We start from the raw sequence: 69,244 nt of genomic DNA, 5'->3' as shown, positions 1-69,244 counted from the left end.
GCCTGGGCGGCTCAGTCGGTGGAGGGTCCGATTCTTGATTTCAGCTCAGGTCATGATCGAGGGATGGAGCCCTGCGTTGGGCCCTGGGTTGACAGCGTGGAGCCTGCTTGGGATTCTCTCTCTCCCGCTCCCTCTGCCCCTCCCCTACTCACGCTCTGCCTTTGTCTCTCAAAAAAAAAATAAACAGTACAGTTTTTTTTAATAAAATAAACAAAAAATAAAATAAATAAACCAAGTAAATTTGAAGGTCTAGTTGACTTTGTTAAACGATTCACGATTGTGCCAGGATCCACCTCGCCAGGAGGGGGCCACTCCAAACAGCGGTACAAAATCGAAGGTCTTTATAGAAGGAGGGCAGGGCGAGGAAGGTACAAGCAAAAGCAAAAAAAAAAAAAAAAAAAAAAAAAAAAAAAAGGACTTTTCCAGGGCAAGGTCACTTTCCCTCAGTGGGACTCGCAAAGGGTCTTATGCACATGACTTTCTCTTCCTCTGGGGGATGGGGAAGGCCCGTCCGTACCAGATGACCTCATGGGTGCTATCAGAAAAATCCTGACTGACATTTCTGAGGCAGGTTGAAGCTGCCACGAGACTAAGTATGAAGGTCTGGGTTGGTGACTTGGCTTGGCCCAAGGAACGCCATTTTGGGCCTGTGGTTTTCCTTTGAACGGCGCCGTGAACCCAACAGGCACACCAAGGTCCCCGCCCTTGAGGAGCTCCAACCGTAGGAAGGTGAGAGGCGATAAACAGGAAACAGCACAAACAACTCGCTGTTTGTTACCACGACGGCTACAATTCGTTGCGGTCAGAATAGAACAGTGTGTCAGAAGGTGCTGAGTCCTATAAAGGAACTAACGGAAGCAGGTAAGGAGTTTGGGGAGATTGGGAAGTAAGGGTTGCAATTTTCAGTGGGATGCTCAGGGCAAGAGTCATGGAAAAGGCAAGCTTGGAACAGAGACGCGGAAAACAAAACACCAGGGAGCGAGCTCCGTGGACATAACGGGGCAGAGCAAGAACGTGCCCAGGATGGTCGAGCAACAGGAGGGAAGCGCTAGGGGGAGAGTCGTAGGAGAGGTCAGGCAGGTCATGGCGGAGCAAGTTCTGAAAGAAATGGGAAGCCATCGTGGGATTTTGAGCAGAGGAGTGACATAATGAACCTGTATCTTGAAAGGATCTCTGGGGCTGCTGGGGGGGGGGGGTGGGGGATTTATGATAAGGAACCAAGGAAAAGCAGAGCAAGTGTTAGGGGTTGTCTGCAGTGATCCAGACGAGAAAATGGAGGGGGCTGGGGCCAGAGCAGTAGCCCTGTTGGTGTGGAGAAGTAGCCAGACCCTGGATGTAGTCTGGAGGCAGAACCAGCCTCGTTTCCTGGGATTGAATGCAGGGTGTTAGAGAAACCAGCTTTGTTGAAGAAATGGAAATGGGGGGGGGGGGGGTGCGCCTGGGTGGTTCAGTCGGTGAAGCGTCCGACTTCGGCTCAGGTCATGATCTCACGGTTCATGGGTTCCAGCCCCACCTCGGGGTCTATCCTGACAGCTCAGACCCCGGAGCCTGCTTCGGATTCTGTGTCTCCCTCTCTCTCTGCTCCTCCCCTGCTCGCTCTCTCTCTCTCAAAAAGAAATAATAAAGATTTTTTAAAAATTAAAAAAAAGAAAAAGAAATAGAAACAGGAGCGCCTGGGTGGCTCGGTTACTTAAGCAGCGGACTCGTGGTTTGGGTTCAGGTCACGATCTCACATTTTGTGGGATCAAGCCCCATGTCCGGACCTGAGCTGACAGCTCAGAGCCTGCTTGGGATCCTCTCCCTCTCGCTCTCTATCTCTTGCTCTCAAAAATAAATAAATAAGTATTAAAAAAACAAAAAAGCAAAAAAAACAAACAAACAAACACCCCAAACCTCAGGTCTCTCTGAAGTATCTTCCGTTGAGCCCCCTCTGCTGGACAGATGTGAAATTGCCTCCCTTTGAGTCTTTTTTTTTTTTTTTTTTTTTTTAGTTTAGTTTATTTATTTGGAGAGAGAGCAAGCAGGGCAGAGAGAGGCAGAGGAATAGAAAGACAGAGAGAGTGAATCCCAAACAGGCTCCGTACTAACGGCGCTGTGGGCACGGAGCCCAACATGGGGCTCAATCCCGTGAACCAGGAGATCACGAGCTGAGCAGAAATCCAGAGTTGGACGCTTAGCCAACTGAGCTAACCAGGCGCTTCTGAAATTGCCTCCTTTTTAAAAGGCCACAGAGGGGCGCCTGTGTGGTTCAGTTGGTTAAGCGTCCGACTTCGGCTCAGCTCACGATCTCGGGGTTCATGAATTCGAGCCGCGCCTTGGGGTCTATGCTGACAGCTCAGAGCCTGGAGCCTGCTTTGGATTCTGTGTGTGTGTGTGTGTGTCTTTCTCTCTCTCTCTCTCTGCCCCTCCCCTGCTAATGCTTTGTCTCTCTCTCTCTCTCAAAAAAAAATAAATAAACACTTAAAAAATTTTAAAGGCCACAGAGCTGTGGAATGCAAAAGTGCAGGGTTAACCTTCCAAGGCGGATTGGAGGAGCAGTGCTCCCATCAGGCCCTCCCACCCCCCCACTACTCACCGTTCACGCCCTGGCGCCAAGACCCTTAACTGGAGAGGAATTGAAATAGATGAGCAGAGCACCCGAGGCAAGCCTAGTCCTGACTCTTTACCAGGCCTGGGAATAGTCAAAGAAAGATAAGATTTCTGGTTTGGGCTTCATATCAGACACCCACAAATAGGATGCTCGGGCCAGCAAGGTTTCTATGCGAATTGTAGCACCAGAAAAAAGATGTCATTCTGGCAAATAGAGACCTGAGATCTTCCTAAACCAATGTTGCTGGAAGGCTCCATCCACGTAAAAAGGGTACCGGCAATACTAGGATGTGGAGGGCTCAGTCGGAACAAATCCCCGTAAACCAATGTTTACGTAGGAGCCCCTACCCCTGGTCTTCTTTGGGACAGCCTTGAAGGACCCCGGCTGTACAAGAGCAGTCATCCAAGCAGGTAGATCACAGGGACCGAGGAATTCACTCCACTGCCCAGAGAGTTAGTTACACGACGGCACCCGTGAGATTTGCTGGTTCCGTCATTTGCCTGTATGGACTCGTTCACCAAGATACAGCACAGCCTCTGGACCAATGGCCAAGCACGGTGCTTTCATAGACCCTTCCCACGAAACGCTTTCCTTAAGGGTAGCTGTTCTTCTCTCTCTCAAAATAAATAAATACACTAAAAAATGGTTACGATGGTAAACTTTTTTAAGTTTTATCTTATTTTGAGAGAGAGAGATGCAGCCACAGGAGGGGCAGAGAAAGAGAGAGAGAGAGAGAGAGAGAGAGAGAATCCCAAGCAGACTCCACACTCCAGGAGGAGCCCCACGTGGGGCTCAATCTCACAACCATGAGCTCATGACCTCAGCCGAAATCAAGAGTCAGACGTTTAACTGACTGAGCCTCCAGGCGCCCCAACGTGGTAAATTTTATGTTACACGTATTTTAACACAGTAAATTCTTTTCAAAAAAAATCAGATGAACATGTCTTCATCAGCCACATGCTGGGAGAGGCAAAACTGAGTTAAAAAGTTTTTTGTAATGTTTTTATTTATTTTTGAGAGAGGGCACGAGCGGGCAGAGAGAGAGGGAGACACCGAACCGGAAGCAGGTTCCAGGTTCCGAGGTGTCAGCACAGAGCCCGACGCGGGGCTGGAACCCACGGTCCGTGAGACCATGATCTGAGCCGAAGTCGGACGCTCAACCGACTGAGCCACCCAGGTGCTCCGGAGATGCAAAACTGATTTAGACATAGATTGTACCATCTGACCTTTTTTAAATCGTAAGAGAGGGAGGAACTGGGCTGGAACTCGGAAGAAGTCTCAGCACAGGTAATGACTGATGAAGAGGTAAGTTGTGGCTAAAACAAAATACAATAAAGCCAGGTGCTCCAAAAGGTCTTGGCACTATGCCTGCACAAATGAACCAAGTGTCCATGAGTCTGTCCTGATCCTTGCACCAGGGGAGAGCCTCACTGCACAGAAGGAAGCCCGAGTGAATGTCCAAAAGCAAGAATTCTTGTCCCCTTCAAGCGTCCCTCTAGCTGGACTAAGAATCAAATTGACGTGAAACAGATTAAGAGGAGAAAATCAAGTTTGGCAGGGTATGCGTGGGGAATCCACACAGACATGGAAATTCCAAAGAAAGTCAGGCAAAGTGAGGTATATATGTCACTCCAAACTAAGGGGAAGGGGTGAGGATCTGGGACTTCCCTGGAAGGTAAAGAAAGGTAAATGCTTGGTAAACAAATGTTTGCCCTGCCAGACAGATGGGTTCCTCAGATAACATTCATCTCTGCTAATAGCCCTGATCCTGGGAAAGATCCCCAGTTTAGATTCTTCTAGGGTCGTTAAGGGAGGGGCAAAGTTTTCCTGGGGGCATAGCTGCCTCACGTGTTGCTTTGCAAATTACCTGGATGTGGATGATTGTAACTTTGGGAAAATGATAAGTTGCAGTTGTCCTTGAGGGGATGGGGGTCATGCTTAGTGGCCTCATCTCAAGCTATACTGGGAGAAAGATGTGTGTGTGTGTTCGCACAAAAATGCACACATGCCCTAGACAACATGGCCTGGAATAGAGTGGAGCCCGTTGGGGGTGTCGTCCTGGTTATGGGTGTTCTCTTACCCTTTTCTAGATGCTACCCTTTAATTCTTGGTATGACTCCAAGTCATATTTGAGAGTGGCGGGGTTTTTTTTTAAATGTCTACATGCATAGATTTTAATGTCTTGACTTCTTATTTAATTACACTGCGGTCTGAGAATGTGGTCTGTGTGATATTGACTCTTTGGTATTTTATGGAAGCTTATTTTGTGGCTCAGTAGGGGGTCGAATTTTGTAAGTTTTCCACGCCTGCTCGCAAAGAATGCATGCTCTCTGATCACTGAGGGCAGAGTTCTTTGTAAATTGAGTAATTGAAGGCAGTTAATCGTGCATTCAAACCTTCTTATCGTTAGTTGATTACGGGTCTGTTAGATGTGTCTATTACAGAGATGCGGTAAGTCCCCCACCGTACTGATGAATTTCTGAGCTTCTCCCTATAATTCTGTCAGTGGTCACATTACCTGCATATTATTAGATGCGTACAGTTTGTTTTCTCTCTCTTTTTTTTATTTTTAAAAATTTTTTTTTCAACGTTTATTTATTTTTTTGGGGGACAGAGAGAGACACAGCATGAACGGGGGAGGGGCAGAGAGAGAGGGAGACACAGAATCGGAAACAGGCTCCAGGCTCTGAGCCATCAGCCCAGAGCCCGACGCGGGGCTCGAACTCACGGACCACGAGATCGTGACCTGGCTGAAGTCGGACGTTCAACCGACTGCGCCACCCAGGTGCCCCTGTTTTCTCTTTTAAATGTTTGTTTATTTATTTTGAGAGAAAGAGAGAGAAAGACCGTGAGCTGGGGAGGGGCAGAGGGAGAGGGTGAGGGAATCCCAAGCAGACTCCACACGGTCAGCGCAGAGCCCCATGTGGGGCTCGAACTCACGAACCGTGAGTTCATGACCTGAGCTGAAATCAAGAATCAGACGCTTAACTGACTGAGCCACCCAGGCGCCCCCTATCATCAATTTTTTTTTTTTTTTTTTTTTTTTTTTGCATCTCTGTTGGCTTATTCCAATCAGCATAAAGTCATGGTGCTATTTTTTCTATCTTTAAAAAAAATGTTTTTTTAATCTTTATTTTTAAGAGAGAGAGAGACAGACAGAGTGCGAGTAGGGGAGGGGCAGAGAGAGAGGGAGACACAGAATCTGAAGCTGGTTCCAGGCTCTGAGCTGTCAGCACAGAGCCCGATGCAGGGCTCGAACCCACGAACCATGAGATCATGACCTGAGCCGAAACCGGACGCTTAACCGACTGAGCCACCCGGGCGTCCCTGCTATTTTTTTCTATCTTAAAGAAAAATTCAGGGGCGCCTGGGTGGCTCAGTCGGTTAAGCATCCGACTTCAGCTCAGGTCACGATCTCGTGGTCCATGAGTTCGAGCCCTGCGTCGGGCTCTGGGCTGATGGCTCAGAGCCTGGAGCCTGCTTCCAATTCTGTGTCTCCCTCTCTCTCTGCCCCTCCCCCGTTCATGCTCTGTCTCTCTCTGTCTCAAAAATAAATAAACGTTAAAAAAAAAAAATTAAAAAAAAAAAATTTAAAGAAAAATTCAGTTGGCCTCACTTCTTCCACTAGCTGCAGCCTCATTTCTCTCTTCCCTTTTCCGGTAAAAAAAAGGGTATGTAGTCCTCTCTCCCCATTCACTTATTTTTCTCATTTTCAATTTTTTTGGTGTTTTATGTTCAGTGTTACGTTTTAAAATAACCTGCTCCTATTTCAAAAGACGCACATGAGCATTGCAGAAAATTAGAAAATGTAGCTAAGCAAAAATAACAAAATGGAGGACACCTGGGTGGCTCCGTGGGTTAGGCGTCCAACTCTTGGTTTCGCCTAGGGTCATGATCTCACGGTTCATGAGATCAAGCCCCACGACCCCAGTCTGGACTCCGCCCTAACAGAGAGAAGGGGATTTTCTCTCTCTCCCCCTTCTCTGTCTGCCCCTGCCACTCTCTCTCAAAAATGGATGAATACACTTCGAAAAGTAATAATAGTACAAAATGGAAACATATTCTAACCACACTGAGAGTACCCGTGTTAATCATTTGGTACTCCAGTATACCTGGATCTTTAGATACATATATATTTTTTTAATGTATGGGTTTGTTAATCAACATGAGATCATACCATACATACTATTTTATAACTCTTTTTTTATTAATCAGTCATCTCTGCCTTTCCAAATCAAAAATTTTTCATCCCACCTCATAGCTAAACCATAATAAAAAAATTTCCAATAATCCCCCAAACACCTTTTATTTTTAAAAAATTTTTTCAGGGGCGCCTGGGTGGCTCAGTTGGTTGGGCGTCCGACTTCAGCTCAGGTCATGATCTCACAGTCCGTCAGTTCGAGCCCCGCGTCAGGCCTGGGCTGATGGCTCAGCTCCTGGAGCCTGCTTCCGATTCTGTGTCTTCCTCTCTCTCTGCCCCTCCCCCATTCATGCTCTGTCTCTCTCTGTCTCAAAATAAATAAACGTTAAAAAATTAAAAATATATTTTCAAAGATTTCTTTTCCATGTTTATTTTAGAGACAGAGCAGAGGAGGGGCAGAGAGAGGAGGACAGAGTATCTGAAGCGGACTCCGTGCTGACAGCAGCGAGCCTGACCTGGGGCTTGAACTCACGAACTGAGGCATCATGACCTGAGCTGAAGTCGGACACTCAACTGAGCCCCCCAGGCAGCCCGCAAACCGTCTCTTATACCTGGTGTGTCCATATCAGGATTCAAACCATGGCCACACGTTGCATCTGCTCTACCAGCACAATCTCCCTTTTTCAGGACACTAACTTGTTGAAGGCATTAGACCACCAGGTCCTGTCTTCTGGTACTTTTTAACTCGTTCCTCTATCACCCGGATTTCTTATAAACCGAAAGTTAGAGGTAAAGACTTAATGGTTTCCAGATAAATGAGTAGATACATGATCAATGACGTATACTCCATACTGAGTCTCATCTCACACAACCTCTGGGGACACCACTTACGACAACACTGTTGGACCCAGGGTCAAGGTGGGGACAGCATAATCTGTCCCTTGTAAATAACACTCCCCTCTTGTGCCTGGAAAGTAATCTATCATTATGTTGTGGGTTTGGCACTAAGTGAATGTTCGATTTCCTGTCTTCTGGTTCTCCCGATGGTTTCAAAACCAATCCTTGCTTGAATCATAATTTCAGAGAATTTGCAAAGTGATGATGTTCAAGTTCTAGGTTATTCAATAAAGTTTTTCCTTATCAGCTGGTCTGTTTGACTCTCCTAAAATACATTTCCTACTTGAAAGACAAGATAAATGCCCATTTATTTTTCTTTCATTGCCAATTTTCAAAGCAAGTTTTAGTTAAACAGCCAGATGAAATGGTGACAAAGCACTATGTTCTTAAACCCACCCACCCACCCCCCGTCAGCTTTCACACCGGGGATCCACTGAATTTCTCTTGCAAAATTCACCAATGGCCTGTAGGCTGCTACATTCAGAAGTCAAGTCTAGGAAGTCAAGTCTAGGGGTGTCTGGGTAGTTTAGCGGGTTAAGCATCCGACTCTTGATCTCAGCGCATGTCTTGATCTCAGAGTTCAAACTCGGCACCGGGCTCGGTGCTTGGGTGTGACGCCTACTGAATAAAAAAAAAAAAGTCAAGTCTAGAACCCACCTAGTTTGATCACTCCCTCCTTGAAACCCTTTCTTCGTTTGACTTTCAAGACAACGCTTTGCTTTAATTATCCTACTTCACTAGCCATTCCTTGTCGTTCGTCTTTGTAAGTTCTCATTTCTCTGGACTCTCGATACTGGAGTGGCTCAAGCTCCCTCCATGAATTTCTCAGTCTACACTCATTCTTTTTTCAACCTTGATCAAAGAGTATATTTTTTTTCAAATTTGCATGCTATTTGTTTACTTATTTATTTTTAAATTTAATTTTTATTTTTTTAAAACATTTTTAATGTTTCTTTTTCTTTTTGAGAGACAGAGCGTGAGCAGGGGAGGGGCAGAGAGAGAGAGGGAGACATAGAATCCGAAGCAGGCTCCAGGCTCTGAGTGGTCAGCACAGAACCCAATATGAGGCTCGAACCCACGGGCGGTGAGATCATGACCTGAGGCAACGTCGGACACCCAACTGACTGAGCCATCCGGGCGCCCCTGACGGTAGTTTTGATTTGCATTTCCCTAATGGCTAACGACTGAGAGCACCTTCTCATGTGCTTATTGGCCATGCATATGGGTTTTTTAATTTTTTTTTACATTTTTATTTATTTTTGAGAGACAGAGAGAGACAGAGCACAAGTGAGGGAGGGGCAGAGAGAGAATGAGACACAGAATCAGAAGCAGGCTCCAGGTTCTGAGCTGTCTGCACAGAGCCTGATGCGAGGCTCGAACTCACAAACTGTGAGATCATGACCTGAGCCACTCAGGAGCCCCCATGTGTATGTTTTTGAAGGGAAGATGTCTCTTCAGATCTTTTGCCTATTTTTTTAAATAGTTTCTTTTTTTAATGTTTATTATTTATTTTGAGAGAGAGAGAATGGGGGATGGGGGGGGGGACAGAGAGAGAGAGACAGAGAGGAATCCCAAGCAGGCTCTGCCCTGTCAGCACAGAGCCTGATGCAGGTCTCAAGCTCACAGACTGTGAGATCATGACCTGAGCCCAAATCGAGCGGTGGATGCTTAACCGACTGAGGCACCCAGGTGCCCTTCTTTTGCCTATGTTTAATTTGGCTTCATCTTTATTACTGAGTCTTATAGAGTTGTTCATATATTTTGACATAAGTCCCTTATCAAACATATATGACTTGCAAACATTTTCTTGCACTCTGTGGGTTGTCCTCTCACCATCATTGTGTGTGTGTGTGTGTGAGCTCTATGCCCAATGTGGCTTCGAACTCACACCCCGAGATCAAGAGCCACATGCTCTACTGTCTGGGCCAGCTGGGCGCCCCGGGTTGTCCTCTCACTGTCTTGATGGTATCCTTTGAAACACAAAGGTTTTAATGTTAATTACATCCAATTTATCTAACTTTTATTTTGTCACTGGGTTTTGGTGTCCTAAGAAAATATGGTGTATCCAAGGTCAGGAAGATTTATACTTATTTTTCTTATTCTTAGAATTATTGCCGTTTTAGCTGTTACGTTTAGATCTGTTATGCATTTTGAACTAATTTTTGTAGCCGGTGTGAGGTAGGGGTCCAGCTTATCCTTTAGGATGTGGATATTGTTTCCCCAGCACCGTTTGTTGACACTGGTATTCTTTCCTCCATTGAGTTGTCTTCGAACCCTTGTTGAAAATGAATCGACTGTAACATGTAAGGATTTAGTTCTGGACTCTTACTTCTTTTACATTGATCTGTCATCTATCCTTATGCTAGTACCGTACTGTCCTGAGTATTGTAGTTTGTAGCAACTTTTTAAATTAGGAGGTATGAGTCTTCACCCTTGTTCTTCTTTTTCAAGATTGTTTTTGCTGTTGTTGGGTGCCTTGCATTTGCATTCGAATTTTGGCATCAACTCTTCAATGTCTGCAAAGAAGTCAGCTGGGATTTTGGATAGGGATTGCGCTGAATCTGTAGATCAACTTGGGAGGATTGTCCTCTTAACAATGTTAAGTTTTCCAATCCCATAAGCCTGGAATATCTTTCCACTTATGTAAGTCTTTAATTTCTTTCTAATTTCTCTCAATAACTTTTGTACTTTTCAGTGTACAAGTCTTATACTTAATTTGTTAAGTTTATTTCCAGTAACTTTATTCTTTTGGATGCTATTACAAATGCAATTGTTTTCTTAATTTCATTTTTTAGATTGTTCATTGCTAGTGTATGGAAATACAATCAATTTTTGTATATTTATCTTGTGTTCTGCCACCCTTGCTTGAACTTATTCTAGTAGATTCAGGAGAATTCTTCAAGAATATAAAAGACCATGTCAGGGGCTCCTAGGTGGCTCAGTTGGCTGAGTGTCCAACTCCTGATTTCAGCTCAGGTCATGATCCCAGGGTCATGGGATTGAGACTGTGTTGGGCTCTGCACTGAACATGAACACTGCTTCAGATCCTCTCTCCCCTCTCTCTCTCCCTCCCCCCATTTGCTCTCTCTGTCAAATAAAATAAAAACTTTAAAAAAATTTTATAGGCAGCTCTTTCTGCCCATGGTCCTGCCCCCATGCTTTAAAAAAAAACACCTTTTAGCACTGAAAAAAAAGTTTATGAAAAATGAAAATAAAAGATCATGTCAGGGTGCCTGGTCAGCTCAGTCCAGAAAGTGTGTGACTCTTGATCTCAGGGTCGTCAGTTCGAGCCCCGTGTTGGATGCAGAGATCAGATAGGTAGATAGATAGATAGATAGATAGATAGATAGATAAGTCATCTGCAAATAGAGATAGTTTTACTTTTTACTTTTTTTTTGTTGTTTGTTTGTTTTGTTTTAATGCTTATTTATTTTTGAGACACAGAAAGAGAGCGTGAGGGACCAGGGAGGGGGTGCGGTGGGCAGAGAGACGGAGACAGAGGATCTGAAGCAGGCTCTGTGCTAACCTCAGAGAGCCCAACGTGGGGCTTGAAACCATGAACCAAGAGACCATGACGTGAGCTGAAGTCGGACGCTTAACCTACTGAGCCACCCAGGTGCCCCACTTCTTCCTTCCTCATATGAGTGTCTTTTATTTCTTTTTCATTCCTAATTTCCCTGGCTATACCCTCCAACCACAATATTGAATAGAAGTGGTGAAAGCAGAAATCTTTGTCCTGTTTCTGTTCTTGGGGGGAAAGCACCAGTCCTTCACCATTAAGTATGATGTTGGCTGTGAGTTTTTCGTAGATAGGCTTTATCAAGCTGATGAAATTCCCTTCTATTCTAGTTTACTGAATGTGTTTATCATGGAAGTACGTTGCATTTTGTCAATGCTTCTTCTGTATCTATGGAGATGGTTGTGGGGTTTTTGATCTTTACTCTATTAACATGCTATACGCATTGTTGGGGTTTTTTTAAATGTTTTATTTATTTTTGAGAGAGAGAGAAAGAGACCACGAGTGAGGGAGGGGCAGAGAGAGAGGGAGACACAGAATCCGAAGCAGGCTCCAGGTTCCGAGCTGTCAGCACAGAGCCTGATGCGAGGCTCAAACTCATGAGCTGTGACATCATGACCTGTGCCAAAGTCGGACATTTCACTGACTGAGCCACCCAGGTGCCCCTACATTGTTTTTGTACCTTAGACCAACCTTACACTTCTAGTGTAAAACCCATTCACTTACGGCATATAATCCTGTTTAAATGTTGCTGGATATGGTTTGTTATTTTGTTGAGGCCCCTTGCATCCAAAAGATATTTGGTGTGTAGTTTTCTTCTCTTGTGATCTTTTTATCTGGTTTTGGAATCAGGGTAATACAGATTTCATAGAATGATTGAGAAGTGCTGCTTCTTAAGCTCTTCTATATTTTAAAGAGTTTGTAAAGGAAGGGTGCCCTGGCTGGCTCAGTCTGTAGAGCATGTAACTCTTGATCTTGGGGTCATGAGCTCGAGCCCCATGTTGGGCAGAGAGCTTACTTTAAAAAAGGTTTGTGGGCACCCGGGTGGCTCAGTGGGTGAAACATCCAACGCTTGATTTGGGCTCAAGTCATGAACTCACAGTTCATGAGTTCAAGCCCCATCCAATTCTCTGCTGTCAGAGTGGATCCTCTGTCTCCCTCTCTCTGCCCCTACTCCACTCATTCCCTCTCTCCTCTCTCTCTCTCTCTCTCTCTCTCTCTCTCTCAAAATAAATAAGCATTAGGGGTGCCGGGGTGGCTCAGCCAGTTGAGCATCTGACTTCGGCTCAGGTCTGATCTCACATTCTGTGAGTTCAAACCCCATGTTGGGCTCTGTGCTGACAGCTCAGAGCCTGGAGCCTGCTTGAAATTCTGTGTCTCCCTCTCTCTCTGCCCCACCCCTGCTGCTCTCTGTCTCTCAAAAATGAATAAACGTTAAAAAAATTTTTAATAAATAAAAATACATACATACATAAAGAGTTTGTAGAGAATTAATATTAGTTCTTTAAGTGTTTGGTAGAATTCACTGGTGAAGCCATCTGGACCTGAGCTGCTCTTTTGGGGAGTTTTTAAATTATGGATTCGATCTCTTGTTATAGATCTGTTGAGATTTTCTATTTCTTCTTAAGTCAGTTTCAGTAGTTTGTGTCTTTCTAGGAATTTGCCCATGTCATCTAAGTTCTGTAATTTGTTGGAATTTAACTGTTCATAGTATTTCCTTATAATCCATTTTATTTCTATATTGTCAATCTCGTCAAAGAATCAATTTTTAGTTTTGTTGATTTTATTTACCATCTATTTCCCATTTCATTTATTTTCATGTTATCTTTATTATTTCCTTCCTTCTGCCTGCTCTGGGTTTAGTTTTCTTCTCTTTTCTAGTTTCTTTTTTTTTTTTTTTCAACGTTTATTTATTTTTGGGACAGAGAGAGACAGAGCATGAACGGGGGAGGGCAGAGAGAGAGGGAGACACAGAATCGGAAACAGGCTCCAGGCTCCGAGCCATCAGCCCAGAGCCTGACGCGGGGCTCGAACCCACGCCGAGATCGTGACCTGGCTGAAGTCGGACGCCCAACCGACTGCGCCACCCAGGCACCCCTCTTTTCTAGTTTCTTAATGTGGAATAGCAGGTTATTGATTGGAGATCTTGCCTCTTTTTTTTTATTTTTTTTTTAATGTTTATTTATTTTTGAGACACAGAGAGACAGAGCATGAACGGGGGGGGCAGAGAGAGAGGGAGACACAGAATCGGAAGCAGGCTCCAGGCTCTGAGCCGTCAGCCCAGAGCCCGACTCGGGGCTGGAACTCACGGACCGCGAGACCGTGACCTGAGCCGAAGTCGGACGCCTAACCGACTGAGCCACCAGGCGCCCCTTGCCTTTTTTTTGCAAGCCTTAAGCTGCATCCTATAAAGTTCAGTACATTATGCTTTCATTTTCATTCATCTTACAGTAGTTTTTAATTTCCCTCATGATTTCTTCTTTGATACATTGGTTATTTAGGAGCATGTGTTTAATTCCCACATATTTATGATTTTTTTTCTTTTGTGTCAAGTAGATATTTCTAGTATGTGATTTTATTTTTTTTTTTAAGTTTATCGTTCATTTGAGAGAGAGAGAAAGAGCAGGGGAGGGGAGAGAGAGAGATAGAGAGAGAGAGAATCTCAAGCAGGCTCCTAGCCACCAGTGCAGAGCCCAATTTAGGGCTCAAACTCACAAACCATGAGATTATGACCTGAGCCGAAACTAGGAGTCAGACACTTAACCAACTGAGCCACCCAGGCACCCTCTCGTATATCATTTTACTTCTCTTGTTTCTTATACTGTATTTTTTGAGTTATTACTTAGTGGCTGCCCTAGGGATTACAATTAACAGCTTAATTTAAAATAGTCTACTCCAGGGGTGCCTGGGTGGCTCAGTCGGTTAAGCGTCCGACTTCGGCTCAGGTCATGATCTCGTGGTTCGTGAGTTCAAGCCCCGAGTCAGGCTCTGTGCTGATGGCTCAGAGCCTGGAGCCTGTTTCAGATTCTGTGTCTCCCTCTCTCCCTGACCCTCCCCCGTTCATGCTGTCTCTCTCTGTCTCAAAAATAAATAAACATTAAAAAAATTTCTTTTAAATAAACAAAAAAAATAAAATAAAATAAAATAAAATAAAATAGTCTACTCCAGGGGCACCTGGGTGGCTCAGTAGGCTAAGTGTCCAACTTCAACTCAGGTCATGGTCTTGTGGTTCGGAGCTCAAGCCCCATGTTGGGCTCTGCTACGAGCAGAGCCTGCTTTGGATCCTCTGTCCCCCTCTCTCTCTGCCCTCCCCCTGCTTGCATTCTCTCACGCTCTTTCAAAAATAAACATTCTTTAAAAATTAAAAAAAGCAATATAGTTCATATTAATACAAACTTAATTTCGTTGTGTACAAATACTCAAATATAGCTTCATTCCCCCACTCTCCTTTTTACTATTATTGTTATACAAATTACATCTTTAGATATTATAAACCCCGCTAACACAGCTTTATAATTATTGCTTTATGTAATTGCCTTTTAAATCAGATAGAAGAGAAAAGAGTTATAAACAAAACATATTTATATTGTCTTTTATATTTACTAGTGTGTTGACATTTGCTAGAACTCTCTATTCCTTCCTGTGGATCTGGGTTACTGTCTAGTGTCCTACCATTTCAGCGGAAGGACTCCCTATAATATTGCTTGTAGGGCAGTTCTGCTAGTGATCAATTGACTCAATTTTGTCTCTCTGGGAATGCCTCAATTTCTCCTATGGTTGTTGAAGGATAGTTTTGCTAGATATAGAATTCTTGGCTGACGGTCCTTTTCTTCAGTGCTTTGAATATCATCCCACTGTCTTCTGGCCTCAATAGTTTCAGGTGAGAAATCAGCTGTAAATCTTTGGGGACTTACCCATGATGAGTTGCTTTCCTCTTGCTGTTTTCGAGATTCTCTCTTTGTCTAGGTCTTTTCACAGTTTCGCTATGATACTTCCAGGTGCGATACATTCTTTCTTTGATGATCTCATCCAGTCTCAGGATGTTAAATGCCAACTATTTACTGATGACTCCCATCGATATTTCAAACCCAGACTCCTCAGGATTCCAGACTCATATAGTCAAAAGCCTACTCGTCGTCTTCACTGGAATCATTACCTCAAACTGATAGGGTAAAATGGAGATCCTAATCCTGCTTTCAAAAAAACAAATGCTCTGATCACAGTCAAAACTTACCCCTTTGATGGCAAATCCATCACCCCAGCTGTTCAGGCTAGAAAGCACGGAGTATTTAACACAGGGCTGTTGCACTTGTTTTTTGGAACACTTGTCCCCCAGATATCCTTATATCTTACTCTTCTCCTTCAAATCTTGTTCACAGGTTACCTTCTCAGTGAAATTTTCCATTCTAATAAGTTTCTTCCTCCCTCTGTGGTAAGGATTTCATCGAAGATTTAATATCTTCTCTTTGTAGAGTGGCCTGTAGTTTCACTAAAATGAGAATAGTGTGGATTTTTCTTTTTTTATACTTATCTATTTGGGATTTGTTGAGATTCCTTAACCACAGGATTCATGTATTTCATCAGTCTGAAAATTTCTCAGCCACGATATTTTTAAATATTGTCTCTTTCCCATTCTCTCTATTCTTCCTTCTAAATTCTAATCAGATGAATGTTAGCTCTCATTTGGCCCTTCATGTTTCTTAAACTCTTTTTCATATTTTTGTTCTTTTATTTCTCTGTGCTTCATTCTGAACATTTTCCTCAGATCTATTTTCCAATTTGCTAATTTTTCCTTCAGCTGTTATTAATCTCTTGTTTAACCTATCCATTTTTTTTATTTCAATGCTGCATTTCTTTTTTCTTTTTTTTTTTTTTTTAAGATTTTGTTTTAGGCAATCTCTGTATCTGATGTGGGGCTCGAACTACAACCCAAGATCAAGAGTCACACACTCCACTGGCTGAGCCAGCCAGGCACCCGTGTAGTTTTTTAAGTTTCATTTATTTCTTTTTCAAATCTGTGAGTTCTTTTATATCATCTTGATCTCTTTGTTATTATTATTCCTTATGTTCTGAGTACTTTAAAAAGCATTTAAAAGTATGTAACATACTTAATTTTAAACAACAACAAAGGCATCAGTGACACTATATGCCAAGCACTGTATTAGACAATATTATTACTCATTTCTTTTCATACATCCCTGAATGGAAATGGAGGCACAGAGAAGCTAATCAACTTACCCAAGGTCACCCGGATGTAAATACAGCACTTGGAGTATAATCTAGGCAGGGCGACTTTAGAACCTATACCTTAAACCACTGTACCTTACTGCCTCTTTTATAGTTGAGTTGTCATCTGAAAAATTATGTTATCCGAAATCCTTGCTGTTTGCTACGTTTTGTCATCCTTGCTCATTGTGAATTCTTTATGCAGATCACTTTTCAGTTATTGTGGGAATCTTGCATGGGTCAGGGAAGTTTACACTGTTTCAGCCCAAGGGCATCCCTGTCCAGACTACTTTTTTTTTTTTTAACGTTTTAATTTAGAGAGAGAGAGAGAGAGAGCATGTGCATGTATGCTTGAGCAAGGAAGGGGCAGAGAGAGAGGGAGACAAAGGATCCAAAGTGGGCTCTGTACTGAGCCCAATGAGCCCAATGCGGGGCTCGAACTCACTAACCGTGAGATCACGACCTGAGCCAAAGTCGGCATTCAACTGGCTGAGCCACCCAGGCACCCCAGAACCATTTTTAATGCCAATTCCTTATCTTGGACATTCCTAGACAATAGGGTATTGATTTTTTTTTAATTGTGCTTGCTTATATTTATTTATTTATTTATTTATTTAATCTCTACACCCAACATGGGGCTTGAACTCACGACCCCAAGATTAAGAGTCACATGCTCGGGGCTCCTGGGGGGCTCAGTCAGTTAAGCACTGACTGACTCTTGGTTTCAGTCAATCTCACAACTCGTGATTTTGAGCCCCACATCAGGCTCTGTGCTGACAACGCAGAGCCTGCTTGGGATTCTCTCTCCCTCCCTCTGTCTCTCTGCCCCTCCTGTGTGTGTGTCTCTCTCTCAAGATAAACTTAAAAAAAAAGATTCACACACTCTATCCACTGAGCCAGCCAAGCACCCAACAGGGTATAGACTTGAATTCAAAATCAACACAAAAAATCATCTTGTAGTTACAAATTCTCAGGAAAGTTTTCTGTGTGTTTTTTTCTTTTTTAATGACTATTTATTTTTGAGACAGAGAGAGAGAGGGACAGCATGAGTGGGGGAGAGGCCGAGAGAGAGGGACACAGTACCTGAAGCAGGCTCCAGGCTCTGAGCGGTCAGCACAGAGCCCAACGCAGGGCTCGAACTCACAAGCCGTGAGATCATGACCTGAGCTGAAATCAGACGCTTAACTGACCGAGCCATCCAGGTGCCCGTGTGTGTGTGTGTGTGTGTGTGTGTGTGTGTGTGTGTTTTAAGTCCACCCTTCAAAGGGTGTAGCCTTTTGAGGGTCTTAGCTTTATTTGGAAATTTCAATTCCAATCCCCTTTCTCACGCAGGCACCAAACTCTTCTGTCCCCTTGGAGGATTCAAACTCAAGCCACTTAATTCCTGCGACTGACCCCCTTTCTCTACTGCACCATATCCCCAGCCATGGCTGCTTCACTTTAACATTACATGTTTACTGCTATGGTTTTATGTTCCTGCTTTGTTTTGGGTCCCTACAGACTTTCCTTACTTTCTTGTGAGCCCAGCTATGCATTTAAAAGCTAGCATTTATCACCATGAGTCATCCTTCCCCCTCCCCCCGAAAAACCCCTCCTTTTATATTTGTTCCTATTGCCGTCACAGAATATATCATCACCAGCAGGGTCATTTGGGAGAGGAGGTTTTTTTTTTTTTTTTTTTTTTTTTGGACTGTGGAAAATTGGTAATTTGATATGATAGAGGACGCATTTTACTTTAGCCGTCAAAAGCAAGGCCATGCACATTAAAAATATATTTGTTCTATTTCATCCTTAGGTAGCATCTACAGGTGTGGCAGGAGGATTTTCAGAATATTTCATCTAGCCACGGTGTCAGAAGTGGAAATGTCGCAGGCGTGTTTGCACTCTGTTCTGGCCGTGGCTGACTGGTCTCAGACCGGCTCTCCCGTGTTTTTCTACGTGTTGTTCACTCTGCCTGGAATAACCTTGTACATTCTCACCCTCTCCCCTGACATATCTAGTTAACTTGTATTTATTCAAAGAACTCAGCCCAGAAATCTTTTTTTTTTTTTTTTTTTTTTTCTTTTCTTCAACCAAGACCTTCCTTGGTTCTGGCCAGATGAAGTTAGTCTCTCCTTCTTTGGATTTTGTGGGTAGTTTCCTTGTGATGCCCATTAAGACGCTCTTGATCTTAATTGCCTGTTTGCGTACTTATTTTCCTGCTGGTTTCGTGCTTGTCTAGGGCGGAAACTGGTATTATTCGTCCCGGCTGAAAAATTGAATTCCTAACGAGGGAGGAACTGGGCTTGAGGGGGAAGAGGGAAGATCTTGAGAGAAGGTGGGTTTGAAGACTCAGAAATGCCTTTGGAAAGAGAGATCTCCTGGCTTGTTATCCACAAGTTTGCTCTTTGCCACTATATCAACAGCATGTCTGTCTATGCAGCAATCCTCTCAGGGTTCCCACAGTTTTTTGGCCTCCTTCAAGACAGCTAGTCTAACCCCAAAATGCCAGGTCCGGATTTGAGGTTTCCCAGCAACTTTTTTTTTTTTTTGGGTGTTTTTTAAAAATGTCTCTTTTCTAACCGTGTATTGCTGGACCTATTAAAAAAAACAATCAATTTTTTGCATTAGAATAAACAGTAGCCATGGTCGATAGCATCCATTCACAGTCTTAAGGTTTGAAACCGACCCTCGGGTCTATTAAAGGAAGCCTTTCAATATCATAGGAATGCTATTTGCCCTTAGCAAACAGAGTTAAAAACTCAATTATAATAAGATACACAAGTATAAACCACTAAGACTTTAGACAAGTATAACGTGAAGTATAAACTGAAATTTAATGCCAATCGGGAAATAATTGCCAACCTCTCATTTATCTAATCAATTTATCTAGCAGAGTTATCTTGTTTCCTTATGACATATTTTCCCATCCTAATAATTTCTCATTACGTGACTAATTAAAGCTTGTCATCTCCAGCTTTGATTACATTTCTACCAAGTTTTAAATTGGAAATGAGGCTTAAAATTTTATTTCCAGGGGCACCTGGCTGGCTCAGTCGGCAGAGCATGTGACTCTTGATCTCGGGCTTGTGAGTTCGAGCCCTGTGCTGCGTGCAGAGATTACTTAAAAATAAATCTTGGGGCGCCTGGGTGGCTCTGTCAGTCAAGCACCTGACTCTTGATTTTGGCTCAAGTCATGATCTCAGTTGTGAGATCGAGCCCTGTCTGGCTCCAAGCTGGGCATGGAGTCTGCTTAAGACTCTCTCTCTCTCTCTCTCTCTCTCTCTAAGGGCCGCTGGGTGGCTCAGTCGGTTAAGCGTCCGGCTTCAGCTCAGGTCACAATCTCACAGCTTGTGGGTTTAAGCCCTGAGTCAGGCTCTGTGCTGAGAGAGCCCGGAGCCTGCTTTGGTTTTGGTGTCTCCCTCTCCCTCTGTCCCTCCCCTGCTCACGTTCTGTCTCTTTCTCTCAAAAATAAACATTTAAAAAAAGAAAAAAAGGTCCTCTATTGTTTTGTTGAGAGAGAATACCCCTCCCCTGCTCATGTGCACACACGAGCTCTCTCTCAAAAATAAATAAATAATAAATAAGTAGATACCATAAAAATAAAATAAACAATCTTGTTGAAAAAGGCATATCTCCCTTTTACAGATAAAGACTGAGTCTTTTTTTTTTTTTCAACATTTATTTATTTTTGGGACAGAGAGAGACAGAGCATGAACGGGGGAGGGGCAGAGAGAGAGGGAGACACAGAATCGGAAACAGGCTCCAGGCTCTGAGCCATCAGCCCAGAGCCCGACGCGGGGCTCGAACTCACGGACCGCGAGATCATGACCTGGCTGAAGTCCGACGCTTAACCGACTGCGCCACCCAGGCGCCCCAAGACTGAGTCTTAAAGAGATCACACAGCAATAGTGATGATGTCAGGATTCGAAACCTGCTAGTTTGACCCCCAAATTCACATTCTAAACATGACATTGAACTGCCTGATTTCCAGCAGGTCACAGGATAAACTTGATAACTTTGAGTGAGTCGGAGTAGAGCTTTATGATAAATGTGTATGTGAAAAACAAACAAACATGCAGACAAAGAGATAATCCACATGAAAATATAATTTATTTTAGAGTTGGAACAGAAAGAGTACATTCACCAATCACTGACCTATGCCTCGTATTTATTTGATTTCATAGTTCTGTAAGGCAAATAGTATGAACCCTGTTTTAACATGTTCCTCGGTTTTACGTGGCCCGAGAACTCCCTTAACCATTAGGTTAATAGCTTCTGGTTTGGACCCAGGCAGACTTGGGTTCAAATACTGACTTTACCTCTAACCAAATACGTCAAACTGAAAAAGCCGTTCTGTGAAATGAGGTAATCTGTAAAATGGGGGTAATAATACCTACTTAAAGGGTTGTCCTAAGGATTAAATCACATAACAGTTGAAGGAACCTGACACAATGCTTGCCATATGGTGAGGCTTCTATCAATGGTAGTTTATAACACTAAAGCCAAGAGAGAGTTGGTAATCTCAGAGATATGCAAATCCAGTTACGTGGTGAAGCCACCATAGGAACTCAAGTCTGTGTCATCCACACTCTTTCCACTACTATGTTGGCAAGCTATTTTAAGTCTCAAGAGTCCAGAGCTCCAACTCTCCAGATGAGTATAATTTTTAATATTTTTCTATTATAAATGTAATATACTCATAAAAATATAAATCAACCTTACTACACAATCCAAAATTAACCATTAATATTTTATTTTCTTCACAATCCAGAATTAACCATTAATATTTTATTTTCTTCCTATCCACATTTTCTGTAAAGGTTTCCTAACTCATATACTTTCACCGGCAACAGTATAGGGCAGGGCTTGGCTCCCATTAATAAAAAGAATTCTGCTCTTTTGATAGATGTCAAATGGTGTGCTTAACCTATATGATTAGCGGAATTAAAAATTCTTTCCTTCAATGTGTATTTCTTCTTTAGCGGATTGCCTGTGCCTGTTCTTTGCTCGTTTTTCTACAGGGGTATTAAGTGTTCATCCTTCGAATTTGCTTTTCACAATACAAAAAATACAAAAAAAAAAAAATAAAAGTCTGGCTGGTAGTCCAGGACTGCTGAACTCCGGCCAAAGGCCACAAAACCCCGATCGCCCACTAGCGAACTTTATAGACCAGCGGGCGCCTTTTTTCTGCAAGGTGGAAGCAAGGCTTCCACAAATCACGAGGGCGCGAATTGCTGCAAAGGCGTTGGCTCTCCCGGCTTCTGGAGGAACGTCTCGCGGGATCTCAGCCGTCCTTTGGGGGCTCGGACTGAACTACAAATCCCGACATACAATGCGCCTCAAGGCCCAAGAGCCCGAATGAAGGCTCAGGTCCAAGGTCATGTGTCTAACTGCGTAAGACGCCCGGTCATCTCTCCCACGCCTTTTTCTGCAGCTTCCACCTTGGCCGCCATTTTGTGAGGGAGGTTATGGAACCTCTGAGCCCCGCCGACTCTATGGTTGAGCTTTTCGGGGATCGACCAATCGGAAGCCAGAGCTCGGAGGAAAACCCCGCCTTCACCCGCATGGAGGCGGGAACTGCCACGAAGCTCCTGTGGAGAGAGAGGGAAGAAGCTGCGGAAAGCCAATAAGAAAGGAGGACTTGAGGACGCTAGCCAATAGGGATGCGGGGGGATTGCGGCCAATGAGAGTGGTGGGACCTCGGGACACGTGGGTGGGGGAGCTGGACGCTGAGACCTAGAGCTAAAGCTGGGAGGTGAGTCAGTCACCTTGAGCGGGGCAAGCGCTGTGGTCGAGCAGGGGCAGCGGGGCAGTGGGAGTGCAGGTGACTTGGGGCCGGAAGCCAGCGATTGGCAGGGGTGTGGGCTGGGCTGTGCGAAAGGGCGTTTGCCCCACGGCCGGGAGAAGCGATGGGCGTCTATATCCTTAACTATTAATGTTAATTCCCAACGGTAATGAGCGATTAACTGTCCCCACTAAGGCGGGCCGAGGACAGCTGTGTAAAATGGGCAAGACTCTGCACGGCACTACCCAGTAGCTGCCTCCAAGTCTTCCCGGGGGACCATCCTCTTTAGCAACATTTCCTTCCTGGGGTTCGGGCCTTTTTCCTCTACTGAAGATCTCCGTGACCTTCCTTTGCAGATCCTTTCGCGCTATCCTCTGACCTCTAATGCCCTCCTCATCTGGGGCACGGTGCAAGGAACAACGTGGTCCAGGGAGGACGGGCGGGGTGTAGGAGACGACCGAAGGGCGCCACTATAAGCAAAAGACTAGGTTGCCAATGAATCTTTTTTTCCTCTGCAGAGTGAGAAAATGCAGACCACCGGGGCACTACTCATTCCTTCTGCTCTGGTAAGCTGCGGCTCCGGTGTGATCTGTAGTGCCCGATGTGGGAGCCATCGATGTTTAATGAATGAACTGAGAGGAGCTTGACATCCTGATGATGTTGGCTCTCTGGGGAGGCCGTAGTGATGCAGTTAACCCCTGTTTATGGAGACTTGTACACCAAGCTTTCTTGGCTTTGGAATGTGATCGGAGTCTGGATATGACCTTTACCCCCATTCTGGCTTGGCCATAGCCGGATAGCCCACGGAGGCAGTCATTCTCAACCTCGGCTGCGTGTTGGAATCATCTGGGGAGCTTTAAAAAATCCTGATGGCCAGGCTACACCCTATGGTGGTGGAATCCATGCATCTGTATTTTTTAGAACTCCCCAGGTGATTTTCATGTTCAGCCATGTTTGAGAACCACTGCCTTCCACTGAAATATTTCAAGAAAGCCACGTTACAGAGGGCTCTGCTTAGATGGTTGTTTCAGGAGCCTCATCAGGCTTACTGGCCCTGTCCATTCAGGGAGTGTAACAGTGAGTACACTTCAACGAAATAAGATTTCCCCCTTCTGATTCTTTGGTGATCTGGCTCCAAACCCTCCTACCCGGTTTGATGTTAGTGTGGGTTCTTGTTCCCTTCTGACATACCGACAAGGGCTGTGCCCATGGAAGTGAACTTTGGTACCTGCTTTTAAATGGGAAAGTTGCCACTGCCAACTACACCTGGGTCTCGGGCAGCGGTCTCTGGTGCAGGCCTATCTGGTAGGAACAGGAATACATTAATTGACCTTGAAATATATTGGGCTTTTTCCTGTTGGTAATTGTAGTTGTTTTTGACAGAAGTTTGGCGTGTGGGTTTTTCTGTACCCCTTGCTTGATCTGGAGCATGTGTTTTCACTTTGCAGATCCGCTGTTGTACCAGGGATCTCATCCGGCCTGTGTCTGCATCCTTGTTGAGTAGGTCAGAGATCCCATCTAAACAGGTAAAGGAATATGGGCCCTCTTATAAATTTGCCCAGGGGCACCTGGCTGGCTCAGACGGTGGAGCATGTGACTCTTTATCACAGGGTTGTACGTTTGACAACGTCCCTACGACGGGTGTAGAGATTACTTAAAAATAAAATCTTGGGAGGGGCGCCTGGGTGGCTCAGTCGGTTAAGCGTCCGACTTCGGCTCAGGTCATGATCTCACAGTTCGTGAGTTCGAGCCCCGCGTTGGGCTCTGTGCTGACAGCTCAGAGCCTGGAGCCTGCTTCACATTCTGTGTCTCCCTCTCTCTCTGCCCCTTCCCTGCTCATGCTGTGTCTCTCTGTCTCAAAAATAAATAAACATTAAAAAATAAATAAAATAAAATCTTGGGAAAGAATTAATTTCTCCAGAGAGGGGTTCTTCAAGATAGTGGACTGCGGGCCAGAGGGGGAGGACAGACAACCCATGGTGCCTTAACAGTTCTAAGTGCCCCAAGGTGAGAGCACCGGAGGTGAGAAGTTTGCAAAAGTGAGGAGGTCTCCCTGGCCCTGGTCTGAAAATGGGCCCTGAGACTAATTCCCGGCATGCCCTGCAACCTGGGCAGGCTATACCTGCCAGGCAGTTTGCCAACGGTTTCAGGGCCCTGGTAGGTCGGGTCGGGATGGAGTCAGCCACCTGTCCTTAGGCCTCACTACCTCTCCTTCCCGACTTGCCCCTCTAGCCGTCCTACCGCAGCTCCCCGCTCCAGGTGGCCCGGCGGGAGTTCCAGACCAGTGTCGTCTCCCGGGACATTGACACAGCAGCCAAGTTTATTGGCGCCGGGGCTGCCACAGTTGGTGTGGCTGGCTCAGGGGCTGGCATCGGAACAGTGTTTGGCAGCCTGATCATTGGCTATGCCAGGTAAGATGGGGGGTGGCCTAGAGCATCTCCTAACAAATGCCACCCTGTCTGGGAGAGGCCTTAGTGGGAGCTCCCACTAGCTTGGGGGGGATTTCATCGACCTCCTGTTCTCTCCAGGGATCTCCGAATCAGAATTTAAATACATTTCCAGCCTGACTCATTTAAACTTAACCTTGTTGGCACGCTGCTTCCCTGTCCAGATCCCCAGGATATAGACAGGCTAGGCCCTTTCCCGGTTTCAGCAGCCCCCAGTCACCTAACTGACGCATGTCCTCTCTCCCTCCCCTCTTCTCTCCCCTTGGCTGGCATCGATCTCTTGTCCCTGGCAGGAACCCGTCTCTCAAGCAGCAACTCTTCTCCTATGCCATTCTGGGCTTTGCCCTGTCTGAGGCCATGGGGCTCTTCTGTTTGATGGTCGCCTTCCTCATCCTCTTCGCCATGTGAGGTTCCACGAGGGTCGCCCACCCGTCCCTGCTGCTTGGACTTCAGGCCGTGCCTGGTGCTGGAGTGTGCTAAGCTTTACCATTAAACACAACGTTTCTGTAAACCCATATGCCTGCGCCTCTCTCCTTTGCCCCTGGGGGGTGGGGGGGGAGGGGCTTGGTGGAAAGGAGGGACAGGGCAGCGCGATCGGGTCACCAGTTGGTGGTTTGGAACTCCCCGGGGCTGAGAAATAGCACTGCAGTGATGTAAGAACATGGAGGGTTCCCTTCGCTCCCGGACGGAGCACGGACTTGTCTGAGTGATTGGTGCTTGTTTTTCCCTTCAAATTTAATACAACAATAGGTCACCCTTTCGAGGGGCCTAATTTGCACCAAGGTCTCATCCAAGTGTTTTACGAGCGTGTCAGCCACCCTAGAATTCTAGGTACAGTGGTTATACCTGTTTGGCACATGAGGGGACCGAGGCTTAGGGAAGCACAGCGTAACGCGTCCAGTGTGACAGAGCTGGTAAGGGGAAGAACTGGGGAGCCCACCTCAGGCCTTTAACCCTTTAACTGCCTGTGTTGTCCCGTCTGTTTTCACTGTGGCCACACGATGAAGGTGGCACGGACAGGGAAACCGTCCCAAAGAAGTTACAGAGGCCCGGTGGAAAGAAATGGAGGGGGGCCTCCCGGCTGCGTTTAGCCCCGCTTGTACGTTTCATTTTCATTCTCAATTAGCCTTCTTTGAGTGTGTGTGAACGTTCCGGGAGGTACAGTCCCTTTTCTTGGGAGAATTTACAATCTTAGCCTTGGGAGGGGTAAGAAGGGTGAGGTTTTTTTTGTTTGTTTGTTGTTTGGTTTTGTTGGGATTTTTTTTTTTTTTTTTTTTTTTTGTGTTGGTTGGTTGGTTTTTTGTTTTACCAACTAACGAATTGCTTAGAGAGCCTTGCGCCCATCTTTATCTCAGCCTGTGCCCAGCAGGCTTCCCCAGCTTGGCTAACGTGGGGATGACCGCCCAGCTGGTAAGTCCACAGCGGCTGCTTCCATTAGCTACAGCCCGAGCAAAACGTACCACGCTTTGTCTCCAATTGGATGGCTTCTAAAGGAGTAAAAGTGGGGTCCGCTTGTGAAAACCCTATCCCTCAACTTCACTCACAACTTGGGGGAGACCGCGAAACCAAGAATATCCCTAATTAACGTCAAGAACACCTTCTTAGCTGAAGGGCAGCTAGCAAAGAGGGTTAAAGACCAAAAACTGTGAGTTTAATAAGAATGGATTGAATTGATACGCAAAGAACAATCCTCAAGTGGTAAATAAACACCCTCCTAGTTGTCCCTGGTAAGGCAAGGAAATCTAAGGTCCTGCCCTTAAGGAGTTTGGGGCCTGAAGAGAGTCCTTAAACCATGAACAGTATTGCAGGACCGTGAACAGTAAACGTGAATACCTGGGTATGAAAGCTGCGTGCTAGGGGTGCCTGGGTGGTTCAGTCGGTTGAGCGGCCGACTTCGGCTCAGGTCATGATCTCACGGTCCGTGAGTTCAAGCCCCGCGTCGGGCTCTGCGCTGACAGCTCGGAGCCTGGAGCCTGTTTCAGATTCTGTGTCTCCCTCTCTCTGACCCTCCCCGTTCATGCTCTGTCTCTCTCTGTCTCAAAAATAAATAAACGTTACAAAATTAAAAAAAAAAAAAAGCCGCGTGCTATAGATGAGGAAAAGCAAGGAAGCTAGTGTGTAATAACATCAGCTAACGTTTGAGGACCTGTATGTCTGGCATAGTGCTAAGCACTTTCTGTGAATGGCTTCCAACATCCCTATGAAATAAGTCATTTGGGGGTAAGGAAAAAGAAAGGCAGGTGTGGGGACCTGTGAAAGGCACGCAGCAGATTAGTGAAGCCGGAATTCAAATTCCAGAACCCAGGCTCTTAGCACTGTGCCGATTCCTCTAAGCTTCACAGAAGTTCACCGACGTGCTCCGTGTCACACACAGCAGGCCATGGATTCCAGTCCAGGCCCCTCTAAGATTCATTCAACAAGCGATGGTCGGCTACCACAGGGTTTCTCAACCTTGGCACGTCTGGGGCCAGACGATTCATTGTTGTGGTGGGTTGTCCTGCTTTGGTCCTCTTAGCCTCTTTACCTTAAGTGATTCTCTCAAGGTTGTCCACAGCAAGCCAGTGACAGACCCTGAAGCGAGCCCAGGTATCTCCAAGCAAAAGACAAGGAATGGAACTAAGGTCGAACTGGCCGCCGAGGTGTCCCCAAGGGAGCAATGGATTAACTGGTAATGTTATGAAAACGGAACGGAGTAACCCTCTGGGATGTCAGGCTGGCATCCTTGCCAGGTCGCTACCCTCTAATGGTAATCAAGGCGTGGCCTCCAGGGAAGATGGTTTTTGCCAAGGGGCTGGCGGGAATTTACCTTGGTCATCGGCTCCAAACAGCCTTGGAATCGCTGGACTTACGAGTCTAAATCAGCCAAGTTGAGAAGGTAGTTGGTGGACCCGTGGAACCCTAGAGAATCAGGGGAGAATGCTCCCCCACCTGTAGCAAGGCTAGTCAGTCCATTACCAATGAGATTCTTTAGTCTATGGTCCGGGTGGAGCCATTTTGCTTAGTGCAAAATATTGGTAAGTAGACACAGAGGTGTATTGAGAGAGGACCCATTATGTTCATCATATTCATTATATTCTCAAGAGAGGTAGTGACCACTACCTTAAGAGTTCAGCATGGATTTGGGAGTCAGAGGGGAGTGCAAACGCCATCCCTGCCACTTCCTAACTGGGTGGTTCACTCCCCTGAGACTCAATTTCCTCATCTCTAAAATGGGGATGAGGACAATTCATGGTGTTTGGGACAACCACGTGAGCTAATACAAGTAAACACATACAAAAAACAATTTAATATAGCTATTATTACTTAGAAGCCTCAAACCGCCAGTCCAAGTTCTGAGTTTTCCTTTTAGTCCAGGGTTTATGACCTGGATGGGAGCTCTTAATCTATCCCTGGCATCGAGCCCAAGACCAAAGGCCGGGGGCCCTGTAGGGAAAGGACTGCTCCGGAGGGGCACAGGACTTTGGGGAAGGGAGGAGAAGGATCTTCATGATTTATCTTTTTTAGACAGGGTGGAGTGACCTGAACTCTAGGACACTCGCTGGCCTCTGTCCTTGGGGAGGACACTTGCCTTGAGGTCATGAGCAAGGTGCTACCAAATTTTGTTGCACTAAGAGATGGCTCAGTGCAGGGCACTCTCCAGTGCTTGGATCCAAATTCAGGTGGGAAGATGGCTTAGTTGGTCATCTATCCCCAGAGGACATGGGAGAGGCTTCAGAAGGCACACTCCTGCCCTCTGGCCACGTTGCCAGAAAAGCCGCCAGGTGTTTTCTTTTTTTTTATTTTTTTTTTTCAATGTTTATTTATTTTTGGGACAGAGAGAGACAGAGCATGAACGGGGGAGGGGCAGAGAGAGAGGGAGACACAGAATCGGAAACAGGCTCCAGGCTCTGAGCCATCAGCCCAGAGCCTGACGCGGGGCTCGAACTCCCGGACCGTGAGATCGTGACCTGGCTGAAGTCGGACGCTTAACCGACTGCGCCACTCAGGTGCCCCGACCGCCAGGTGTTTTCTTACAAAAGTTGGTCAACACTGGACGAAGTAATGCCAGCTTGAAACATTCTGCTAGCCTCTTCCTGGCCCTTCTCGTCCCCAGCTTAGAGGCTTCCTGGAGTTCCCCTGGTAAGTGGTGAGCTGGTCCTTTAAGCAGCTGCCATGCTCTACAGCCCGGTCAGGCCTTGACTTGAAGATTCATTGTGCAAGCTTGGCCCAGCCCCTTGGAAAGAAAATGGAGGGGGGGGGGCGGGAGGAGGGAGAATTCTAGACATCATTCATGGCCGGTGGGGGAGGCCAACTGGCTACCGTGGCCTCATTTCCTCTCTGTCCCCAGGTCTGCAGCAGTTACTAGTTCCTAGAGATACAGGATGGGTGCCCCATGTTTTCTGCCCTCGATTATGTCATATGCAGCAGCTAGACAGATGAGTAACCAAACCACTAAAGTAAAAAGTAGGTGCTATAATAAAGGCATGAATTACTCCCGAGGATGGAGTAATTGTAAATGACTAGTTAATAGTAATAATAATACGCCTGGAGGTGGTAAGGTTTGGCAGATAACGTAGTATTTCAACCTGCCTCGAAGATGAGTAAGAATAAGAGTTAATAATTATTGAACATTCACTCCGGCCAGGTATGGTGCACATTCATTCTCACATCATCTCTGCTTTATAGCTACTGTCATGTTACCAATATTACTGATGAGGGACAGAGGCTCAGAGTTTCAATAACTAGGATTTCCCCTGGTAGAGTAGAGGGGAAGAGTATTCCAGATAGAGAAAATATAAGCAAAGGGGCGCCTGGGTGGCTCAGTCGGTGAAGCGTCGGACTTCGGCTCAAGTCATGATCTCGCGGTTCGTGAGTTTGAGCGGGCTCTGCGCTGACAGCTTGGAGCCCGGAGCCCGCTTCGGATTCTGTGTCTCTCTCTCTCTCTGGCCCTTCCCTTCTCAAGCTCTGTCTCTCTGTCTCTCAAAATAAATAAACATTAAAAAATTAAAAAAAAAAAGAAAAAATATGAGCAAAGGCCTGGAGGAGAGACGGTACATGGGCAAATGGGAGGCTAATTATTTGGACGGTGCTTGCCACTCTACAAAACATTTCTGGGATTGTCACACATCATCCTCAGAAAAGCTCTGAGAGGTAGGAATCCTCACCATCCTCTGGATGCAGAAATAGACTCAAAAGAGGATATTTGCGGAGTGGTACAGATGAAGAGCTGGGCTCTCTTTCCTCTGGATCTAAGGTAAATGTTTTCTGTCCATTGAAAACAACAGTCCGGTAGTAAGGAGGGGACCACACCGAGGAACCCTCTCACCCCGTGGGCCAACTTCAGGCCTCTGCAGTCTGGAGCCGTGGAGTAATGGAGTATTGTTTTTCTTGGTGTGAGATTATCAGCGAGTCGACTTTTGACCATCTTCCTAAATAAATACCCAAACAAAATTCCAGAATCCTCTAAACATGAATAAAACATAATCCGAATAGGCAATAGATGCACACAGTGGTTAGAACTTTTTCTCTGGAGGGGCAGCTGGCGGGCTCAGTTGGGTGACTCTTGATTTCGGCTCACATCACGATCTCACGGTTCATGGGTTCAAGCCTTGCCGGGCTCCACTCGGGTAGAGCCTGCTTGGGATTCTCTCTCTGCCCCTCCCCCATTCTCGCGCGCGCGCGCGCGCGCGGCGCGCACACACACACACACACACACACTCAAAATAAATACATTAAAAAAAAAACCAAAACAAAAAACTTTTTCTCTGGAGTCAGACAGATTTGGCTTACAGCCCCAAATCTGTTGCTTGCTCTCAGCGTGACTTGTGTGAAGTGACAGAACCTCTGTAAGCCTCTGTTTTTCCATCTATCAGAAGGGACTAATAATAGTACTTCATAGAGCCGTTGAAAGGAATAAATAAGACAAGGTATACAAAGTACTTGGCACATATTAAGCACTCAATAAATGTCAGCTAAAGAAACAAACGTCGAGCCTCAATAAACGTTCGCCATTATCATGCAAGTCCATGGTCCCTTACTGGAAAATTCACGACACAGTGAAAACTGGACTTCTCTTCTAAAAAACAAGCCGGGCGGCTAAATATAATAGAGTGCGGCTAGTTGTTTGGCTTGTATGAATATTCATACACTTTGCTGTCGAAATACCAATGTTGTTACTGGGTGCTGCTCCAGACCTTCCTGGGAGCGTTACTCTAAATCCTGAAACACATCTGGCCAAGGGTGTCCCGATAAGACTATGAGCCTGTGTTCTTGCCAGGGAGACAAGGGAAAGCTTTTTTAGAAGGCTTCTGTTTTTCTTAGTCCATAAGTATGGTCTTTCACCTTACATGTCTCAGGGGTCTTGAGGAAGCCTCCCAGAATTTAAACTCACAGTCCCTTGATTCCTGTGTATTCAAGGACTTGTGGGAAGAAAAAAAAACAGACACGAGCTTGGAGTCAGGAGGCCTGATTTTTCTTCCTTTTACCAAGCTTCTCTAGGTCTGTTTCGTTATTCCTATGGCAACGCCTAGCAACAGTGCCTGGCATTTAGTAGCCCCTCCATAAATGTATATTGGATACACTCAAATGCGGGAGTTTTTTACTCGCAGGCTCGGATTCCTTCCTCTTGGTCCTGTTGCACGCCGGGGGCAATGGCAGCTTGCCCTCCGTGGGTGAAGGTGCGGGGAGCAAGGATAAATTAGAGGTTTTCAGACAGTAAAAGAGCCCTCAGCAAGTCGGCTCATCTACTCGAAGCTCCTCCAAGGAAGCTGGATCCCCAATTCTATCCCACGGACACAACCGAGGGTCGCTCCCGCTAAGGGTGGGAGAGGATCCTTCCTTCCTCCTCTTGTCACACTTGAAAATAAAATATTCCACGGCACTGGGCTCTCGGCCGCACCTCGACGTCCCGGCACGCCTCAGATCCTCCTCCCACAAAGCGGGGGACCGACGCAGGCCCGTAGCCCTGGCGGAGCCGGCTCGCTCCCACCCCCTCTCGCCCTGGAGGACCGTGGGTGGACGCTCTTGCAGAACGCCTCTCGCTGGTCGGGCGGGGGTGGGCGGAGCCAGCGCCGCCCGGGCTGTGGAAGCGGAGGGTGGGGACACTCTGGCCCGGCTCTCGGTGGTGCGGGAGCGGGAGGGAGCAGCGGCCGCTCTGGTCGGCGGACGTGCTGCCGAGCAGTCCCGGAAGCGAAGCAGCGATGGCGGAGAGTCCAACTGAGGCGGCGACGGCGACGGCGGGCGCCGGGGCGGCAGGCCCCGGGGCGAGCGGCGTCGCCGGTGTTGTTGGCGTTAGCGGCAGCGGGTTCGGGCCGCCTTTCCTGCCGGATGTGTGGGCGGCGGCGGCGGCAGCGGGCGGGGCCGGGGGGCCGGGAAGCGGCCTGGCTCCGCTGCCCGGGCTCCCGCCCTCGGCCGCTGCCCACGGGGCCGCGCTGCTTAGCCACTGGGACCCCACACTCAGCTCCGACTGGGACGGCGAGCGAACCGCGCCGCAGTGTCTACTTCGGATCAAGCGGTGAGCCGGGGTTTTTCCTCCCCCAGCCCCGAGCTCCGGGGCTCGACCTTCCCCGCCCCCGCTTTTACCCACTACCCCCCCCCCCGCCCGCCGCCCGCTGCCTCCGCGCTTCCCTCGCGCGGCCCAGCTCCAAGGCCCACGTCTTGCCAGCCCGGAACGTCGCGATCCAAGTCCCCTCTTCCCCCGCCCGCAGCTCCACACGTACCAAACCCCTCCTCGAGTGCCCAGGTCCGACCCCGCCCCTCGGCTCCCTCCCTTGAGCCCTTCGTCTCTGTGCCCCATACCCTCCCCCATACCTCCCGCCCGAAACCCGACCCTTTCGCGCTTCAGCAACACCCCCTCCCGTCTTCCGCGCCGCCTCTCTCCCCCCTTCCCCACCCCAGCCTCGCTAGATGCTGCCCGGAGGCCCCACCCATCGCCCCCCCCCACCCCCGCGTCGTCTCCTCCGGAGCCCCGTTTGTAACACGGCTTGCTTTCCTTGGCTTCAGACTCGAGGCCAACCTTTCTTTTTATTCCCCATCTCTTCAGACCCTCTCCCCAAGTCTGGATCGCTTCCCTCACGTACCCGCAGTCTCCCCTTGAATCACTTCTGCAGAACCCCGAAGCTGTCCGCTCTCACACCTGTTCCAGGAAACGCACGCTTCCCCCCCCCCCCCCCCCCGAGTCTCACTCTGGCTTGTAATATCCCACTCAAGACTTTCTTGTGTTTTTCCCTCTGGGTCATCTGGTTTACTTTTCTGAAGCAAATCCACCCTGCTCAAATATAGGAACAAAGGCCCAAGTCCTTTCTGTGCCTATTTCTTGGGTGACTGACCTTAGATCCTATCATTTAATAGATAATGTTTTTTGCAAAAATGCTTGGTGTAGTGTTTACTGCATAGGAAAAGAGTAATGCTTTTTAGCTGCTTCTAATCCTGAGACCTGTTTCTTGATGACCAGCCTCTTCCTCTCCCGTACCCCCCACTGCAGCCATCCTCCCCTGGGTAGTCCCATCCCCCACGCTCGGAGTCCCTTCCCCGTGTCTCTTCCTACCTTTCAAGGTGGTGATAAAATTGAGCAGCCCGCTGTGTGTGAAGTGTCTGGCCCAGTGCCTGACACATGCCAGCTCCATCCGGGTTGCCACCTCTAACTTCAGAACCTCAGCACCCCCCTCTCTACTCCTGTACAGGCTTCCATCCCTGACTTACCTGTGAGTTGCGCCAGTACCTTTTCCCCTCTGCTCTGTCACTTGCGTGCCCTTGATGTCCCTATGTACCCTAGCAGGTCCCCAGGCTTTTCCCACCTAGAATGTCCTTTAGACCCTTGCTGACGGCTGATGCATTCTAGGTTGTGCAATACACCCTACAAATCCTCCCGTCTACAGCAGCCGCTGCGTGTCCTTCTCTCCTTCCCGGTGTGAGATTCTCGGCTATTCCAGAGGGTCCTTCCCCCTCCCGTTCCCCCCCCCCCCCGCCAGTCTGAAGAGATCTCTCCACCCCCCTTGGACTCCTGGGCAGGCAGACCATTACTGCCCCTCGCTAGCTCACTTGCTTCCTACAGTCCCCTTGCCAACAACGGTCCACTGTATGGTTTACAGCATTCGTTTCTTAGTGGAGTTGGTGATGTCTTCCCAGCTACTGAGCACTCTTCATTTAGCATTCAGCGGTAGTACCTGGGAATCTCGGAGGTGGGGAGTGAATGAATTGCCCTGTGGGAGGAAGAGAGAGTAAATGGGATGTGGCTTTTCCAGGGTGACATCTGATGCCATTGGGATCTCTGATTTTTTTTCCCCCTCCCCCTGAGGAAACAATGCCCTTTTGAATAATCCGCTCTCTGCTTGCCTGACGAGTACTCAGCTGAGGTTTCTCAGCCAGCGAGACAGTGCAGACATTTGTGGTACCAAGCACCACTTTCTCAAACCCTGGCCTCATTGAGGTGATCACAACTGTTCTGCTCAAGGGATTCCCCTTTTTTCTCCTTTCCCTCACTCCCTTCCCCACCTCCTCTTGGTGTTATACAGGGATATCATGTCCATTTATAAGGAGCCTCCTCCAGGAATGTTCGTTGTTCCTGATACTGTTGACATGACTAAGGTATGTAACTCGGAAGGGGTTGGGGGCTACTGGGAAATTGGGCCCAGAAAGTTGGAAGAGCCTAAAAGATTATCCAGCCCACATCTCTGATTACAGAAATGAATAAATCGAGATCCCAAGAGAGTCCGTGGCTTGCCCAAGGTCACCCAGTGAGGTGGAGCAGAGACTTGAACAGGTGTCTTTTCTTTGGGTGCCAGTCGGTCTGGCTTGGAAAATCCCTGTTGATGCCTCTTGTCCCAGCCTAACTATTGTCAGGACACTCTTTCACTCTCAAAAATGCTCCAGTTTGGCTGATAAATTATATGATCACCCTGTTGCTTTTAACTACCCAGTTCTTCCCCCATCCTGCCACTCTTGGCTTTTAAGTAGGGTGCTGTAAATCAGATGCGGAGGAGGTTGGGATGGGGCGAGCCTGAGTAAGCAGTTTATGCTTAAAGGGCCTTGTTCAGGCTCCTGTCCTTACTGGTTACCGTCGAATATCCGTTCCATCCCAAAGACCATTCCTGTCTTGTCCTCCGCATAAACATGGAGGAAGCTTAAATTCCCTTGGCATGGATACCTAGGCCTCTCTGTCATCGAGTGCTCTACCCCGAGGAGTCAATGTTCACTTGATCTGATGTTGTGAAGAAATCAGATTTCCTAAATCGAGGAAACTCTCCGTAGTTTCACATTCCCTTACAGTTAAAAGTTCAGACGTTCTAGTGTTGGTATATCTATTTTTTGTTTTGAATAGGTTTCCCTGTACATTGATTTTTTTTTCTTTTTATGTGGTTGGAAATGTTTTTCCTGGGACATCTTGTCCTCAGTCAAGTGTCACTGTTCCTATGCTAGTCCCCCGGGTCCCAGAACTGATGTCATGTTGATGCCATTTGAGCTTGTTATTCCAAATGACTGAGGGCAAAAAGATAATCCGGGGTGCCACCCGCGCAGAGTTGGGACTGAGGCATTGGATTGCAGGGCCTCTTTCGTCTTGCTGTTAAAATTCTGAGCAAACCTAAATGCCTAGGAGCCTTTGTAGAAAAAGAAATATAACGGGGTCCGTTCACCTTTTCCTCCTTTCAGGAGAGGAAAGCTCGTTCAATGATTGTGGCCGGAGGAAAAGAGTTTAGCGTTCTGTTTTAAGTGCTGCCGATTTTTTTTTTCCTTTTTAAACTAACCTACAGTATCGGGGAAATTTCTGGGGATGGTCTGATGGCTCCAAATGGACCCTGAGTTTTCCCCGTTACTCTGTGTGTCTTTGACCCAGCTGGAGGCTGCCTGAGCCACATCCTCCACAGTCGGTTTGATCCTATGCAGAGGAAGCAGACACCCTCGGCCTCCGTCACAGCCCTCAGCTCTGCGCTGTGACTGCCACTGGTGATGTGGCCACCAATCCCTCTGCTCTTTTCCATTCATCTTACACCCCCCACCCCAGCTTTGTACCACGTGAACAGGGTGGAGTTGCCTCATAGGCATGTTTAACCTAGGCAGATCCAAACGGACGGACTCCGTGAAAACATGTATTCGTTTCTTAAAATCAAACACGCTAGGATAATATTTTACAGATGCCTACTTAAACTCGCACAGCGGTGTTCCATCGGCATTTGTTACATCTAACACTGATCAGGGAGGCCCAAACAAAAAGCCCGCCGCGAGGGAGTTTTCAGGGACCCTCGAGGGAGGGTGATTTTGACGTGGTTCGATCTCCACCTTGGGCTCTAACCTTAGAACCGTAATCCCTGAGTAAGGCGCCCCTCCACCGGAGTGGGATTTCTCAGAATTCCAGACATAACTTCTCAGTATGAGTGAGGACAGGCTGTTCAGGCTGCACGGTGAGGATGTGGAGGATGGAAACCAGATGAAGGTCCTGCCTCTGGTGTGGGTAGCAAGTGGAAGCCAGGAGGGGTTGGGATGGGACATCACCTCACAATTTTGAGATGGGGTTTTATTTTGCAGATTCATGCATTGATCACAGGCCCATTTGACACTCCTTATGAAGGGGGTTTCTTCCTGTTCGTGTTTCGGTGTCCGCCCGACTATCCCATCCACCCACCTCGGGTCAAACTGATGACAACGGGCAATAACACAGTGAGGTTTAACCCCAACTTCTACCGCAATGGGAAAGTCTGCTTGAGTATTCTAGGGTAAGAGGAGACTTCTAAGTGGCCAAGTTGGTTGTTAGCAAATAATTACTGCAGGCCAGCCTGTATCAACCAGGGTTCCTCGTCCGAAGCACGGAACACAGCAAATGACTGGAGTGACTGTTTCCTCATTTTTCCCCAGGATGGTACACCACCGTATATCATTCTAGGTGCAAAAGAGAGAAGTTAATTTATGACCCACAACGGATGCTTCAGCAAAGCGATTTCTCCCTCAGCGCCCACGGCACCTGGGAACTTGTGGCCCTGCAGATTCTGGGGTTCCACCCTAGACTTAGCACATCAGAAACTCCAGGGGTAGGGCCCAGCAGTCCGTGTCTTCCAAGCCCTCCAGGCGATGTCTGGCGCAGTCCAGCCTGAGAACCACTCCCTTAGGGCCTCAGGGCTTAACCTCTCTCGAACAGGTTGAGAAAGGCTGCGGGTCTGTGCCATGTAAGGTTGTGGGTGTCTCATTTCTGAGTCTCTCAGTGAGTGGCTTTGGAGGCGGTGGTAGTGATGAACACGATTCTGATATGTTAACAACTGAATGAAAAACGAGGTTGGAAATCACATCAGGTCAGAAACAAGCTCCAGGAACATTTTGAGTCTGGGCGCTACTGAGATTTTGCTCCGTGCAGTTCTCATCGTTCCCCTTTCATTGCCCTTTGGGGGTTACCAGTTCAGAGTGGAAACATCTTCTAATGTCTTCTGGATAGGTCTTTCTCGTGTGGGTGAATTTCCCTAGGGCAGAGAACAAGTACAGGTTGAAGTTGGGAAAGTTGCCCAAACCGGCGGTACTGTTTCCTCTCTTGTCCAGCAATGTCTGTCTTGTCCAGCATGTTTCCCAGTGTGCGTGGGGGAAAAGGCAGCTGAATCAAACTGGAGATCAGGATTTTTTTTTTTTTTTTTTTAAATTTCTTAGATCCAGGGATGTGTTCTGTGATGGTGGCAGCGAGGAAGTCCTTCAAAAGAGGCTGCCCTTAAAGAGATCTTTTATGTTGTCAGGGTTTTTGTCTCTGCTGGAGGATAGCGGTATATATAGCCCACAGTGGCGAGGCACTCCGTTGTTTCCGTGTGACATTTGTGCGTGACAGCGTCTCTGTACGAAGTTCTCCGCTAGGCCAGGATAAAACTGTTTTGAACAAACAACAGCCCACAGTAGAAACAGGGGAAGTAAGATGGCAGGGTGAAGGTGGCAGAAATGGGTGGGGTAGAAAAGGAGAAGCTACCTTGACGTTGTGAACTTTTCCCATGAAGCGTCATAGGGTAGAAGATTGGCCAGTCAGCTTGAACAAGCCTGGCCTGGCTTAGGTTGTGTTCAGCCTCCAGATCAGGTGCCAGCTGAGCGAAGAAATGTCATGTCCAAGCTGCCTTCCCCCTCCGATACACAGTCATGTATGTGGAGGAGAGGACCGTCTTGTTCTGGATGCTTTGCAACTCTATTATTTCAGACCCTCTGCAGTGTAGAACTGCCCCTTACCCCCTTCCTGTCCTTTGGCAGCGTTCTGTAGTCTTCAGAGAATTTGACGCTCTCTGGGGTGGGGGCTGGATCCAGAAGGGGATCCCTGATCATCAACACCCCCCCCCCCCGCAACATGGCCTCTAATCAGATGGCTCCGGGCCCCTCTGTGCCTGTATCTCCGCTTCTGTCTCCTCCTGACTCCTTCACCACCCTTAAATAAGGAAGCTCTGAGATCCACAGAGGTTAACATTTAGACTGCCTTTGAGGCTGTTTTCTTACCTTATTCCTTTCATTTTGATGAATGGAACCTTCCCTGGTTACTGTTTCTTTCTTAGGCCAATGAAAATCCCTTCAAAGTTATCTTGCTTGCTTTACCCTCTTTTCTTTTGTCCCACTTGACAAGAGGATTAGGCAGTTGACTTCTGGTGAATGAGGGTGAGACAGGCTGGGAAATTCCAGAGCATTAATAGTGAAAGAGAAACGTTGAGTCACTGATGGTGCTGTGGTGTGGCCAGGCCCCAGGGTACTGGTGCTAGTCTTTCGGTGGCGGCCTTCGCGCTGGCCTCACCCGGCTACTCCCCTCTGCTGTGTTTTGCAGTACGTGGACCGGCCCTGCCTGGAGCCCAGCCCAGAGCATCTCTCTGTGCTCATCTCCATCCAGTCCCTGATGACTGAGAACCCCTATCACAATGAGCCTGGCTTTGAGCAGGTAAGACCGGGGCGGGTGCGGAACTGTGGGCAGAATACTGGGTTTGAAGAGATCAGAGAGGTCTGCTTCGGGGTCCTATTTGTTTGTCACCATAGGAGGAAAAGGGAGCTGGTTCGTGGGCTCCTTAAAAATGAATTTTTTTTCCTCCTAAGCCCTGATAACACCGTCAAGTTCTTGCCACGTGACTTGGGTGAATCTGCAACGTGGGAATGAGTGGAGTCATCCGGAAATGAATTCTAAGCCTGCTCTGGGGGCTGTTTTGCAGCCAGTGGGTTCTTCTGCACGTGTCCATTCTCCAGTACCCCCTTACGGTACTTCCTAGTGACTCCTACTCCCGGAGTTACCAAGTGCTATTACCTAAGAGCCACAGGAGCTAGTCATTAGCCAGGGCAAGCATTTTTTTGGTCAAGGGACGCCTGGGGGGTTCGGTCGGTTAAGCGTCCCGACTCTTGATTTTGGCTCGGGTTGTGATCTCACGGTTTGTGGGTTCAAGCCCCGCATCAGGCTGCATCAGGCTCTGCCTTGATGGTGCGGTGCAGAGCCTGCCTGAGTTCCCACCCCACCCACCTTCCTCCTTCCTCTCTCTCTCTCTCTCTCTTCCTCTTTCCCTCTCGCTCTGCCCCTCCCCCACTTATGCGCACACGCACTCTCTCAAAATAAATAAACCTTAAAAAAAAAGGAAAAAAAGAATATTTTAGTCAATGCTACCGAAGAGAAGGCAGAGGAAAGTCGTATTTTCCAAAGGTTTGCTATTTGCCAGCTACTGCCGAATTTGATATAGTATCTCATTTAATCTCTATCGGGGTAGATGTTGTTATCCCCACTGTCAGATGAGGTGTTGGTCACGTGGAGAGGTTGATTAACTTTCACAAAGACACCCAGATCATGGTAGAACCCAGCATTTGCTGGAACCCAGCGTTCTTCCATTGTTTAAAACTGCCTGCCAGGATTACTCATGAGTACAAGAAAAGAGTTGCAGTGATAATCCCAAAGATTATAATTCTGTCTAGGTGATTAAAACAGTTAACTGAGTTTTAAACTATTTGGAACAAAGGGAAGTACCTTTTAAGAATGAACAAAAGTTACTCCCCAAACCATCCTTTCCAACAGTGTATTGATTTCAGGCTTCAGTAGAAATGGAAAAGGGCCTTACTCACTAACCAAGGAGCTGATTTTAAGGTCTTTCCTTGTTTGGAAATTCAAACAGAGGTGACTGATTTCTTTTTTTTTTTTTTTTTTAAGATTTCATTTATTATTATTTTTTTTTATTTTTTAAAAATTTTTTTTTTTCAACGTTATTTATTTTGGGACAGAGAGAGACGAGCATGAACGGGGGAGGGGCAGAGAGGAGAGGGAGACACAGAATCGGAAACAGGCTCCAGGCTCTGAGCCATCAGCCCAGAGCCTGACGCGGGGCTCGAACTCACGGACCGCGAGATCGTGACCTGGCTGAAGTCGGACGCTTAACCGACTGCGCCACCCAGGCGCCCCTCATTTTTTATTTAAAAAGTTTTTTTTTTTTCAACGTTTATTTATTTTTGGGACAGAGAGAGACAGAGCATGAACGGGGGAGGGGCAGAGAGAGAGGGAGACACAGAATCAGAACAGGCTCCAGGCTCTGAGCCATCAGCCCAGAGCCCGACGCAGGCTCGAACTCACGCACCGCGAGATCGTGACCTGGCTGAAGTCGGACGCTTACCGACTGCGCCACCCAGGCGCCCCGTAAGATTTCATTTTTAAGTAATCTCTGCACCCACTGTGGGGTTCGAACTCACAACCCTGAGATCAAGAGTCGCACGCTCCACTGACCGAGCCAGCCAGGCATCCTGTGACTTTATTCTTAATACCCCGAAACATTCTCACTTCACAGCCCCCTGGTGTCCAGGTGGCTTTTTCACAGCTCCCAGAAGGAAGGAAGTGCCCAGCTGATCCATTTCTTAAGTCTTTTTTTTTTTTATATACGTTTATTTTTTTGATAGAGACAGAGCACAAGTGGGGGAGGGGCAGAGAAAGAGGGAGACACCGCATCCGAAGCAGGCTCCGGGCTCTGAGCCGTCAGCACAGAGCCGACGCGGGGCTCGAACCCAAACCGTGAGATCGTGACCTGAGCCAAAGTTGGATGCTTCACCGACTGAGCCACCCAGGCGCCCCATTCCTTAAGGGCTAAGCAACTTCTTTCTTAAGTGACTAAAATGGCTCGATGACAGGAAGAGTACCCTTGTTGGGCCCCACCCAACTTTGAAGATCTCGGAATCAGATGAGATCCACTGTCCTCATTTGTCTTCCCTGCTGTTTTCACGTGCTACTTGCTGTTATCAGAGTAGTCACTGACGGTCCAGCGTATAACGTATCACCAGAAAGAACATAATGCGGGTAACAAAAGAACTGACCCACGGGGGGACGCCTGGGTGGCTCAGTCAGTTAAGTGTCCGACTCCCGATTTCGCCCCAGGTCCCTGATCTCATGGTTTGTGAATTCGAGCCCCGCATCGGGCTCTGTGCTGACAGCGTGGAGCCTGCTTGGGGTTCAGAGAACTGACCTGCTGAGCGCCAGCTAGTAGTTTGCGTGGTGTTTGACAGGTGGGGACTACTGTGGCTCTCCTCAAAACGTTCAACACGCCCCACGGCACCCCTGTGATCTCACTGTGGTGCATTTTGGAAACCGTGGCAATGGGCCGAGGGCGTGTATCTCTTTCTTGTTCGTGCTGGGTTTTTAATCAGAGGCCAGGGTTCTGATTGCCGGGCTGGTGGCAGGAGGAGCGTTGAAGAGTAAAGGAAGAGTTACGAGGATGGAAAACCGTACCCCCTTCCATTTATACCCGTGCGCTCGTACCGGCTTTCTCCAAGTTGGAGTTTTCTTTTGGAAGATTCAAGTTCCCCTTCGATAGATTCATATTAGTTGGTGCAGTGATGGCGGATCCCTGCAGACCTGAAAAGGAGTTAACCGGGAAGCTTCCTGGTGTCTATAGAGTTCTTCACTGAGACTCCTGATAAGTGTGCCTTTTTTGTCCCGCCACCATCCCTCCCGTTGGTTCTTTCCCACAGAATCGACCTCAGAGGCCTCTCGTTTCACCGTTAGGAAAACGGTGACGGTCCTAGGTTGCTGCTTACAGGTCGAGTGACCCGTAACGGAGGATGGGTATTGGCCCGCGTGGCGGGGGAGGTGAATGGTCCCCAAAATAAAAACTTGGTTGCTCTTCGAGGATCTGCCACCCAGCCGGAAAGGTGTTGTCTGGATTCGTCTGCGGGGTCACGTGCCCCACGCTCATCGTGAAGTCTCCTCCTGTTGACTTTTCTCTTTGCCTAAATTTTGTACTCGGATACTCTGGTATCTGTTAACGTTGCAGGAGAGGCATCCAGGAGACAGCAAAAATTACAACGAATGTATTCGGCATGAGACCATCAGAGTGGCGGTCTGCGACATGATGGAAGGAAAGTGTCCCTGCCCTGAACCTTTACGGTATGTGTGCGTCAGGAGAGTCGGTACCCACTTGGTACTCGGTATTCTTTTTGGAGGTTTAGCTGGTTCGTACCTTTGAGAGTCTTCGGGGCAAAATCCAGCGTTGGGCACCAGGGGAGATACGGAAAAAGGAAAGATGTGGCTCGTGCCCGAGGGTTACTCGAGAGGAAGTTCGGAGAGCTTCTCTTTCCTGGGAGAGTGCCGAGCCTGCTGGGAAAGTATTAACAGTCACTCTCCTTGAATCATCCCTAAGGTAGGAGAGAAATCAGCCACGGGCCGTCGGGTTCCTTTTTCCATTTGCCACCGAAAGATTTCTGTAGGATGCCACACCCGGGCTCGGGAACTCTTACTTGGTTTGGCAGCGAGGCTAGATGACGAAGGGGGGAGCCCTCCCCCGCCGTGTTCCTCACGTCAGCTTCTCTGCCTCTTTCCAGAGGGGTGATGGAGAAGTCCTTCCTGGAGTATTACGACTTCTATGAGGTGGCTTGCAAAGATCGGCTGCACCTTCAGGGCCAGACTATGCAGGTAACGCAGCCCCTGCCACTGACTCCAGACGCCTTCCCGCAGACCACGTAAGCCCCCCCGCCCCGGCAAGGATAGCGCCCGCGGCTCTCAGGAGTCAGAGCCGAGAGCAGCTTGGTCCAGCTTGAGCGGCCGCAGCCCAGAGAGGAGACTGCCTTGCCTGAGACACGCGGCATCGCTTCTCCGTTCTTGGCCTAAACGAGGCGCTCGCGAGTAGAGTCCGAACTGTCCTGCTTGCTCATCTGGAGTGCCTTCCCTTCGTAGTCGTCTTTTCAAGCGCGAGAGCTTTCGGCCTTCTGGGAATCTCCGCGATTACAAGGGCGAATCTCCTATTGGAGTTCGGTCCCTAGGTCAGAGGGGCGCTCGGAGAACGAGGCCGAGGGAAGTGTTGGATGTGTGGCATTGTGGGTTGGAGGATTCCCGTGGGAAAAGATAGCAAGCCCTTGCGTAGTCTCTGCCTCTACCGGGGAAACGGACTCTCCACTTCCAATAAGAATGCAGCGCTTAGGGGCGCCTGGGTGGCTCAGTCGGTTAGGCTTCCGTCGGCTCAGGTCACGATCTCTGGGTTCGTGAGATCGAGCCCCGCGTCAGGCTCAGTGCTGACAGTGCGGAACCCGCTTGGGATTCCCTCTCTCTCTCTCCCTCCCTCCCCTCCTCATGCCCTCCCTCTCAAGTGCACTCTCTCACGTGCTCTCTTTCTCTCTTAAAATAAACTTTAAAACTCCTTTAAAAAAAAAAAAAAGAATGCAGAGTTTAGACTTGTTTTCAAGAGGAGATTCTTACTAAACCAAATTGTAAATGGTCTCAAATATAAAAAAACCCGGTTGTTAAGAGGACGAGACTCCTGCTCTCCCGAGGACCAGGTCTTGTGTCTTTTGGGTCATTTACTGGCCATCTTGCTTTAGAATCCTGCTGACTTGGGTAAGTGACTGACATGTCCTTGAGGTCCCCCCCAGCTCTTTCTGAGCCATTTCCCCCGCCCGGTCCTCGCCACCAGCCGCAGGGGTGAATGTCGTCTTTCCTCCGCTGCTGCTTAGAAATGGCGGTGTCCCTTTCCTTCCTTCACGGACTTTCCACCCACCTGCCACGTGCAAGACTCACAGGGCAGTGGGCGCCTGGCTTGGCTCAGTGGGTAGGATGTGCGACTCTTGATCTCAGGGTTGGAAGTTTGAGCCCCAGCGTTGGGTGTAGAGATTACTTGAGCAAACAAGACGAAACAACCTCCAGAGGGCAGGGGCGGCTCAGGGTTAACTTGTTTCCCAACCCCGTTTTTAGAGGACATGGGAGGTGCTTCCTCCCATGGTTTCAGGAATCGTTAGTGCTGGTATTTAAAAGCATTTCCATCGTTCACCCTGTGGAGGAAAAATAACTCGTGATGAGAGAAGGAGAGGGAGGAGCAGCGTCTGGGGAGGAGGGAAGTGGGTGGCTGTGGAGCCCGGGATGAAAAAGGGGAAGGTTTGAAAAATTGACCGCCTCGGAGGGAGTGTGGCGTCCAGCCTCGGCGGAGCGTAGCCCTCGTAAAGTGGCAACGCGCTGGGGCCCCGGGGACTGTGATCTGTGTTCCCTGGCCCCTGACCCTGAGGGTGACGTGTGGGGTAAGAGTGTGGAAGGCGTTTATGTGCGAGAAGCAGAATGTGAGGGGAAAACCGGCTGCTTTTCGGGACTCTCGAGGGAAGGCGTCCCCTCGCCTGAACCCCGGCCCCGCTGCTTGGCCGCCGTGTTCTCTCTGTGGCATTTTAAATTCCTTTTGTTTTTGCCCTCCGCTCCAACCATAGTTCTTCTTGACACTCTCGGGACCGTGAACCCCTCTCTGCAGAGTGTTTGGAGATCTTTGATCTAGGATTGAGCTGGGTGGCCCTGGAGTCATGCCCAGAAACCTGGACAGGGAGGTGGTGACAGGTCTCCGTGGAAGAGTGCACGGGTGCTTAATCTGGAAGTCAGAGCTCCTGAGTTCTCGACCTGCCTGTGACGTTGGAAAAGCAAGTTCCCCTTTGCTGAGTGTGGGAAAGGAGGATAATTTTCTCTCGTGTGGTTTTTGTGGAGTGAATGGAAACCAACCCAGGCACGCGTCATGATTACGGTTCTGGTCTTCAATTTCTGTTCCTTACTACCTCTCCTTTCCTCTGACCTCCCGCATAGTGGCTTGATTTCAGGGAACAAAAGTACATTTTCACGTTGGCCCCAGCCAGACCTGTCTGGGGTGGTTCACCTGCCATAACGTTCCTGAACTAGTCCTGTGTCATGTCGTCCGCTGTTGGCCCCTGTCGGTGCGACGCCCTCCTCCGCTCCCGGGACTCGGAAGCGGAGCGGGCGTCCCGCGTGGGCCCGGAGCTGCTGTCTCTAGGGTGAGCCGTCCAGACTCGAATCTTCCATCCCGCTTGTCTCCTTGTCCCCACAGGACCCTTTTGGAGAGAAGCGTGGCCACTTTGACTACCAGTCCCTCTTGATGCGCCTGGGACTGATTCGTCAGAAAGTGCTGGAGAGGCTCCATAATGAGAACGCCGAAATGGACTCTGATAGCAGTTCGTCTGGGACAGAGACAGACCTGCACGGGAGCCTGAGGGTTTAGACCCTGCTCCCTTCTCCCCCTTCCCCACTCAAGAGTCCCAGCAAAGTCCCTTCCCCCCCACCCCAGGGACGGAGAGGCAGTGTGTATCTCCCTCCAGACGTGACGTCATCCTGCAAGATGGCAAGAACCGAGCAAGCTCGGATCCCAGGGTGTGGGAGCGGGGAGGCCGTCCTGATCTGACCTCCCTGGCTCTCGAGCATCCGGGGCCATGTTCATCCCATAGCAGGGGCCCAGGTACCTATGCAGGAGCACCCCGGGGCGAGGGCCCCTGGCAAAAACACGGCAACCGACACACCTCTCCACAGGGCCGGCTCCTTAGGGATAGGTGGGAGACAGGCTGTAATTCCAAGAGGGAGTGTGCCCACGCGACGTATGGGGTTATCTGGAAGGGAGCTTTGGTGGGGGGGGGGGGCTGTCTGTGACACTTACGCAGTCTGGGTGGTTGTCTGTCTGTCTGTCCGCAGTCTCGAAGCAGGGCTTCCCAGCGCCCTTTTCCCCCCTGCCTCTCTTCTCCCACTACTTCCCATGGGCCAGCATAATTTTGTGTTTCCTAATTTATAGTCACTGTTCTAGACAGACCAAAGAGAAGGAACAGTGGTGGAGTCTAGGCTGCTGATCAGTAAGCTTTACCTAGCACCTGAGCACCTTTCCTCCTCTGCCCCGCATTCCCGCCCCTTCCCGGATTGAAGACGGAAGGGGACTGGCACCGGGACCGAACCGAGTCTTGGTTAAAGCCCGCACGGGCACCCTGAGAGGCTGATTTTGTTTCCCGCGATCACTGATTTGAGAAGTTCCCCACACAGCCAGCTGCTGTGTATATGGGATTGGAGCCACTACATAGAATAGTTTCTTACAGATTTTCAAAAAGGCTAGTAGCCACGATGAGGGCACTTCTGAGGGCGGGGTGCGGCGGGGAGACTGATGCTCGTCCTGTTGTGTTTCCGTTTGGCTGTCCTTGTGTATTTTCACCCCAGCCCCTCCCGCGCTACCCCCCCCCCCCGCCTCAACTTCAATGCCCAGGAACCTGTGGGGAGCAAGGTAGCCAATGGGGGGGGGTGGGGGGTGGCTGGGACTCTGGGCTCCCCTTCTCGCCACTCCCCTCCCTCTCCCTCCCAGCTGCTCTGCCGCTGGCTCTAAGGGGTGTCCCCTGGCTGTGTCGCTTCTCTGTATCTAGCTACAGTGATTCTTTAGCCGGTTGGCTCGGAAAATGGGCTTTAGGTGCCCTGTGGTACTGGGCGTTGAGGGAATCCAGCCTTCCCCTTTTGGTGTGTTCGCCCCATATTTCCGGATTCTTCCCGTTAAGGCTCCCAGTGGGGTGTCGGTGGCCCATGTGACGCAGGGCCTCGGGCAGCATCCAGCCACGTGGAAGGGAGAAGGGAGAGGAGACGGAGTACCTGCCCCGCCCGCTGCCGTGGAGGCGTCTGCCTGGGGGTCGTGGTGGGACTTCCCGGGGGGAGTTCCGGGGGTGGGGGGCACAAAGGAGAATGTCCTACTTGGGAGGGCAGGAAGCTGAGAAACTGGACAGGACGTGGGCTTGGGGAACGGAAGTTTATCTTGGATACCGAAGGCTGAGTCTCTTAACGAGACTCAAAAGAGGGACCCTGCTTCCCATTTCCCTCTTCCATTCCCAGAGCTAGCGCAGGGCTTAGAAGAATGCCCTTGGTCTGTTGGTCCAGTGGTCGTCTGTCATCCATTTTAAGTGTTCCCACTTTCAAGTGACAATCCTCTCCTTGGCCCTGCCATGGGCAGAGCATGTCTGGCATACCGGCCCGACTTTTACGCCCTAATCTTGAGTTGAGGAAATATATGCACAGGAGTCAAAGAGATGTCTTTATATCTGACTGTACATAAATGAAGTTTTTTGTTTTTTGTTTTTTTTTCTTTTTGGTGCAATAAAGTTTGTTTTGGCAGAAGGAGGAAGCGCCTGTGGGTGTGGGAGGGTTTGCGTGAAGGGAGCGTGGGTCTCCTCGACAACCACACCTCTCCCCTGGGTCTGCAACCGTCAGGGAGGAAGAAAGCGCTCAGTGAACTGTCTGGAAGCTGGAAGCTCCCGGCTACGTGACCTGGGTGGATGGATGCAGGGCTGCTGGTGACCAGTTTCCCGCCCACCAGGAGAAGAGCGTTTCGTGAGCCCCCCTCGGGCCGCCAAGGAGAGAGAGGAGTGCCGCCTCGGCCTCAGCCGCTTCCAGAGAGATGCAGATCCCACAAGGACGGGCAGGCCTCGAGTCTGGGCACCTGGGTTTGGGCCCGAGTGTCCCCTGGTAAGGATAAGGTGTCCACATTCGGGATAATCCAAACCACTGGGTTTTCTGTTTTCTGGCACTTAACCAGCCCTCAGGAGCCCAGCGTTCGGAGACCGTGGAGACGCTGCTTCGCGCAGCCTCCGCCCCACACCCCCGTCCCTACTGGGTAAAGGAGGCCCCTGCTTTCCGGCGCAGAGGCTTTTCCTCCTGGCTGACCACGGGCGTGGGGAGAAACTTCGCGAAATGCCGCCCCGTGCCGTGTGCAGCCAGGATACGGGAAAGTGAGGGGGGTCTGGTGGGAGTGGACCTAGGCTCTGGCTTTTCTCTTTGCTTCTTCCGCCTGGTGGCCTCTGGTAGAGGACTTGGACCCTTCGCCTGAGACATTAAGGAGACCTACTTACCCAAGTAAAGTCGTGAGGATTAGAGGGGGTTCGCAAGTGGGGTAGGTGGGTAGGTGCTCAGTAAACGATGCCCTTGCCGCCACTGAGGCTAGAGGGACCCGGTGAGCAACGGGAGAGGGAAAGCCACTAGGAAACGGGAGAACTACCACCGTGTAGGGCCACTGTCGGTCAGTTCCCCCAGATTCCACGGTTTCCTCTAACCACCACTTGACTTTGACCTCTGTTTCACACTCAGCCGTGTCTGTCATAACCTGCAGGGCCTCAAGGAAGCTGGATGAGACCGGACGAGTGGCTATGACTTACGGGTCCGTTAGGGTCTGCTGGTTGAGATCAAAACATCTTTCCAGGGACCAGCTTTGAGCCAGCGGGCTGTGATTTATGCCTCAGGGCTAGAGAGAGACTAGGCTGTCGAGCCAGGAGGCGGACAGCCTTCGTTCTAGACCCGGCTTTGCCGTGAGCTTGGAAGACCGGCCTGTAGAGGTCCTTCCCTCCGTGCTCGCTGTTCTGTGTAATTCGGGTCCTCCTTACCGGATAAATGAGGTTTTCCTCCACTAAAGATGCTACGGGAAGGCACTTTAAGAAAAAACAAGCCAATGGGTGAAGCGTACAGAGGGTGCAAGAAAACTTGGAACTCTTTCTTCTTGAAAGAAAAGAGACAAAAGCAAAGTTGTTCGGGTTTTATTCGCCAACCGCTCTCCCCTCCTCTCCCTGCCAGCTGCAGGGCCCCCACCCCCGACCCCCTGGGCACTCCCAGAGTCAGGGGAGGGCTTCTCTGGCCTCCTCGGCTGTAATCTCCTGGGAGTAGAGGTCCGTGAAAAGAGCGGGCAGCCAGTAGTGGGCCTCCCCGGGGGCCTGTAGGTCCAGCCAGGCCAGCCCTTCCTTCAGCAGGTGTTCCTGGAGGGAATGGGGAGGAAGAATCCTCTGGGACAAGGGAGCCCCCGTAGGGTAGACTGACAACCCCCCACACCTGTTTTGGCTTCAGTGCGGTTTACAGGCCTACATCTACACGAGTGCCTTCCCGTATTTACACAAACGGGAGCCACCGTGCTTAGTTCCGCGTCCGTTACCTCGAGGGTAAAACCTTTAGGGAGAAGTTAACGAAAGGGCTGTGTTAGCTTAGAATGGACTCCCCATTCCTACAGCTGGAAAGAGGCCCAGAGGGGCTGGTTGTGCCCCACAGCATTAAATAGATGTTTCTGTTACCCTGCTTTCCAGAAAAAAAGGAGATCTAGTTTAAACTGCCTGGATGAGGGAAGAAGGTATTGAAGGTCCGGGTTTACGGTCTCACGCTCCTTCTCCGTAACATCGGCCTCTCGTTAGCGCACGAAATCTGTATCTATAAAACTGTAACTACAACACGCAATGTAACAGAATATGATCGTGGATGTGTCATTAAGTTAGTTCACAAACCCCCTCACTCTGTATTAACAGCGTTACTTCTGATACAAACTACGTGAATGGTCTGACCAGGCTCTACAGGCCGGAGACAGGAGGGGGGGGTGGGGGGGCTCGCCTGCCGCAGTCAGGAGCCTGCCTCAGTTGTACCTCTCAGGGCCACCCTCAGAGACGCGGGGTCACTTCTGTGGGCCTTCAGGCAGAGGCCAGCGGAGCGAGGCTAGGTCCTGCCCGTGTGCTGCCTGTCCGCCCTCCTCCTCCCATCTTTTCTGGGCCATTCCAAAATTCACATACCAGCACTTGTCGCCAGATCGCTCGGTCTCCCATTTAAGACTGGCTTTGATATCGCTGACGGTCACGTAGCCATTTTTCTGAAGGAAGGAGGGATGGGGAGTCAGGTAACAGCGTACTTTCCCTAAGAGCCCAGCATCCGCCCAGGAACAACGGGTTTACCCACACGGGACAAAGAACTGCCCTTGGGCGAAGCCTATGAGAGCACAGAAAAAGAATGTTTAGAAGTCCCAGCAAAGAGGGGCGCCTGGGTGGCTCAGTCGGTTAAGCCATCCGACTTCAGCTCAGGTCACGATCTCACGGTCCGGGAGTTCGAGCCCCGCGTCGGGCTCTGGGCTGATGATGGCCCAGAGCCTGGAGCCTGCTTCCGATTCTGTGTCTCCCTCTCTCTCTGCCCCTCCCCCCCGTTCATGCTCTGCCTCTGTCTCAAAAATAAATACACGGTAAAAAAAAAAAAAAAAAAAAAAAAAACATTAAAAAAGAAGTCCCAGCAAAAAGAGAGAGAAGCAACTTTCAGGGTGACGAGGTGTTGTGTGGGGAGGGGGGTGTTAAAAGTGGGGTCCCTGGTACTAAAACATTAGACCTTCTCACGAGAACTTTGGAGTATGATCTGATTCAGGACAATGAACGGACAGGAAGTGGACGGTGACGCATTCCCCAGGGAGAAAAGCCCCCTCCTTCTTGAGTTTTGTTCGGGGGTATAGATTTAAGAAACCCGAACCCCCTCTTTACATAAAGCCCTGGTAAGGATTTGGCAGGGGGGGGGGGAGGGGACGTGCTGAGGAACAGGGGGAACGGTCAACAAGATTACACATTTGTTCTGCGGAATCGACACCCAGTTTTAAGAGGACCTCAAAGAACCCGTCTACCCAAGAAAAATACAGTTCGTTGTCTGCATGTCCGCCTATTCCGCTAGACTGTAAGCTCCCCCGCAGAGCAGGAACCACGTGGTACCCGTCGTTCTGCGCCCCGCAGCCTGGCCCGGTGCTTGGCACTGTAGCTGCTCAATAAACGTCTTCTAAAGAAGCTCAGGTCTGACTGATGCATCCCCTAGACAGTCTGGGCAGAAGACCCCCCCACCTCCCCGCCCCGCCCCCCTGCCCCCCACCCCGCCCCGCCAGAAGCCCCGCCCACACATGTGCACGCACACACCTCCCCTCCCCTCCCCGCGGGCCCCGGCCCCTCGCGAGGCCCGCGGTACCTCCGCCAGCTGCAGCACCACCGTGTGGTCCATATTGAGCTCAGCCGGAACAGACTGAATGAGGTAGGTGCCACCCACGGGGATGATGCCAAAGCCGGTGCCGAGCGCCTTCAGCTTCTTGATGGCCCTGATAAGGTCGTCTCTGAGGGGAGGAAACGCTGCTGAAACACCTTGGGCCGAGCGGACCTGGCAACGACGCACTTCCGGCTCGGCCCTGGGCAGGACGACCTGACAGAAGACCCAAGAGGGCGGGCGACGTTCGGTGACATTAGCGAAGAGGCGGGGTCAAAGGGCACCAAATGGTGCCGCTGCCAGTCAAGGGAGACGGTGCCCGGCGATCAGACCGCGCACTCAGCAAACCATCCTAACCCCAGACGGAGGTCAAAAATACGCCTACGGGGGCCCGTCAGGAAATGTGAACGAAGGAGCCAAAGGCAGGGGACAGCAGGGAGCGGCGTGGACTACGGCCAACTGCAAAACGCTTCTCCATTTTACAGAGGGCCACCCGGCTGATTACTGCCATGTGGCTTTTCCTAGTTCCCCACTAACTCAAACCAGGGAAAAGAAAACCCGCAACACGGTGGGTTCGTATACCCAGCCCACATACTGACAGCATTTCTTTTTGTTTTTTTAAACCTTTTCTCACCCTGAAGTCCCACAGAGAGGCTGGCGAACCAGATCAATCTATCTCCCCCCATCTTCTGGCCCCCCCACCCTCTCCCCAGCCTTTCTCCGTGCGGGCGCGCTAGCTTCCTGAACCCCAAGTAATCCAGAGTCTACACGCCCCAAGTTAAAAAAAAAAAAAAAAAAAAAAAGCAACAATACATTATGTAGACATGAAAAAAAATAAATAAATGATGCTTAGAAGGAAATACACCGGAACGCTGGCAGTTGTAATCTCTCCGTGGAGAAGTTACAGGTGGTTTTTTGGTTTTTTAGATCTGTGCACTTTTGGCATTCTAAAAAAACATGTTGGAATAAAACGATTCCTAAAGAAGCCCAGACATACGAGCCGTAAAGAGAAAAGATTTCATGTGACTTCTAGAAAGGCTTTTCTACGCTCCAAGGGACTGGGAGGCACGACCTACTGGCTGACATCCTGTGCGAATTTGCCCCTTCTTTTAACACCTGCTGATGTAGTTCCTCCAGAGTTATCAGACCTGTTGGAGGGACAGGAAAGCAGATGAAGTCCGCTACACCAAACCAATTAAAAAAAGCAAAGGCAGCAGCATCTCCAAAAAGCTACAAACACTCGCTCAACGTCGAGGCTGTTATCTGTTTACGGCCAGTGATTTCTAACTGGGTCTAAGCTCGCTTGCTTTCCTTGACTTCAACACAGCCCATTCGATGCGCTCATTAAGAGGACGCCGCTGGAGGCCCATTTTGGAGGTCACGTTTGGGGAGCACAGAAACTCGGCATCACCCTACTTTCCTGGGAGTGGCAGGGCAGACCTAGAGTTCCTCGTGATAAAGTCATAACCCAGACACGTTGTGTATCAGGGGAAAAGGCCTTAGCTCCTACCTCCCTACTGTTTTCTATACTAACCAGGGGCTGGACCTCCCCGGGGAAAAGGTCTCTAGAGAACAGAGACAATCATCCAGGCCATTCCATTTACCCCTGGCCATGGAGACCTGGTATAGATTCAAGGGCATGAAGCGGCTGAGACGCTTCAGAAGACCAAACGGTTTCTCAAGATCTCACTGGCCTGCAGACTGAAGGCTGGAAAAGCTCATCTTTCAGGGCTCTCTCTCTCTCTCTCAGGGAAGCCCAAAGCCCAGTCAAGAGACTTCGCCACACTCACCTCCATTCCGGTGCTTCAGGGCCAGGCACACTTCGATGATCTGAACACCCAGCTCATAATAGAAATCTCCCACGCCCAGCATCTCAGACCAAAATCCTTTTCCAGCTAAAAGACAGAAAGGCAACAGTCTAGGTCATATGTTAGCCTACGTCCATAGTTTTCTTTCAAAGCTAGATTAAAACATCTATCCTGTAGGGAAGCCTGCCCTGCCTAGGCCTAACTCCTTGTGCTCCATTACTACTCAGGATTCCCAAACAGTTGAACTCTTGGAAATTCCTGCTAAAAAACAGGCTCAGACAGTTGTAAAGGGTGGGCCTTCTAAAAGGCATTTCTGTTTGCCTAAGTGGCTCCAGGATACTATGAAACTGAGTTTTCCTTTCCCAAAGCATACAGGGAAATATAATGGGACAAGGCTAAGAAAAAAGAATATGCAGGGGTGCCTGGGTGGCTCAGTCGGGTTGAGCGACCGACTTCGGCTCGGGTCACGGTCTCACGGTTTTGCGGGTTCGAGCCCCGCGTCGGGCTGTCTGCTGACAGCTCGGAGCCTGGAGCCTGCTTCGGGTTCTGTGTCTCCTCCTCTCTCTGCCCCTCCCCTGCTCATGCTCTGTCTCTGTCTCTCAATAATAAATAAACATTAAAAAAAAAAACAACAATATGCAGACCGGGCATTCAAAAATCCACTGAAGGCCACAGTTTATGGAGTAAAAAATGCAGGCTATAGAGTAGTAATTATAGCATAATCCAATATGTTAAAAAAAAAGTTTATAAATACAATGTATGTGTCCAGCAAGATACCTTAGGCTGTTAATATGTATCCCTGCAATTAGGGACAGGATCAGGAGACTTCTATATTCTGTTTTTCCTCTTTTCTCCTTCGTTGACCGACTGCATAATTACATGCTACTTTCATTAAAATGAAATTCTTTTTTTTTTTAATGTTTTATTTATTTTTGAGAGAGAGAGAGAGAGAGAGAGAGCGAGTAGGGGAGGGGGAGAGAGAGGAGACACAGAATCTGAAGCAGGCTCCAGGCTCTGAGCTGTCAGCTCAGAGCCCGATGCGGGGCTCGAACCCACAAACCATGAGATCATGAACCTGAACCGAAGTCGGTCGCTCAACTGACTGAGCCACCCAGGTGCCCCCGAAATTCTTTTTTAATAGGGAAAAAAAAACATTAAAAAATCCCACTGTAGATCATTCAAGGGGAGGTCAGGCACACTGGCTACCAACCTACTCTCCAGCCTCTCCAGCTTTCCCATCAAAGCGGGCCCTCAGCCACCCTGCCAGGCCCGCACCAAAGACTACATCCTCTGGCTCTCCCTGCAGGCCCTTCTAGAAGATGCCCTGACCACAGTGATGACAAGGAGATGCGCTCCTGTCCCGAGGAGAATACCACACCCCTACAGTCAACTCCTTACAGGCCAGAGGATCCACCCCGATGGTGGCGCACATGTCCTGGAACTGCACCCGGAATTCCGGATTCTTCCGGATCTCCTGCTTGTGCTTGCTGGCAAATTCCTCCAGGTTGGTCTTGAACATGTCCAACTGCTTTGACATCTGTAGGGTGGACAAGGAGGAGGTTAGGGGCAGCCCAGCTAGGTGATAGATGTCAAAAATAAGTTCCTGGCCCAGTGGCAGGGCAAGGGTTAAATAACCCATTTCCTCCAGGCCTACTATTATGCTGTTTCTTATTCCCCCTTTCTTTTAAAAAAAAACAATTTTTTTAATATTTATTCATTTTTGAGAGAGAGAGAGGCCGAGGAGGGGAAGGGCAGAGAGGGAAACACAGTATCCGAAGCAGGCTCTGAGCTGTCAGGACAGAACCCGATGCAGGGCTCGAACTCACGAACCGCGATCATGACCTGAGCCGCAGTCAGATGCTCAACCGACTGAGCCACCCGGGCGCCCCTTGTTCTTTCTCTATTTAATCCCTTACTCTCCTTCATGGTTCTGCTGTCAGCTGACCTTTGATGCTATAATGTTTTCCTCAATTCTAAAACACACATTTTGGGGACCTCCTGGCTGGCTCTGTCAGTGGAGCACATAACTCTTGATCTCAGGGTTGTGAGTTTGAGCCCCACATTGGGTGGTTTTACTTAACAATAAATGTTTTAGGGGCGCCCGGATGGCTCAGTCGGTTGAGCATCCAACTTCAGCTCAGGTCATAATCTCACGGTTCGTGAGTTCGAGCCCCGCGTCGGGCTCTGTGCTGACAGCTCGGAGCCTGGAGCCTGCTTCAGATTCTGTGTCTCCCTCTCTCTCTGCCCCAACCCTGCTCATGCTCTCTCTCTCTCTGTCTTAAAAATAAATAAAAAACATTAAAAAATATATTTTAGGGGCGCCTGGGTGGCTCAGTCAGTTAAGCGGCCGACTTCAGCTCAGGTCATGATCTCGCGGTTCACGGGTTCGAGCCCCATGTCGGGCTCTGCACTGACAGCTCAGACCTGGAGCCTGCTTCAGATTCTGTGTCTCCTTCTCTCTCTGCCCCTCCCCCACTCACCCTCTGTCTCTCAAAAATAAATTTTAAAAAAATTAAAATTTTTAAATTTTTTTTTTCAACGTTTATTTATTTTTGGGACAGAGAGAGACAGAGCATGAACGGGGGAGGGGCAGAGAGAGAGGGAGACACAGAATCGGAAACAGGCTCCAGGCTCTGAGCCATCAGCCCAGAGCCTGACGCAGGGCTCGAACTCACGGACCGCGAGATCGTGACCTGGCTGAAGTCGGACGCTTAACCGACTGCGCCACCCAGGCGCCCCAAAAATTAAAATTTTAAAATAATCAAACAAGATATTTTAAAGAGAAACATAAATAAAAAATAAAACACATTTTTCCCCCAATGTGTTCCTGTTCTAAAGACAGGATGCCTCTAACAATCAGTGGCACATCTAATGTAGTGCCTTCTTTTTCTTTTTCCCACAGAAACTGTCATTACATTGAAGGTGCACCTCATAATCCATTTTGTCTTAAAAATGAGGGGGGGGAGTGCCTGAGTGGCTCAGTCCGTCAAACATCTGACTCTTGATTTCAGCTCAGCTCATGATCTCATGGTTCCTGAGATCGAGCCCTGCAGCGAGGAACCTGCTTGGGATCCTCTCTCTCCCTCTCTCTCCTTCATGAGTACTCGCAAGCTTGCTCTCTCTCCCTCTCTAAATAAACTTTTAAAAACGAGGGAATGCAGCTTCAGAGAGAGGGAAATCTCCAGCCACTGACAGAAAGGCTGAATAGGAGAAAATGAATTAGGTGCGCAGTGACTATTAATCTTTCGGTCATGGACCTTCTTGGAATCAACTCCAAAAACAAAGAATCCCTAAGGGAGGGGTGGGGGCCTACCAGACTGCATTCCAAGCTACCGTGCTAATGATTTGGGGATTTTCTGACTCATGGCTGTGACTCCTTCCCCTTTCTCTAATTAACAAAGCCTACTTTCTACCTGCCGGGAGAGTAACCGCTCCTGGCCCAACAACTCCTCACTTGCTACATATTAGAAACATTATAATCACCATTTCCAGTTGATTCCCCTATGTCATCTCCCTTATGATGGGAGCTTTTGAAGAGCACAGCCTGTGTCTCTTTCCTCAGTTCAAGGACCCCCATTTCCTTGCTTACTGCTTCCTCCTCTCCTTCCCCAGTCGTCATACTGAGTAAACTTGGGGCACGGACAGAAAAGGGAAGTGTTAGAAAAGGAAACTGCAGGCCCCGCACCCCATCACTGAACCACATTTCTGGAGGGGACAGTGGTGGTGCTGGATGGCACAGAGTAAGCAATATTTTCATGTTATCGCCCGGCACGTCAAGCGAAAGCCTCCAAAGATCTAAGCCAAACGGCTCTACCAACTACTACCCAGGTAACCTTGGACAAATCACCTGAATGTCCTCAATTCTAAACTGGAAGAACAGAGCTCTCTCCTGATAGGACTGTCAGGATGAATGAACGAGACAGGGTCGAGAAAAAACGGGCACGTGCATGGGATGATGAAAGCATGTAATCATTCAAAGATGTCAGCTATCACTGTCATTAGCAAGTCGGTAAATGGTCTGAGCAGTCCAGAACCAAGATTTGCCAAAGAGTCGAGTTTTAGTTTGATCCGAACAACCTAGGGGCACGCCGGTGGCTCAGTCGGTCAAGCCTCCGACTTGGGCTCAGGTCACGACCTCGGGGGTTCTTGAGTTCAGCCCCCCCGCGGGAGGCTCTGTGCTGACAGCTCAGAGCCTGGAGCCTGCTTCGGATTCTGGGTCTCCCTCTCTCTCTGTTCCTCCCCCGCTCACACTCTCTCTCAAAAATAAATAAAGATTTCAAACGTTAATCCACACAATATAGTTCACATCAAAGGCGTCCTGTCCACCCGGTCGGGTCTCCCTTCCTGCCTGGAGTCCTCCAACCGACTCACCTGGGCCAGCTGGTCCTCAGCCAAGACAGTTCCTCGCTCCTTGTACTTGGCCTGTCAGACAAAGAGACCGGCGTGAGTTGAGAGTGGGCACTGGGGGCTCCCACTTGTACTGCCCCGGCTGAAGTATGAAAAGAGGAGGTGTCTTTTAAATGGTTTTTCTTAGGGAGAGGGAGGAGGAAGAACAATAGACGACTGGTCTGTAGCCAAATTTGGGGACGCGGGGGGAAAGGGCTGGTGGACCCCGGGGATGCTGACATTCCAACCCACCGGAAGCTGAAGAGTCTCAGTTCCCCGGACCCGAGCAGCCTGCTGTCAGACTGCGATGGGGGGCGATTTGAGGGTACAGAGCTCTCCGCTCCAAGACTTCAGTCTCTGTCGGGTCGGGGGTGGCTGTGGGTCGGCCTCGTCCCCTCACCTCGGCCAGCTTCTTCTTGGCGATGGCGCCGGCTCCCACCCCGCGGCGATGCATCCCAGCCCCGGGCCCGCGGGCCGCCCCGCTGCCGGGACCCCGGGTCTCCGCGTCCCGGGATCCGCCGCCGGCTCCCGACGCGGAAGCGCGGGCCGCGCGTCATCTCCGCGCGCCGGAAGCTACGCGCCGACTTCCTGCCGCGGGGCAGAGCGGCCCCGCCTTCCTCGGTGGCCGGGGTTGGGAGAAGCCCCGGCGGAGCCCCGCGGCGGGGAAGGACGAGGCGGCGAGGACGCGTGGCGGCGGCGGCCTCCTTGTCGGCCGCGCGTTCCCCCACCCACGTGGGTGCCTGGACCCTCGCTTGTTGGCGCGGCTGCCCTTCCGCCGCCACCCAGCCTCCGACCGCCTGATACGGGGCCAGGCGCGGAGTCGCCCCGAAGCTTCCACATTGAGCATGGAACCCAGCCCATTCTGCTCTAATGGAGCCGACCCCATTGGAGTCAAACGCGGAGGTTCTGACTGGGACAGGCCTTGCAGTAGAACTGGGACTCTGGAATCGGAAAGCCTGGCCCCAGAGCCCACGACCGCTGCTTATGATCTAGTAGCTTCCGGCAAAGTCCTGAACCTCTCGTGGTCTACTGGCCACGGTTGGTTTAGAGTAACCTACTCGTGAGGTGGTTGTGAGGATGAAGGGAGAAAATATGTAACCAAGCATTTAGGGCGATGCCTGACACATAAGTAAACATCCGCTATGATTGTTACTCACCAGATGTGGGGTGGAATCCGTCTGTGTGTTTAGGAAGCTCCATAAGTTGTTTTTTTCTTTTAATTTTTTTAATGTTTATTTATTTTTGAGGCAGAGAGAGAGATAGAAAATGAGTGGGGGAGGGCAGAGAGAGAGAGGGAGACACAGAATCCAAAGCAGGCTCCAGACTCTGAGCTGTCAGCACGGAGCCCGATGCGGGCTCGAACTCACGAGCGGTGAGATCATGACCTGGAGTCAGGCGCTCAACGACCTGAGCTGCCCAGGTGCCCCTCCATAAGTGATTGCTATAGCATTGAGCCTAACAAAAGGACTAGTGAAGGATTCTTAAGTCAGGGAGTAAGAAGATCAAATTCTGGTTTTTGGAAAAATTAGTGACAGCCCAGGACTCCTGGGTGGCTCAGTTGGGTAAGCGTCCGACTTTTGATTTCTGCTCAGGTCATGATCTCCTGGTTCCCAAGACCAAGCCCCACATGGGGCTCTGTGTTGGCAGTGGGGAGCCTGCTTGGGATCCTCTTTCTCCCCTTTCACTGCCCCTCCCCCTGCTAACATGCGCCCTCTCTCTTTTTCTGTCTAAAAAGAAATAAACTTTAAAAACAAAAATCGGTGACAACCTAGAGAGACTTAAGTCAGTCATAGTATCCAACCTAGGAATGAGAGCTAGGGGGGTGCCTGGCTGGCTCAGCCCCAAGAGCATGCCCACTCTTGATCCCAGAGTTGTGGATTTGAGTCCCACGCTGGGTGTCAAGATTACTTAAATAAATAAAACTTACAAAAAAAAGAAATGATGAACGCTAGGACTAAGAGAGTGGCCACGAGGACAGGGAGAATGGGACAGACGGGATATTTGGGACAGACGGGTATTTGGAAGGCAGAATGGTAAAAACCGATAGATGAGGGCAGTGTGGTGGGGGAAATGCTCCCGTTTACTGGCTTGGGCAACAGGGTGGTGCTATTCAGAGAAGGGGCGTGGGGAGACAGGGATTGACACCACAGGATGAAGCTGGAGAGGTAATTAAGAGTGGTTTTGAACATGTTGAAATTGAGGTCTCTGTAACTCACAGGAGAGATGGCCAGTGGTCATCTGGATGTGCTGGTAGAAAGGTCCACAGAAAGAGCTGGGCGGAGCTACATAGATCCAGAATCCGCAGCAAGGCAAAATCGTGAATGTGAGTAATGTTACCAGAGGTTTCAAGTTAAAGGATTAGAAGAGGATGGGCGATCGTCCACCACCATTTTGGTCCTTAAGGGATTATGGAGCCAGGAGCCAATGAGCCTGGGTCCCTCAGGATTTCATGCAGCGGAACTGTCACTGTCACACCAGCCGTGAGCTCCCTGCCTCTGGATGACCTTTATTTTTGAGAGAGACAGAGACAGAGCGAGCGCGGGGAGCAGGGGATGAGCAGAGAGAAAGGAAGACACAGAATCTGAAGCAGGCTCCTGGCTCCGAGCTGTTCAGCACAGAGCCTGATGCGGGGCTCGAGCTCGTGGACTGTGAGATGCTGACCTGAGCCGAAGTCGGACGCCTGACCGACTGAGCCGGATTTTATTTTTTAGTAATCTCCACACCCATCGTGGGGCTCAAACTCACAGCCCAGAGATCAAGAGTTGCTCGCTCCACTGACTGAGCCAGCCAGGCGCCCCTCATACCGTCATATTCTTCCTACAACCACTCCCTGACACAAAAATTTGGTCCCTTCGTGACTCACGGACACAAATAGACACACCTGCTTCATTTCTCACTCTTTGACTCACACCGTATGACCCTTTAAGATACATGCGCTGATCCCTCCCTCACACCCATGTCTTCAAATTGAACTATCCATACCCTCAAATGCACACACACACATACTCACTCCCATAGGTGCAAACACCTGGCCCGAGACAAACCTTGTGACCACACTTACGCGGACACCCTCACTCCCTTATTCGGACACGTTTGTTCTCTCTTACAATTTTAGAGAAAGTATGTTGACCAGTAATGTGCTGGTAAATGTTTAACGAGCCCTCTCCCGGCTGGGAGGGAGGAGCTCTGATTTATGGCACTTGTCAATTTCCACGGTGCACCCTGGCCATGGCCAATTTCAAGCTAACAATGATTCTACAACCTGCTCACAAAATTCCTGACAACCACGGCTCCCAGAAGCGCTTAGCCCCAGTATACGCTGTGTGCAGCCCATCACATTTGCCATCCTTGCTTTCAGTGACTCACTGGCCTTAGCCGGAGCACGGGACTTCAGTTCTCTACCTCACGGAGGCAGTGTAGTGCATGGTTAACAGCTATTACGTTCTTATCTTAAAATGATGTCATGAGGCTTTAAGTGATGTTTGTAAGGTACCGAGCACAATGCCTGGCCCGTAATAAGAACACTGTACCAAGATTATTTTAAATCACCCTTTCTGATTCGCTGACCCCCGGAGAACCCAAGACTCCAGAGACAGAGATCCAACATCTCCCCAGGACAGCCAGCTCTACCATAGAGAATCACTAAACTATATCCTCTGAGCAAAGGCATGCTCTGAATTGTGTGACACACATTCTCCTCCGACCTCAAGGAGTTTAGGGGAGAGGAAATCTACAATATCGGAGTTGGAAGACAGTGCCTGGCAGCCCTCAGGCAAATTCAGTTCTCAAAAGCGTTTTGTTTGGTCAGCAGAAAGCGTGTCTCTTCCATTTTCACAGTCCCCATCCTTCCCATTGTCTTACAGCCTCCCCACTTTTCTCAATTATGCTACTGGCCCGGCCCTTCAGCCAATCCAGCTGGCCACTCCCTGATTTAAAACCAATACCCTTGTATTTCTAAATTGACGTTAGGTGGGTAAATGATAACAAAAGTTAACTTTTATTGACCATTTACTTTGTGCCAGGCATTATCTGAATTAATACCTCAACCCTAGGAGTTGGGTAGTTAGGAATCTTCTTTTTCACAGACAGGAAACAGGCCAAGAGTGAGGAACTAACTAACTTGCCAAGTCACGGACTGAGTAAGCGATTTGAATCTTTGAATCGAGGTGCGTTTGACTCTTGTCTCCTAAACTAGGACTAGATCGAGGGGAGAGAGGGCATTCCAGGTAAGATAACCCGAGTGAAAGGGGTGGGTAGACAGCCCTGTTTTCTGTGGACACCAGGCACTGGGGGGAAGGCGGTGGGCGGAGGGGGAAGGGGGGCTTTGAACACTGGAAGATAAAGGTACTGACTTTTGGACAAACGGAGTTGGCCCCTTTCCTTTCACTCCTACCACCATCATGCTAGGGTAAGCCTGGAATCCTGCAGTGGTCTTCCCTTCCCGCTTTCATCTCTATTCATCTCAGTATATAGACCTCACTCATGATTGTTTGGGAACGCTTCTAGATCTTCCAACCTGCCCCTGCTCAGAATCCTTCAGGACCTTGCCCTTGGTCTGAGGATAAACTCCAAAAGCTTCAGGATGACCTTTAAGACCCTGCCTCTGCCTACCCATCCAGCATCTGTTCGTGCTAATCTCCCATTGCCTGTTTTGCTTTGTGATAACACTGGGGCGATATCTATTAAGGCTCGCCTCATCCCTTGGCCATTTTATCCTTGCAAGTTCACTCCACTTGGACGTCACATTCTCAAAGAGGCCCTTCCGACCCCCCCACACACACACTCTTATCTAGATGAGGCTGCTCCATTCTTTCTCATAGCACCCTACTGTTTCTTCACATGGCTTAGGATGTTAGGTGATTATTAATGTGTGTGTGTGTGTGTGCACGCATGTGTGTATGTATGTGGAAGATTAAAGTCTGTCTCCATCACGGGACTGCAAATTCCTCAAGGGCAAGGACTGTGCTCATTTCCTTGGCTGCCGTATTCCCAGTGGTGACCACAGTCCCTGCCAATGTTAGCTTTCCAATAAGTGTTTGTAGACTAAAGACATGAATTATGGGTGCCGGTGGGAGCCATAGCTCCTTTGCATTGGGTGGCACACACACACAGAAGACCATTCCCTGGTAGCGCTCGATAGACGTCGGAATAAGTTTCGACCATGGGCACAAGGATTCATTTCAGCTTAAACTTTATTGGTTTGGCTTCTCTCGGGGGCCCTGGGGTGCAGCTGAGGCCTGAGCAAGTGAAGGGCAGAGTCCGGACCTGAGCTGGGTTTGGTCTGAGTCACTGAAACCTGGGGAGAGTGGAAAGAGGAGGGGTAGTGGTTGGAGAGTGGGGTCATTATCCACTTAGAGTCGGCAAAGCAAATCCATCCGGGTGCCCAACCATGGTTCAGCTGCTCCTACCTCCCAATTACCTTCTTAATTATAAGTCATCAAAGTAAGTCCAGAAAGCACCCACCTTCCTACGGAGAATTTCTCATACTCTTCTCCATTGTTCTGATCCCGCCCCCTCCCCCTTTCCCTTCCTGCCCTCTACAGGAAGTCATCCCAGATTTGGTCCCCGGCTTGCCACATGGAAGCCTGAGATGTGTTTCGGTTTCCACGCCTCAGTGTTTGCATCTTGAAATGAGTGTCCTTTAGGTGGGCGGATCTCTTCACGGTGTTAGTCATCCCTTGCTTCTGGGACATAATAGATTAAAGGACTTACTAGCCGGGTGAGGTCGATTCAAGGACCACTGAGACCCACACAGAGAGGAAACATGCCTCCAACTCTGCAAGTGCCGTCACTGGGAAGGGGCCATGGGACAAGGATACAGTGGGAAAGCCGAGAATAGGATGGGGTGGGCAGGGAGGTGAGCGCAGCCTGTCACCTGGACGCGGTGGAGACAGAAGTTCAAGAAGGGATAATAGCCGCCAACATCACTGAACTCCTGTTCCTCACAGGTTGCTCTCGGCTCTCTCCCTGGATTATCTCGCTTAAACCTGACAACAGTCCCATGAAGTGGTCTGAATAAGCCTTGATTTTCGTGAAAACACGGAGGTTCAGAGAGGCTTATGGGTTTGCTGGGGTGACGATCTGAACCCATGTGTGGCCCCAGAGCCCAAGCTTATGCGCGCTGGTATGATGCCCAAAGCCACCGACCGCCGCCCCCACCTGAGCCTGCAGATTTCCATCTGATCCGCCATCCAAGCCAGCAGCTCTCGAATCAGTAAATCCTTTAGCAGATCTTCATCACTGGGGTTCTTGGGTAGGGAGCTGCCAAGAAGAAAGCCTTCGGGGGGCTTGGCCATTTTTTTTTTTTTTTTAGCCTCGGCCCCACCCGGAGTGAGTAAATAGAGGGCCGGGACTCCAAGGGGCAGCGGCGGTGGGGGGAGGGAGTCAACACAGCTGCTCTCTCTCTCATCTCAGCTTTCAAAGCTCCACCCTGGTCTGCAGGCCAGGGGAATAGGGGGGTCTTCAATACAGATGTCCCACCCACCCACCCAGAATGCCTTCCCCAAACCCGAGAGGTGATTTAGGGCCCATTCACTCTCTAGAATGATCTGAAGGTTCCTCAGCTTTCTCGGAGAGGGAGCAACTGATGTCAAGGGACTGGCTTTGGAAGGGTCCCCATTCCTCAAACACGGCCTTCCTGAAGTTTGTCGGGGAGAAGCGGGGAAGCCAGATCCCTGAGGTCTCTTGCGCTGCCCCCTCTCCTTGCCTCTGTGACTCTGCATACTAGGTCATCAATCGTCGGGACTCTGGTCCCCAAACCCCTCCTTGGACCCCAGCCCCGATTTCTCCCAGGCTTCTCCCCTTAAGCTTGGGCTGGCCTCTGGGACTCAGAGAAGACCCCTCTTTGAACTGAGAGTGGAAGGGGATGCTTATCTGGGGCCTTACCCTGCTCCAGGGTCTGGGAGAGGGAACAATGAGGCCCTGCCCCCACTCCTTCCCTTGTGGGCTGACTCACCCCTGCTGCTCCCTCGCCGCCCCCTCCTTCCTGTTAGATTGATGGGCCAGCTCCAGGGCCCCGGCCTCCCTCTGGGTGATGTTGTGCTTCCAGCTGGTCAGGTAAAGATTAGGGGGTGGGTGGGGGCTGGGGAGACTCCAGATGTCCCCCAGTCCCCAAGCGCTCCGATCTTTGGGGACCTTAACCAAGTCGCAGAGGGGACGTCTTGTTCAACGGCCCCACTGCCTGTCTTCAGCTGCCAGAGAAGAGCTTTTCGGCGTCTACCGTGCTGAGCAAACAGCGAGGGCAGGGGAAGGGACTTGGGCAAGAGAAGAAGAAGGACAAGGGCAGTGTATCCTATTTCCTACGTCCGAAGTGACCACCACCAAATCGTCATTGTCAGCAGCTCAGCGATCTCTGTCTCAGTCCCCAGCCCAGTGGGGATCCTCTGTGAGCCCCCCCCCACCCCCCCCCCCCCCCCCCGCCCGCCATCTTCCCTGATCCTTCTCCTTAGAAGAAGACTGGAAAATTGCCTTAGTCCCACGCCAGACTGGGCTACCGCCTGAGCCCTGGTCAGGGCCACCAAGTTGCCCAGCTCCCCATCGGTGCCTAAGGGAAAGGCACAGCCTGGAGTTGAAGTACAGGCCCGCGTGGCACATGTGACGTCCGGTCTACACGAAGGAAGGCACAGCCAGCCTGGGGCCAAGAGAGGGCAGGTGCATTGACTTACTCATTCTTCTTCCCCTTCTGGGCCAGCAGCCAGTTCACAAAGTCTTGTTGGCGGATCTTGTCCATAGCGATGCTGTAGTCACTGATGAAAGTCCCCTCGGCGTACCTGGGGCCTCGAGGTCGGGAGCCACTGACCCTAGTGTGGAGTCTGGGGGGGCAGGGAGGGGAGACGAGAGAGAAAGCAGGACACCGTGGGAGGGGCAGGGGGCGAGGGGACTCACGATGCGGGGACAAACGATCGATCGTCACTGACAGGAGGCTGATGTTTGAAAACAACCCTCCCCCCTTTCTGGGAGTCAGTTTTTATGGAGACGCCCTGTTGTCTAAGCATCAAGCCCCTGGGACTCTGTCCTCAGCCCAAGGGCCCACTAAATCCTTAGTGGGTGTGGCTCTCGCTTCTGGGCAGGGAGGGATCAGGGGTCCCCCTGATCTCAGGGGACTGATCTCAGGTCCCTCCTTTACTCCTCTTGCCTGGCCCAACCCCATTCAAGTCTTTGTTCTTGATCCATACCAACACTAGTGAGCCCTCACATAACGGCAACTTAACTCTGTTCCAGATCCTCTATAAGCCCTTTACTGCGTAAACTCATGTGATCCTGATAACACCCCTACAAGGCAGACACCATATTTTAAAAACATTTTTTTTAACGCTTATTCATTTTTTTGAGAGACAGAGAGAGACAGAGCGTGAGTGAGGGAGGAGAGAGAGAGAGGGAGACACAGAATCCGAAGCAGGCTCTGGGCTCTGAGCTGTCAGCCCAGAGCCGGACGCAGGGCTCGAACTCACAGACCGTGAGATCGTGACCTGAGCCGAAGTCGGACGCCCAACCGACTGAGCCACCCAGGTGCCCCCAGACACCATATTTTTTTGTGTATTTATTTATTTGAGAGAGAGAGGAAGAGAGAATCCCAAGCAGGCACCAAGTGTGGAGCCTGATGTGGGGCTTGAACCCACGAACCATGAGATCACGGCCTGAGCCGCAGTCGGACATTTAACCCCCTAAGCCACCCAGGCGCCCCAGGTAGACGCTCTTTCTAGCCCTTTTTGGGAACGAGGAAACCAAGGTGCAGCGAGATTGATGTAGCACCACAGAGCAGGGGGCAGATCTAGGATCTACCCTCGGGCAGTCTGAGCCCACGTTCCCAGCTTCTATGTGACGGCCCCTGTCCTCGTCCACATCTGACGTGGCTGATTTGTGGGGAAGACGGCTAGTCCTTGCCTCCGACAAGGCCCAGCTCTTTGCTCAGACAAGTCCCTCCTGGTCCTCCGGAGCACAGAGGCCCCGTGCTCCACGGGCTCAGAACATTCTGCCTTTCCTCGCGGTGCTCGGGACAGCCTGCAACTCGCCTAGGTGGTTCTTTGTCCCCCACTTTGGGCCTGTACGTTCCGCGAGGCATTGTGGACCACTCGGCACGTTATGTCCTGTGGGTGGCGCCCAGGAGGCCTTCTCTACAGTTTGACCAAAGAATGAACATACGCGAACGCTGAAGGCTTTCGCTAGGAAGGGAGGCGCCGTCCTCTAGTTCAGACACTGAGCCACTGAGGAAGTCCTTCCAGAGATCTAACCACAGTCTCTCTTGTGGAAATGGGAGCTCGGAATAAATACCCTCTGGTTCTGTCCTCACTCGGCGCACACACACTGCTGGCAGGTTCTCCCTCCAGTTCTTCCCTCTTGGCCTGGGATTCCTCCCTTCTCATCCCCTCCGCCCCCTCAAAGCCAGAACCCGGCCATCCTCTGCGGCCTCCTCCCCTGCACCCCTACCTGGAGTGACCCTCCCCTTTCTCTGCCAGCACCGCGGCCAGGAGCAGGGACCCCAGCAGCAGATTGAAGATCTTCGTGGCTCCCATCTTCCAAGGGTTATTTCCTGAGCGAAGAGACAAAAGGGGACCAGGATGAGGAGGCAGCGTGCTCAGGGACAGCCGGTGTGGCCGGCCACGTCCCGCTGACGCCTCAGAGCGTTGCGCGGGTTCTGAAAGCGGGGGACACTGAGCTCTGGGGATCAGGGCTTTTCTGGGAGGCCGGAGCCGCGGCCTTGGGGAGCGGCAGGGGCTCTCAGATCGGCCGTCACCTAACCATCACAGAACCTCTTGCCCCGAGTGAAAGCCACCAGCAGGACCGGACCGTCTCATCCTCTCCTTCTCGAGCTTCACTGTTTCTACCCGGGGTCCCCTGCAGGAAGATGAGCCCGGACATCTCTAGGTCTGGCTTGGGCTTCTCGGGCTTGGGAGGAAGGTTCATAACTGCTTTTCACCCCTTTTCAAGACGCACCCCCCCCCCGAATGAAATGGGGTCAGACCTGCCTTGGCCACCTGGGTGTTACAGGAATCCTGAGAAACCGCCGCCTTATTTCTCAAGTAGAAGAAAAGAAAGAGAGGTGCAGGGGTGACGGTGCCCCTCCAGTATCCCGTCCGTTCCCTGTCCCAGCTGCTCTCTTACCTGGCTTCCTTTCCAGCTCTTCCTTAGATCGAGGACAGGGCAGGGATTGCTTCCTCCCACCTTCTGGACCTTTGGAGCCTCTCTCAAGAGAGTCGGCGGTAGCCCCTTTATATCCAGGCATCGCACACCTGCTGATTAGCCTAAAAGCATCTTATCTCAAAAAATTAAGTCCGCAGCTCCTGCCACATTAAGTCCATTTTACGCGTAATAAAGTTGCCCTTTCCACCTGAACTGTGCTAATCGATGATTAACATTTGGGTATCTCGGCTGCCTCAGACAGCAGGCTACCTTAAGGGTCCCCTTTCTTCTCCCCCGCCCCCACTTCTGGGCACGGGGCCCTGTATTCTTCCCGCCCCACTTCCTTTACAGGTGCTCTCAGAAAGGATGCCCTGGGTGAGGGCACACTTGGGTAGGGTGGCATTGCCTGGGGTAGGACCGCTCCCACAGGCCACAGGCCGCCCCTGGATCAGAGAGAGCAAAGCACAGTCCTTTGAACCCCAGCCCTGGATAGTGGCCCACAGCTTTGGCAGTGAGGCAACGTCCCCGCTGCGAAATCTAGGGGGATATCCCAGCCGGCTGGGGAAAGGGCTGGAGAGAGACCGTTGAGGGAACACGAAGAATGGGGGGGTTCCTGGGGTAGCTGGGAACCACAAACTTACAGCCAAGCTGCCTTCCTCCGTAGGGGCAGGGTAGAGGCGGGGGGTGGGGTGGGGAAAGAGGTACATTTACCCCTTGGGAACTCGAGGGAAGGCGGGCAGCTACAATTCTATCTGTAGAGATTTATTGGGGCGCCTGGGTGGCTCAGTTGGTTAAGCGTCCAACTCCCGATTTCGACTCAGGTCATGATTTCACGGTCCGTGAGTTGGAGCCCCTCCCAGGCTCTACGCTGACAGCGTGGAGCCTGCTTGGGATTCTCTCTCTCCCTCTCCCTCCCCACCCTGCCCCTCTCCCCCTGCTCACATACTCTCTCTCTAAAATATAAACTAAATCCTAAAAAAAAAAAAAAGTTATGAGATCCAAGCCTCTCTCCTTTTCAATGCCTTATACAAGAGAAGTCTGTGGTTCTGTCTCTGCCATCAGACTGGGGGATCTGAGGGTATGCTGTGCCTGTCAGGCTGGAGGCTCACCAGGGCATGGCTTTATCCCCCTGATCAGACTTGGAGGGGCGGGGCTCTCTGAGATCAGGAGTATGAACCAAAGGCTACCTGTTCCCCATCCCACAGAAGCTCCGGAGTGAGGCTAAGGGTCATCCTGAAGGAGCTGCCTCTGACTCTCTCCAAGCACTAAGCACATGGCTCTGTCTTCAGGGCTCAGGCTCGAAGGGGCAGGGCAGACACTGCATTTGGGGCAGACCCCCAAGGCCTCCTTCCTAGGCTCTTCCTTCTCCGCTCGCCGTGGTACTTTGAACCCCAACAACCAAGCTCGTGCCCTGCCTATTAGCTCCAGGCTCGGCTGATAAAGGCCACTTTCCTTTCCAGGTAAACTGTGCAGCCGGGAAGCAGCTCCAGCGTGAAGTTAAGTGCTTGTGTGGGACGAGGGGGGTTAACTGGACTAGGGAGCACCTCGTCTCTGCTCCCTAGAAACCTCGCCCACCCGCCGCCTAAGTTTCACCGTCGAGAAGAACTTCTCTCCCGGCAAGCTCTGCAAATTCCATCTCCCGGCTCTCAATGGGGAGAGATTAGGCATCATTTCAGATCTGGCCTCCAGAGGGGATGTGGGGGTGCTTGTGATCCTGTTTCCTGTTGAGCAACAGTTGATGGGCTCGCTCGGAAGGGTGTGTGTCAAAACCTGGGCACCCCTGCCTGGAGGCACAAGGTATCCAGGAAGGGTGAACGTCATTCCCTGGGACCCCTAGGTCTAATGCCCAACAAGACTTGAGGGTTTCTGGGATGGGTTCCTGGCAGCCCTAAGTCCCTGCCTGGTGCTCTGGGGATTAGTTTGGGGGCCAGGCTCCTCCGAAGGCCAGTTGTGCCTCAAACCCGCACGTCACCCCCGTCTTGGAGGGGCCCTCCTCTGCAGTCCCCCAACCTGCTTCCCTTTGATCTTTGGCTCTCAGGCAGTGGACAGACTAGAGAGACTGTGCCCTGGGCCCTGGGGGAGGAAGGAATGTAGGGAGAGCCAGAGGAGGAGATCAGAGAAGATGCCAGATACCCAGGGAGACCCCAGCCCCCAACGCAGGGCATATTGGGAGGCTGGAGAATGGAAAAGACGGCCTTCCGCGTTTCCGGGGGTCAGAGCCTGCTGAACTTGATCAAAATAGTTCAGTCAATCCCCTGCAACCCCACCAGCCCGTCCACGCACGATAAGTGCCCGAGGGTGCAGATTCCAGCACAGTGCAGCCGTGGGGACAGGGAGGGGGACCCTGGATGTGGCAGGCCCTAAGTCCACTGGGGAAACTTTCCAGGATGTGGGGGGTCAG

At 50.0% G+C, this 69,244-nt stretch overlaps 4 protein-coding genes across 6 annotated transcripts; 2 read left to right on the top strand and 2 right to left on the bottom strand.

Moving 5' to 3' along the window:
- The first annotated feature begins 22,037 nt into the window (after positions 1-22,037).
- ATP5MC1 (ATP synthase membrane subunit c locus 1) lies at positions 22,038-25,100 on the top strand. Of its 3 annotated transcripts, none has more exons than XM_030296658.1 (5): positions 22,038-22,108; positions 22,657-22,704; positions 23,587-23,664; positions 24,371-24,549; positions 24,879-25,100. In XM_030296658.1, the coding sequence occupies exons 2-5, from the start codon at positions 22,666-22,668 to the stop codon at positions 24,991-24,993; spliced, it is 411 nt and encodes a 136-aa protein (XP_030152518.1). In that variant the 5' UTR covers positions 22,038-22,108; positions 22,657-22,665; the 3' UTR covers positions 24,994-25,100. The 3 variants fall into 3 exon arrangements, with proteins under 3 accessions (XP_030152518.1, XP_030152517.1, XP_030152519.1); XM_030296657.1 differs by having other exon boundaries at positions 22,102-22,177; XM_030296659.1 differs by lacking the exon at positions 22,038-22,108 and adding an exon at positions 22,238-22,304.
- A 6,556-nt stretch (positions 25,101-31,656) lies between these two features.
- On the top strand, positions 31,657-46,903 carry UBE2Z (ubiquitin conjugating enzyme E2 Z). Its single transcript, XM_030294692.1, is given in 8 exon segments — positions 31,657-32,077; positions 34,077-34,149; positions 36,085-36,272; positions 38,327-38,364; positions 38,367-38,437; positions 41,784-41,896; positions 42,331-42,421; positions 44,817-46,903. Coding segments are annotated over 8 exon segments (1,059 nt in total). The 5' UTR covers positions 31,657-31,763; the 3' UTR covers positions 44,988-46,903.
- Positions 46,904-48,293: 1,390 nt separating this feature from the next.
- SNF8 (SNF8 subunit of ESCRT-II) lies at positions 48,294-57,261 on the bottom strand. The gene is given in 10 exon segments (XM_030294693.1): positions 48,294-48,525; positions 49,321-49,332; positions 49,335-49,397; positions 50,519-50,660; positions 51,607-51,637; positions 51,640-51,678; positions 52,321-52,425; positions 53,737-53,875; positions 56,710-56,760; positions 57,125-57,261. Coding segments are annotated over 10 exon segments (774 nt in total). The 5' UTR covers positions 57,179-57,261; the 3' UTR covers positions 48,294-48,387.
- Positions 57,262-62,010: 4,749 nt separating this feature from the next.
- LOC115500297 (gastric inhibitory polypeptide) lies at positions 62,011-66,236 on the bottom strand. Its single transcript, XM_030294600.1, has 5 exons — positions 66,151-66,236; positions 64,389-64,535; positions 63,680-63,772; positions 62,884-62,985; positions 62,011-62,020 (listed from the first exon to the last, which is right to left on the bottom strand). The coding sequence occupies exons 1-5, from the start codon at positions 66,234-66,236 to the stop codon at positions 62,011-62,013; spliced, it is 438 nt and encodes a 145-aa protein (XP_030150460.1).
- Positions 66,237-69,244: the final 3,008 nt, after the last annotated feature.

Source organism: Lynx canadensis, chromosome E1 (genome assembly GCF_007474595.2).
Source record: "Lynx canadensis isolate LIC74 chromosome E1, mLynCan4.pri.v2, whole genome shotgun sequence".
NCBI classification, from domain to species: Eukaryota; Metazoa; Chordata; class Mammalia; order Carnivora; family Felidae; genus Lynx; species Lynx canadensis.
This window is presented reverse-complemented; position numbering and strand designations above follow the sequence as displayed.

Excerpts from the sequence above, each read along its gene's own strand:
- LOC115500297 (XM_030294600.1), bottom strand. The coding sequence starts at position 66,236 with ATGGGAGCCACGAAGATCTTCAATCTGCTGCTGGGGTCCCTGCTCCTG. Across the intron at positions 64,536-66,150 it reads AAAGGGGAGGGTCACTCCAG|ACTCCACACTAGGGTCAGTG; the intron begins GTAGGGGTGCAG and ends CTGCCCCCCCAG. Across the intron at positions 62,986-63,679 it reads GCGGCGAGGGAGCAGCAGGG|CTCCCTACCCAAGAACCCCA; the intron begins GTGAGTCAGCCC and ends TCTTCTTGGCAG.
- ATP5MC1 (XM_030296658.1), top strand. The coding sequence starts at position 22,666 with ATGCAGACCACCGGGGCACTACTCATTCCTTCTGCTCTG. Across the intron at positions 23,665-24,370 it reads CAGAGATCCCATCTAAACAG|CCGTCCTACCGCAGCTCCCC; the intron begins GTAAAGGAATAT and ends TTGCCCCTCTAG. Across the intron at positions 24,550-24,878 it reads CTGATCATTGGCTATGCCAG|GAACCCGTCTCTCAAGCAGC; the intron begins GTAAGATGGGGG and ends TGTCCCTGGCAG.